This window comes from Chrysochloris asiatica, unplaced genomic scaffold (genome assembly GCF_000296735.1).
Source record: "Chrysochloris asiatica unplaced genomic scaffold, ChrAsi1.0 scaffold00076, whole genome shotgun sequence".
Taxonomy (NCBI): Eukaryota; Metazoa; Chordata; class Mammalia; order Afrosoricida; family Chrysochloridae; genus Chrysochloris; species Chrysochloris asiatica.
In genome coordinates, this window is record NW_006408594.1 from 7,173,548 (window position 1) to 7,235,291 (window position 61,744).

The following is a 61,744-nucleotide window of genomic DNA, read 5'->3' on the forward strand; positions in this document are numbered from 1 at the left end:
GGGAGAAAGATGAGGCTTTCTACTCCCGTAAAGATTTACACCCTCGGAAACCCTGTACAGGGTCGCTATGGGTTGGAGCCAACTCGATGGCACTTAACAACAACAACAACAACATCGAGTCAGTACGGACTAATAGCGACCTTGTGCACAGCAGAACAAAACACTGCCTGATCCTGGGCCAACCTCACTACTGTCGCCACGCTTGAGCCCATTGATGCCAATCCATCTCATTGGGGGTCTTCCTCTTTTTCTCTGACCCTCCACCTTACCAAGCATGATATCCTTCTCCAGCGACTGTTCAATATGTTTGAAGTATGAGAGATGAAGTTTGGCCATCTTGGTCTCCAAGGAGCACTCTGGCTGCACTTCTTCCAGAATGGATCTATTGGTTCTTTTGGCAGCCCATGGCACTTTCAATATTCTCCTCCAACACCATAACTCAAAAGCATCAACTCTTCTACTGTCTTCCTTATTCACTGTCCAGCTTTCACATGCATATGAGGCTATTGAAAATACCATGGCTTGGGTCAGGCGCACCTTAGTCCTGAAGCTGAAATCTTTGCTCTTCAACACTTTAAAAAGGTCTTGTGCAGCAGATTTGCCTAGACTGCTGCTTCCGTGAGTGTTGATAGTTGATCCAAGAAGAATGAAGTTCTAGAGTACCAACTCGATGGTGCCTAACAACAACAACAACCTTTCTACAGCCCTCAAAACCATCAGACCAAGATTCAGTGATTCTCAGAGGCAGCTGGCAAAGATTTGGGAGACAAGCGCCCCTGCGTTTGAATGCCAGCTTCCTCCATCACTGTGTGACTTCAACTCCATGTGCCTCAGTTTCTTTATCTATAATTGAGGAGGAGGATGACTACTTCCTTTGCAGGATTCTAAAGCTTACGTGAGGCAGTATCTCTAGCATCCGCCAGTGTCCAGAACATAGCAGATGCTTTGTCTAAACTAAGCTTCTGGTGACTCCCCAGATCCTGGGGAAATCCTTGGGACCAAGATCTGAGTCCAAGTCAGGAAGTTTCCAGATTCCCAGGGCAGGGGGCTGTGAGGATCCTGGGAAGCATCAGGCAAGGGACCAGGCCTCACCCTAGAAGAAGACTGAATCAGCTGTGGTCCAGTGTGTGATGCTCTGGTGCCCCCTCATGGACACTGTTCTCCTCACATCCCTGGGAGAACATGGAAGCCCACTTTTATCACAAATCTCCTAACTGCTTGGGGTTAAAAAAAAAAAAAAAAAAAAGGGACAAGGTGAGAGTCCTCACTGGCAGGTGTGGAGTCCCTGTCCCAGCATACAGCAATCTGTAAATGTCTGAAAGCTCTTGACATTATCATTAACCATCACTCATCTGTCAGTTTGTTGTACTATAGAGGACTGATAAAGATCAAAGACCCCAGCCTTCAGCATGGGTTGCACCTCAATGTAAATAAAACAAAAATCCTCACCACTGGACCAATAAACAACATCCATATAAATGGAGAAAAGATTGAAGTTGTCAAAGACTTCATTTTGTTCGGATACACCATCAACACACATGGAAACAAGAGTCAAGAAATAAAATGACTTATTGTATTAGGTAAATATGCTGCACAAGACCTGTAAAGTGTTGAAGAGCAAAGATGTCAGTTTGAAGACCAAGGTGCCCCTGACCCAAGCCATGGTATTTTCAACATGCATGTGAAAGTTGGGCAGTGAATAAGGAAGACCTTAGAAGAATTGATGCATTTGAGTTATGGTGTTGGAGGAGAATATTAAAAGTACCACGGACTGCCCAAAGAACAAACAGGTCTGTGTTGGAAGAAGTACATGCAGAATGTTCCTTGGAAGCCAGGATGGCCAGACTTCATCTCTTATACGTCGGACCAGTCCCTGGAGAAGGACATCATGCTTGGTAAAGTGGAGGGTCGGAGGAAAAAAGGAAGACCCCCAACTAGATGGATTGGCACAGTGGCAACGGTAATGGGCTCAAATGTAACAATGATTGTGAGGTTAGCACAGGACCAGGCAGTGTTTCGTTCTGTTGTGCGCAGGGTAGCTATGAGTCAGGCATCTAACAACAACCTGGCTCAGTGTTAGAATTCGTCCCTTCCATGCTGGAGACTGGGGTTCGGTTTCCAGACAATGTACTTGATGCGCAGACACCAGCTACCTGTCAGCGGAGAGCTGCTTGTTGCTAGGATACGAATAGCTTTCAGTGGAACTCCCAGACTAAGGCTGATGAGGATAAAAGGTCTGCTGATCAACTTCTAAAAATCAACCAATGAAACCCCTACAGATCCCAACAGTGTGAGCTGTAAGCCATCGTGACCCGATGGTCCAGGACCAGAGAGTGGTCATTCTGTTGCACACGGGGTCACCAGGAGTCGGGCCAATTGGACAGCAGCTGGCACTCTCACCAACACCACTTGCTTATCCCCCAGCGTGGTTCCAGGGCCCCATGTACTCCAGGTGTGAGACTCAGTGAGTGCATGTTCCATTTATCAAATGCTCTTACTGTGATGAACACCCTGCTTACTGACGTCCACATGACAGGGCTTCAAAAAGTTTCTGGGCAAATGGAGCTAAAAGATATAGAAGGTTTCCACACAAATCTTAAGCCCCCTGGTCATTCATTCCTGACCACCAATCTTCAAGCTGGGCTGTATTTTCTCCCATTCTGAGGGTGACCAATTGTCATCCACTGAGCCTGGGTATGTGGTGCCGCGGAATAAATGCTGGACTGTAACCACAAGGTTGGCGGTTCAAACCCACCAGCCACTCCTGGAAACCCTATACAGAGTCACTAGGAGTCAGAACTGACTTCACAGCACACAACTGTTCCATCAGGATACGAGACTCCCAAGTGCTAAAATCATTTACAGACAAGGAAATTAGGATTCTGAGGAGAGCTTCTCAACGGCTCATTCTGGTCTGACACCCAGAGGAGAGTTTGCCTTTCCACCCCAGACACACTGAATCAGAAATGACATTTTAACAAGATCCCCTGGTGATTCTCATGAAGCCCTGATTCCGAGAGGGTGGGCCTTGTTGGTGCAAGGGTTAAATGTTCAATCCCAGCAGCCTCTGCAGCAGAAGGAGTGTCCATCTGCTTCAGTAAAAGTGATGGCGTCAGAAACCCTAAGGGGCAGTTCCACTCTGTCCCATGGGGTTCCTATGAGTCACAATCACCTTGATGGAGTGACTTTGGCTTGGCTAGCACAGTAAGCAGTGGGAGCTGCTGGCGGTGGTTGTTTGGTTAAGTGCCGTTGAGTCGATTCCAACTCATAGCGACTCTGTATAGGGTTTCCGGTGGGAACTAGAAGCCGTGTTTAGTGAGCCTCTGTCATGGAGCATGAATTCTACCAACTTCTTCTGTCTGAAAATGATCAACCATGTGGTCAAAAGGCATTGATAATTATTGGCAATTGGAATGCAAAAGTTGGAAGCAAAGATAGATAGTTGGAAAATATGGCCTTGGTGATAGAAATTATGCTGGAGATCACATGATAGAATTTTTCAAGACCAACGCCTTATTTATTGCAAATACCTTTTTTCAACAACAAAAATGGCAATATACATGTAGATCTCACCAGGTGGAATAAACAGGGATCAAACTGACTACATCTGTGGCAAGAGAAAATGGAGAAGCTCAGTATCATCAGCTGAAACAGAACCAGGAGCAGACTGTGGAACAGACATCAGTTGTTCATACGCAAGTTCAGGTTGAAGCTCAAGAAAATTAAAACAAGTTCCCAAGAGCCAAAATATGACCTTGAACATACCCCACCTGAATTAGAGATCATCCCAAGAACAGACAAGATGCATTAGACACTAATGACCAAAGACCAGAAGAGTTGTAGGATGACATCAAGAACAACATGCAGGAAGAAAGCAAAAGGACATTTAAAAGGCAGGAAAGAAAAGAAAAGACCAAATGGATGTCAGAAGAGACTCTGCAGCTTGTTCTTGAATGCAGAGAAGATAAAGTTACTGGGACAAAGGATGATGTAAAGAAGATGAGCAAAGATGTTCAAAGGTCAGCTTGAGAAGGCAAAGTAAAGTATTACAGTGAAATGTGCAAAGATCTGAGTTCGAAAACCAAAAAGGACGAGTACTCTCAGCATTTCCCAGGCTTGAAGAAAACATTCAATCCTTGACTAACAATATTGAAGGCTTCTATGAGCAAAAATGGAGTCCTGGTGTGACGCTGTGGTTTAATGCACTAGACTGCAAAGTCAGTTTGAACTCAAGGTAGGTGGTTCAAACTCACCAGCTGCTCCTCAGAAACCCTATACAGGATCATTATGAGTAGGAACTGAGTCGATGGCACTTACCAACAACAGCAACAGTGTAGCACTGTAGGACAAGCACTGGACTTCTAACTGAAAAGTCAGCAGTTCAAACCTACCAGCCATTCCTGGGAAACCCTATCCAGGGTCATTATGACTTGGAACCAACTCAACGGCACTTAACAACAACAACAATGGACAAAATACTGAATGATGCAGGAAGCATTAAAATAAGGTGGAAGGAATACACAGAGTCACTGTACCAAAAAGAACTGGCCAGTGGTCCACCATTTCAAGAGATAGCATGTGATGAAAATCCAATGAAACTGAAGGAAGAAGTCCAAGGTGCACTTTAGACACTGGTAAAGCACAAGGCTCCGGGAACTGATGGAATACAAATGGAATCTTTCAACAAACTGATGCAGCACTAGAAACACTCACTCAACTATGCCGCGAAATTTGGAAGGCAGCTATCTGGTCAACCAATTAGAAGATACCGATATTTGGGCCCATTCCAAAGAAAGGTAACCCAACAGAATGTGGAAATGATCAAAAATATTATTAATATAACATGCATGTAAATTTTTGCTGAAGATAAATCAAAAATTGTTGCAGCAGTACATCAGCAGGGAGCTTCCAGCAATTCAAGCTGGATTCACAAGAGGACATGGAATGAAGGGCATCACTGCTCACATCAGATGGATCTCGGCTGAAAGCAGAGAATGCCAGAAATGCTTGCCTGTGTTTTATTTATTATGCAAAAGAATTCAACTGTGTGGATCGTAACAAACTATAGATAACAATGTGAAGAATGGGAATTCCAGAATACTCAGTTGTGTCTTGCTGAATCTGTACGTCAACCAAAGGGCATTCATTTGAACAGAAGGGGTTACTGAATGGTTTATAATCAGGAAATGTGTGCATCAGGGTTGCATCTATTCACCATAGTTACTCAATCTATGTGCTGAGCACATAATCCAAGAAGCTGGACTATACGAGGAAAAACAGTATCAGGGTTGAAAGAAGTCTCATTAACAACTAGCCATATGCAGGTAATACAACCTTAATATAAGTACACTTGTTGATGAATCAATGACTATAGCCTTCAATATGGATTATAACTCAATGTAAAAAAAAACAAAATCCTCACAACAGAACCAATAAACAATATCTTGATAAATAGAGAAAAGATTGAAGCTGTCAAGGATTTCATTTGATTTGGATCCACAATCAATCCTCATAGAAGCAGCAGTCAAGAAATCAAGACATATTGCGTTGGCCAAATCTGCTACAAAAGATTTCATTAAAGTGTTCAAGAGCAAAGATGTTACTTTGAGGACTAAGGTGCACCTGATCCACGCCACAGTATTTTCAGTTGCCTCATATGTATGTGAAAGTTGGACAATAAATGAGAAAGACAAGAGAATTGATGATTTTGAGTTATGATGTTGGAGAATATTAAAAGTACCATGGACTGCCAGAAAAACAAACAAATCTGTTTTGGAAGAAGTACAACCAGAATGCTCCTCAGAAGGAAGGATGGTGAGGCTGTCTCTCATACTTTGGACATGTCATCAGGAGGGAACAGTCCCTGGAGAAGAACATCATCCTTTGTAAAGTAGTCATAGTATTTGTTGTTGTTAAGTGCCATGGAGTCAGTTCCGACTCATAATATCCCTGTACAGGGTTTTCAAGGAACGGCTGGTGAGTTTGATCTGCCAGCCTTGCTGTTGGCATTCCAGTGCTTATCCTCAGCACCACACCAGAACATCTAATAAAATCAAGAGTCAGCAAAAAAAGAGGAAGGCCACCAGTGAGAAAAGTGGGCTCAAACATAGAAACTGTGAGGGGGGTGCGGGACTGGGCAGTGTTTCATTCTGTTGTGCACAGGGTTCCTGTTCATCAGAAGCAATTCAGCACTTCACAATAACAACATCATACAGCCCTGGTGGCACAAACAGTTAAGTGTGCTGCTACTAACCAACAGGCTGGCAGTTTGAAGCCACTCAGCAGTTCCTTAGGAGACAGACCTGGTAAATCTGTTCCTGTATAGATTACAGCCTGGAGAACCCTAGGGGGCAGTTCTACTCGGTCATACAGGGTTGCTATGTGTCAAAATCAACTCCTTATTGTTGTTAAGTGCCGACAAGTCTGTTCCGACTCAGAATGACCCTGAATAGAGCTTCTGAGGTGTGGCTGGTGGGTTTGAACTGCCAACCTTGCAGTTATCAGTCCAATGTTTATTCTACAGCACCACACCAGGATTCCAAAATCAACTTGATGGCACCTACAAACAACAGCCATGACCCAGCATTTCATAGTGACGGTTAACTGGATAACACATGGAAAACCGGTAGACTGTACCTGATGCATGGCAAACCTAGATCCCAGGGGCCTTGAAGACCTTGAGTTCCTCTACTTGATCACCTACAGAGACAGGGCGCTTACTACTTCACAACACAGCCCGTCTGTTAAGAGGAGCCAATGTCTGCAAGGTTTGTGATGTGACTTCTACATCAGACATCTAGTGACTATTCTTCTGTGTCAGGTGGCTTCTAAGTGCTTCACCTTTAACTGGCTTACTCCCCACAGTGACCATCAGTAGCTGGACAGAAGGGCCGGCCGGTCATCAGAGCCAGCGTGGAGGGGTAAAGACTTCAACAGTTAAACTTTCTGCTTGGCCGTATGCCGGAGCTCATTGGTTCCCTCTAGAGAGCGGCTTGCTCAGATGAAGATTTGATTGGCTCCCTGGCCCCAGCCCCGCCCCTCACACACAGTCCCTCACACACACAGGCCTTAGAGTCACTTCCCAATTCAGAGCTCCTGTCGGCAGAGGGCGCCAGGCCCTTCCACTGCCGCGGTCCCACCCCTTCCCTCCCGTCCCCTCAGGCTGAGAGCCACAAAATCCTTCGGAAGCGGCTGGACCTGTCTGAGAACAGATCCCAACAGAAGTCTCAGGGCTCTTTAGGCCCCAGGGAAGCCCTATAGAAAGGACTCGCCCTGCAGTCTTCTGCTTGAATCGGCTTTCTGAGAATGGATAAGTTTCTACCCTTACCTGGTTCAGGTAGCTCATTCATTTATCCTGGGACTCAGAGGCCTGACTTCGGCCACACCTCTACCATTCACTAGCTGTGTGACTGGGCCAGTTCCTTAACTCCTCTGAGCCTCTTTCTCATGTGCAACTTAAGGAAAATAAACCACTAATTCACAGTGCTGTACGAAGACACCACAGAATGTACCTCCGGAGCTTAGTACATTGCCCGACGCTTAGAAAGAGCGTGGGGTATGTGGACTTGTATCCCTGTTTACTCATCCATCCAACAAGCATTGTGCTGGGGGGTGACACTCAGCAAGAGACATGTCTCCCTGTTCTCCAAGTCACATCTGTTGTCAACAGCCCCTCCCCTAATCTCTACATGAGGACCACTCACACTGTGATGCCATCATGGAAACTTGGTTCAACCATGAGCAAGAGGCCACACATTTCTGACCTCTGAGCCTCTGCTGGCTGAAATGCCTAACCCCAAAGGATGAAGTTTGGGGACCACCTCAGAGGTGGCTGACTCCATCCCAGAAGTTCACTGTGCCGCCAAAGAGGACTATTCACTTTCCCTCACTTTCCCCAACTCCTCCAACCCTCTCTGCCCCTCCCTACCCTCTAACTCCAAATGATCCAAAACAAATTGAACCAAAATAGGCTTTTGACTGAATTCTGATAGAAGGTGGTAGTTACTAATCTACTACTAACAGCCAATTCCAATTTCCCATAAAAATATCTCTGTTGGATCCTAACCAGAGAAGCAGCACCACCAGAGATGGAGGCTGAGGTGATGGCATGGAGAGATAAGACAGCAGAGAGATAGAGCTCATGGAAAGAGAAAGGCTGAGTGCTGGCAGCCAGGAGGTTGGCTTGCAAAATGTGCCCTTTGGTTGTTTAAACAATTATATATTCCTAAGTGTTTTGTGTACATAATTTTTTTTTTAATCATTAAAGGGAATAAAGACAAATACTGTTAACCAATGGTATATGAAGGGGATTGTAATCATTGCAATGAAGCAAAATACAATTGATTCACTGCAAAACCAATGTTCTCCCATGTAAACTATCACTCAATTCACAATAAAAGTTTAATTAAACATATATATATATATATGTTGTTGCTAAGTGTCAACTAGTTTGTCCTGACTCATAATGCCGCTATATAGGGTTTCCAATGGCTTGGTGGGCTTGAACTGCTGACCTTTCTGTTAGTCCAGTGCTTATCTTACCAGTGCCACAACAGGACCTCTATCTCTAAAGATGTGGGGAAAAAAATTATAAATTGCCTCTTGCAAGAAATTTCATTTCCAAATAATAGCATTTTCCACCAGCATTGTGCCAGATGTCTTAAACCCTCATAGTCCAAGATTAGAGCTTTTGTTAGGCACTGACTCATACATAGCAACCTTCTGTTTAACAGAACAAAGTGTTGCCCAGTGTGGCACCATCCTCACACTGTCACTGTGTTGGAGCCCATTGTTACAGCCACAGTGTGACTCCAGTTCATGGAAGGTCACTCTCTTTTCCATTGACTGGACTTTACCAAGGATTGGTCTCTCTGCTGATGACATGTCCAAATTCTATGAGATGAAGTCTCATTCTCCTAGCTTCTAAGGAGCATTCTGGCTGTATTTCTTTGGACAGATTTGTTGTTCTTGTGACAGTCCTCCAAATAACCAACATTCAAATGTGTTGATTCTTCTTTGGTCTCTGTGTGTGTATATATTTGGGTGAACGTTTACAGAGCAAATTGGCTTTCCATTAAAAAATCATACACGTTTAATAGGACAAAACACATTTAATATGATCAAATGATTAAAAGATGGAGACAGCCTACATGCCCATCAACAAATTGACACCAAGAAACAAGGGAACTATTGCTATGCAACACTGAAGGATAACAATGAATCTGCCTAGAAAAACACCTCATAGCATAGATGGACCTGGAGGACATTATGCTGACTGAAAGTGTTGTCAGGTACCAAAACATAGTGACTCACAGTGACACTGTGCACACCAGAATGACACTGACCAGTCCTGCACCATCCTTACAACTGTTGCTACACTGGAGCCCATTGCTGCTGTCATTGTGTCAGCCCATCTCATTGGGGGGTCTTCCTCTTTGTCACTGATCCTCCACTTTACCAAGCATGATGTCCTTCTCTAGAGACTTGTCTCTGCTGATAACACATCAGAAGCATGAGAAACGAAGCTATGCATATAACAATCCATGATATTTTAAATATTCTTCTCCACCAACATAACTCAAATGCATCAATTCTTCTATGATCTTCCTTATTCACTGTCCGACTTTCACGTGCATATTAGGTTATTGAAAATACCATGGCTCAGGTCAGGCATACCTTAATCCTCAAACTGACATCTTTACTCTTGAACACTTTAGAGTTAAAGTGAATCAAGGTCAATACACTAAGTTTAGAGTAGAATGTAATGATATAAAGTGTATGGTTTGCTGAATGCGGAACTGATGGTCTGTTTTGTAAACCTTCACTCAATTCACAATAAAAAGTTAGAAACAAAAAAACCCTTCAGATTCCTGAAAACGCCTTCTGTACCAAAGTCTCCCTTCTAGTTCTTCTACATGACAAGATGAAGCTCATCATCCTGAACCACTATTTACAAACCAGCAAAACACATTGGAAGAAGTGCAGCCAAAGCGTCCCCTGGAGGCCAGGATGGCCAAACTTCGATTCTCATACTTCGGACATATTGTCAGGAGGGACCAGTCACTGGAGAAGGACATCATGTTTGGAAAGATGGAGGGTCAGAGAAAAAGGGGAAGACCCCCAGCGAGATGGATTAGCCAAGTAGCAGCATCGATGGACTCAAGTGTGGCAACAATAGTGAGGTTGACCCAGGATTGGACAGTGTTTCGTTCTGCTGTGAATAAGGTCACTATGAGTCGGTACCGACTCAGTGGCACCTAATAACAACAAATACATCAGGAACCCTATCATTCAGTTTAACCTGGGGCTAGACTACTACTTCAGTACAGGGCTTCCCATTGGCACTGGCCCTAAGGGTCACATCGCCTTTAATGAGCCAGGCTCCAGTCTGGTGTCTAGATTCTTCGACGGAAATCTCTCCAAGGTGCCCACCGAGGCCCTGACAGTGGGTGTTAGAACTGTCATGAACGTTAGAGCGGGCTGATTCTCATCACAGGTGCCCACAAAGCATCTGCTTTGTACATGACCATCAAGGAGACCATGAGTCACATGTGGACCATGTCTGCCTTCCCAGCAGCATCTCCAATGAGGATGCCAGCCTGGAGCTGAAAGTGAAGACTGTCAATTATTTCCAAGGTTTGATGCTTTTTCAGAGCAAGATGGTGGCCCCATTGGACAGTATGAAAGATCAAAGCCAGCCTCCCAAAGAACCATACAGTGAACAGTCTGTGCTGGAATCCAATGTCAAGTACTTCACTGGGCAATGTAAGTCTTTCTAGAAATTGTCTTTAGAATAGAACTGACTTTTGGTTAGTATTGTTACTCCAAATAAGTGGGCAAACATTGCTCTTGATTAGGAAGTCTGAAGACTATCACATAGTCTAGCTACAAGGAGAATAACTTGATCAGAAAAAAAAAATCTCTGAAAAATATATTCTACCACCCTGATAATCCACCACATCTAGATGAGGAGTTTTTAACTTTCACTTCGGCCTTCAACACTGTTTACACACACAACACACTCCGGTTGGGAGCCTGTGTCATTACAGGCACTAGCTTTCCAGTGCCAGGGAATTAGCACTTGTATCTGTGAAACCCTGTGTGGCACTGTAGATCAGCACCAGACTGCCAGCCACAAGGTCGGCAGTTCAAGCCCACCAGCAGCTCCTTGGAAACCCTATACGGGGTCGACTCTATGGCCCTTAACAACAACATACGTGGGACCCAACCTCTCCAGAGTCCCTCTTGAGCAGGCCTGCCCCGTTCATTGTGAACTGGTGTCCTAGATTAAGAAACAAACTCTGTCTTCATCTAAACTCAGTATGAGGAAGCAGTCCCTGGTCAGTAACAGTGTCATGGAAAGAAAGCTCTCATTTCTCACCCCAGACCCCAGGTGTTTTTTCTGTCACAGCTGACCTTCCTGTAAACTGGGGGGACTGGACTCCCTGGGGGGAATTTGGGAGAAGACCTTTGCTGATGAGCTCAGATCCCCCAGTGTTCCCAGACACGTCAAATTCCTCTCCCTTGTGGCCCCACTAGCACCAGGAGGAGGATGGCGGAAGCCCTTTTCCCACCAGAGCCAAGTGTTTTTGTTAAAGGTTTCACTATGGCTCCTCTTATCCCACATTCAGGGAAAGGTAGGAAGTCCCTGGGGGAACAGACTCTGCTCCATCATCAGTGCCAGTGTCCAGCCCACGTGACACACTGCTGTACTCTGACGTTCTCAGAACATCAGGAAACGCCATTTCCTCCACTTATCCTTCAGCCTCTATTCAAGATGGGCCTATTGCTGTCTTCCCTCCAGTCTCCTAAACATCTGTGGAGCAGCTGCTCCTTCTCCGTGTTTGTGCCTGAGGTTGATTCTTCCTCTGCTTCTAGAAAGACCTTTCAGAGAGTGGCTCAGGACTCTTTTCAGTGCTGTGCTTGGTACCAGTGTTTCGTCTTTAGTTTGTTTTTTGTTTTTAATGTGAGTGTATTGTTGTTCTGTTTCAATCTAATGGGTTAGTGGACTTGTTTCCAACGTGATATTTTCTATTATATCAAAAAAACACCTTCAAATACTCCCTGGTTTCCCTTCCAGTAACTGAACCCCACCCCATCTTGCTTCATCTTTACTTGCCTCATCTAATTCTCTCCTCTCTTGTCTTCTTTCCTTCTCTTGTTAAAAAAAAATCATTTTGTATAGTGACGATGATGACTGCAACCCTCACACAATCTAACAACACTCCCCCACCTCCTCCATGTAGCTACCATTTTCCTTCATCCTTCCTTCCTACCCCTTTCTGCCTTCTGAGCTTTATCTTGGGGCAAAGCTTGCCCTTTTGATGCCTTATGGTCGACTCTAATGAGGGCGTGCCTCCCTGGTGGCAGAAGCTGTAGGGTGTGTAAGGTGGAGAGAACAAGACGCTTAGACGCCTCCAGCACATCTCCTTGTGCCACGCGCAGGGCTAGCTCTGACCCGCATCAGCTCCGTGAATCCTCACCGACACCCAGGAGGGAGGTTCCATTGTCAATCCCTTCACAGAGGAACGAATGGGTGCAGGACAGCAGAAGGAAGGAGAGTGGACAGAAAGGAGGGCTGAGAAGGCAGTGCTGTGAGCCACAGGTCCATGTAGTCTGAGGCCTGGCTGGGCAATGGCCAACTCCCTAGCCTGGCCCCCACTCCTCACAGCCCCCACTGACATCACCTCAGGAAAGTCTGGGTGTCTGAGAAGCCAGCTCTGATCCTTCCTCCTGCCCCCCACTACAGCCTGCTATCATGACCCCAGGCCTGCCCCCCACTCTCCACCTAGAACATTCTAGACACACAGCACTCTCCAGCCGGGACCACAGTGATGCCCCTCACTCCTCCTCTGGTCTCTCGGCCCCCAGGACACAGTTTCCCCACGGGAGCATCCCTTCTCCAGGCCTGTGTCTGTCCCCAGCACCCAGCTCAGGCCTGCATAAGGCCACCCTGTCACAATGTGGCAGAAACAGTGGGGTGTGGCGGGTCAGGGCACAAGCTGGGGCTGGGAGCGCACATACTCGGTGACAGCTGCCTCCATGAGCCTGAGTCTCCCCACCTGTAACTAAGGTCAGCAGTACCACAACCTATGGTGCCTGTCCCAGTTCACACATGTGGAGGGGCAGGGTAGGGAAGTTGCCACTGGGGACCTCTATTGGTTCAGGACCACCATATGCTGAAACCTGGTGAGAGTTCTCCCTGAAGACCCCTCTGGCCCTACACCGCTGAGGAAGGGGAAACGGGCCTGTGACATCATGACTCCCAGGAGTGGACGAACCTGGCCAGGGACAGACACAAAGCTACTGTTACCAAGTCAACGGCCAGTCTAGCTCCAACATTTAGCCAACAGGAGAGAGCTGAGCACTGAAATGGACGGCCACAGTGGCCACAGCAATGGGCTCCAACATTACAGTGACACTGATGCAGGACCGGACATCGGTACACAGGGTCCCTGAGAGTCATAACCGACTCGGTTCCCCCAACAGCTACCTCTCCCCACAATCACTACCCAAAGATGAAATCAGCTGAATGAAGAGGAACCAAGAATGATTTCTCTGAAGCAAAAATCCTTTCCCTTTCTGTCAACAGAGATTGCCACCCAAACCAAGAAAAGCTATTTAAAAAGTTCTTCTCAAAATTATCAAAATAGATATGAATTTAAGATGAATGAGTCAGAGAAAGTGGGCTCAATTCCTAACCCTCACCTCTCCATTTCCAGAAACACTTCCCTAAAACAGTTCCTGGAACGGTGCACTCAGAATCTCAGATTCAAACAGCTGGAAAATCTCTGCACACAAGGACACTTGTGACTCACAGTGACAACATGACACAGTAGGCTTTGTCATGCGTATCTCTACAAAGATTACGTTCTCGGTGATTAAATTACCTTCATTTTACATGGTGCTTAATCTTTAACACTTTACCTAGAAATGATTGCTATTTCTAAATACATTTTAAATATAAACTACATCACGCTGAGTGATATAAGCCAATCAAAAAGGACAAATATTGTAAGAGACCATAATTATAAAATGACAAAAAAAAGATTTTCACACAGAAAAAGATATTCTGTGACAGTTTCCAGGGGTGGAAGGACACACATTACATTGGGTTAATAAGAAGGAGGTCAGCAAAAGATGGCCGCCGGAAGACCCACGGGTAAGACAACAGAAATAACTTCCTGTTATATACGCAATCCTGCAAAAAATGGATGGGGGAGGAGGGAGAGCAGGACTACTGTGAAATGCCATCAAGTCGGTTTGACTCAGAGACCCTGTATAGTGTTTCCAAGCAGCTGGTGGGTTTGAACTGCCGACCTTGTGGTTCGAAGTCCAGTTCTGATCCTACAGCACCACACTAGGAGTAGGATTAAACCCACAAATGTATCTAGGCTTGACAAGAGGATATTTCTATACGTGTATTTACCGATGCTGCTAATATAGCCATGAATATGGTGGAGAATGCAGGCAACCAAGTTATGAAAAATTCTTAGACATAACTAAACACCAAGGGATTAAGCTGCTAGGCCTGGAGGCTCAAGACCATGGTCTTGGGGAACACCAGGGTCACCTGACAGCATAGTCCACAAAAACAGTAGAGTGCTTACGGATCCCTTTCTGTTGGAGGGAAGAAGGATGATGAAAATCAAAGACATATGCAAACAGTGAGTCCAATGGACTAGTGGACCTTGCAAACATCAGTTTCCATGACCCCAAGGTCAGAACTGGATGGTGCCAGGTTACTGCTACCAACTGCTCTAAAAGGGATCACAAAATGGAGGAAAACTGTGACAAAATGGAGAAAAACTGTGGAACAAAACTCAAAAATCATAAAATAAAAAGCAAGCTTATTGGTTGGCTAGAGACGGGTGCAATCCCCAAGCCTGTCTCTGATTCACCTTCAGGCGTGGAAATGAACTCACCCCTAAGGCTCAATTTTCAGCCAATCAACAGACAGGTGTAGAGTGTCCTGGTGTGGTGCTGTAGGATCAAGCACTGGGCCGCAAGGTCAGTAGTTCGGACCCACCAGTCTCTTCTTGGAAACCCTGCATCCAAATCGACTTCATGGCACTAAACAACTCTAGGGAGGTACCAACACCTTAGAGCAATCAACCATTTGAGATCAAAAGGGCAGATATGCACAGAAATAAAGTTCAGACAAGTTAGGAAAGGTTCCGGGTAAAGTTAGGAATGAAATAAGACAAATGGTATTATGTTGTGGATCCACGGATGAAAGAAAACATGAAGTACTGAATGAAAACCTGATCTGCTCGGTAAATTTTCACCCCATTCACTATCGTGGTGGTGGTTGTATGCTGTGGAGTCGGTTCCGACTCATAAAGATCCTGCATAGACTTTGAGGCTGCAAATCTGTATGCGAGCAGAAAACCTCATCGTCCTCCCCCAGCACTGCTGGTCATTTCGAACTGCTGACCCCTGGGGTTAGCAGTCCGTTTCATAACCACAATTCACCATAGAAAGTTTTAAATAACCACATATTTTACTTCACTGGTTTGTTTTCCTTTTATTTTTCGAATTCTCATTTTTGAACAAAAATTGCATTCATATTGGTATTTTGACACTGTCAAGTACCCTGGAGTCAGTTCCAACTCAAAGCAATCCAGTATAGGGTTTCGGCAGCTGAAAATCTTTGCGGGAGCATAAGTCTATCTCCCACGGAGCAGCTGGTGGGCTAGAACTGCAGACCTTGTGGTTTGCAGCCCAGGGCTTATCTTAGAACCACAGGCAAAGAAACTACCAAAGTACTGTTGGTTTTCTCCAGCATGGTCACTGCCTCCCACCAGTCCAGCCTCTGAACTCTGCGAGGGAGGATAATCTGGGGGCAGGTGGAGTCCCATGAGCGGATCCAGGAGGGAAATTTTGAGGGTCCGCACTGCCCGTACATACTTAGCACATCTCCCCTGGACTCTCACCACTGCCAAGCCCTCCCACACTTCACAAATCACCAGATGCCCGCCACTGTGACCCACGTGCTCCTGAAGGTTTCCAACAGCTGGTTTTTTCTTTTCTTCCTAAGCACCTCTATGCGAACTTGAGTCTCCACCTTTCCCAAGTGTGCTATTTGCATCACCCACGGACTTGAGAAACAGCTCATGTACCCTGACCACAAGCCTGTGAAATGAAGTAGAAATGTTTGCTCTGCTCTCTTCAGCCACGGGCAGAAGAGCCCCACCAGTGCCTTTTATTTTAAGGTAGTCTAGCCATCAGATTTGTCTTTCTCTCCCCTGCCCACCTCAAATCAGGAACGTGCACAGAAGCTAAGAATATAGTTAAGCATTTGTAAAATGGCTCTTTGTGTGAAGACAGGTGGGATGTCCGGGCCCAGCTACTGGAACCACAAGCCTCTGGAACATAAAGAAGTTAAGTCCACTGAGCTTGGAAGTTATACACAAGACACTCATTCCAGATCTGTCATTTGTATAATTTTACCTTGTGACAGGTTCCCAGATTTCCCCGAGGCCTTCCCGGAGTCCTATAAAACCCTCCCAACTCTTCTCCTCTCCAGTGGCAGAGCTCCCCGTCTCCTTGCTTGTTCCAAACAGCAGTAAAATCGACCCTGTTCTCTTAACCAAAACAGCCCTACCACTAGTCTTCTTGGTCTCACATCTGTGGCAGGCAGAGAGAGGGCTTGGGTTCTGTGTCACTTCCATTTATAGATTAAGAAATTGAGACCCAGAAAGGTGGTCTGACAAAAAACAGGATTCCTATCCATCCACAGACAGGAAGAACATCATACAGGAAGAAAGCAAAAAGTCATTAAAAAGACAAGAAGGAAAAGATCAAAATGGATGTCAGAAGAGACACTGAAAGTTGCTCTCCAGCGTAGGGATGCTAAAGCAAATGGAAGAAATGAGATTACAAGAGCTGAGCAGAAAATTTCAAAGATCAGCTCAAGAAGATAAATCCAAATATTACAACAAAATGTGCAGCTATCCAGAATCAGAAAACCAAGAGGGTTTCTCAAGCTGGGGGAGCTGAAGAAATAGTCAAGCTTCAACTTTCATTATTGAAGGATTCCTTGGGCAAATTATTGAATGATGCAGAAAGCATCAAAAGAATATGAAATGCATAGAGTCACTGTACCAAAAGGAAATGGTTGATGTTCAACCATTTCAAGAGGTAGCATGTGATCAAGAGCCAATAATACTGAATAAAGAAGTCCAAGGTGTATTAAAGGAATTGGCAAATAAGGCACCAGGAACTAAGGGAAAATTTGACATCTTTTAAGAAAGTGAGGCAGCACAGGAGGCACTCACTCATCTCTGCCAAGAAATTTGGAAGACAACTATCTGGCCGACTGACTGGAAGAGATCTGTATTTGTACCCATTCCAGAGTGACCCAACAGAATGTGGAAATCATTGGATAATCTCTTTAAGATCCCATGCAAGGAAAGTTTTACTAAAGGTAATACAGAAACAGCTGTAAGTGTATACACAGAGAACTTCCAGAGGTTCAAGCCGGATTCAGAAGAGGACATGAAACAGGGGATGTCATTGCTAATATCCAATGGATCTTGGCTGAAAGCAGAGAATACCAGGAAGATGTTCACCTGTACTTTATTGACTACACAAAGACCTTCAATTGTGTGGATGACAAGCTATGGACATTGCTAAGTATGAGTATTCCAGAACACTTAATTGTGCTCATGAGGAATCTGTACCTGGACCAAGAAACAATTGTTCGAACAGAACATGCCAACACTGAATGGTTTAAAATTAAGAAAGGTGTGCGACAGGGTTGTATTCTTTCATCAACTTATTCAACCTATATGATGAGCAAATAATCCGAGAAGCTGGGTTATATGAAGAAAAACATGGCATCAGGATTGGAGGAAGACTCATTAACAACCTACAATATGCAGATGATATAACCGTGCATGTTGAAAGTGCAGATACCTAAAATATTTACAGATGAAGATCAAAGAGCACAGCATTAGCTATGGATTGCCTCTTAATGTAAAGAAAACAGAAATCTTCACACTGGACCAATAAACAAAATTCTTATCAAGAGAAAAGGCTGAAGGTGTCAAAGACTTCATTCTTTTTGGATCAACTATCAACACTCATGGAAGCAGCAGTCAAGAAATCAAACAACATATTATTAGGCGTGCTGAACAAGACCTTTTTAAAGTGTTGAAGAACAAAGATGTCAGCTTGAGGACTAAGGTGCACCTGACCCAAGCCATGGTATTTTCAATAACCTCATATGCATGTGAAAGCTAGACAGTGAGTAAGGAAGACCGCAGAATTGACATATTTGAGTTATGGTGTTGGGAGAAAATTGAAAGCACCATGGGCTGCCACAAGAACAAACAGATTTATGTTGCAAGAAGTGCAGCCAGAGAGCTCCTTGGAGACCAAGATGGCCAAATTTTCTCTCAGTCTTCAGACATATTGTCAGGAGGGAACAGTCACTGGAGGATATCATGTTTGGTAAGGTGGAGGGTCAGAAGACCCCCAGTGAGATGGATTGGTCAAGTGGCAGCATCACTGGGCTCAAGCATGGCAACAATTGTGAGGTTGTCCCAGAACCGGGCAGTGTTTTGTTCTGTGTGCATTGGGTCACTATGAATCGGTACCCAGTCGATGGTACCTAACAACAATCCATCCACTGCCAGGGAACAATCGAGAGAGGTGGCTTACACACTCCACCAGACAACTTACACAGTGAGCAACTACCTTTACTGTGTCCATCAAACAGTGACTTACCCAAGAGCCTGGGTGCAGGCCCAGGTAAGAACCCAGGCCTGTTCATCCCCCACACCCACTTCACCAAGAGGATACACTGGAGGGCGGCAGGCCACCAAGTGTACAGCCCAAAGATATCCAAACATACTTTATTATTCCAATAAACTCCACAAAAGCACATTTCCGGAAGCTGCATCAGCAGATGTGGCCGCTGCTTGCTCCGGGGTGAAGAGCGCATGTGGGAGCTTGGAGGTGCCGGTAGAGACAGAGGAAGCGAGGCTGCGGGAGTCCAGCTCACTTGAGACGGTAGAGGACCTTCCGCTGCATGCGGTGCTGGATCTCACCCCGCCGCAGCATGAGCTGTAGGACCTTGTAGACGGCGTGCTCCGGGTATTTCTGCAGGACACAGGGCCACAGAGGGGTGTACGTCTCAGCGAGGACCAGGACCCCGACCACCCACACAGCCCTCCAGAGCCCTAGCACCCTTTCCGATGCAGACCAGGGCTGGCACGCCCTGTCTCCTTGGATCATGAGACGGGCTCTTTCCTCTAGACAAACGGGACCTGAAGCTGAGGGCCACCAGTGAGTGAGTGTTAGGGAGGAGCACCTCAGGAAGGGGGTGAGAACGACCGCAGAATTCAAAGACCACCATCGGTGTCACTACAGTGCACACGGAGAAACCGGTGAATTGGTGTAGGGTTTGCTGCGTATATTCTCAACAACAAAAAGTTCTTAAAAAGGAAAAAAAAAAAATACAGAATGGATCTTTTTTGCACACTTAGTCTATACCAAAAGAGCTCTGGTAGCGTAGTGGTTACGAATTGGGCTGCGAACCGCAAGGTCAGCAGTTCGAAACTACCAGCTGCTCTGCGGGAGAAAGATGAGGCTTTCTACTCCCATAAAGATTTACAGCCTTGGAAACCCTGTACAGGGTCACTGACTTGGAACCGACTCCACGGCACATAACAACAACAACAACAACAGTCTATACCAGGTCCCTCTCTGCCTTTACCTGTCCACACCGTCTCCACAACTCTACATCCGCCTCACAGGGAAGAAACTGAGGCACAGACACATTAACTCCCTCAGGTTCACAGAGCTGGGACTTCAGTCAAGTCCATTTGACCCAGCTCTAGACATCTCTAGACCTAAGCCTCAGACTGCACATCTGTGTATGAGGAAGGGAGCCAAGGCCAGAAGCTAGGATGGTGCCTGGAACTTTAAAGCCCAGGACAAGCTCCCCACAGCATCTGGAAGGCAACACCTGCTCCCAGGGGCCAACGCCCCCGTGCCTCCTGGCTGTCTTCCACCCTCACTGCCACTTCCTCAAGGGGAGGGGTAGGTGAGAAGGGCTGAGGCCCCCAGCAAACCCTGAGCCCACCGTGGAGCCGGGTGGCTGGGAGGTGCCCGGGCCCCGGGAGGCACACCTGCTTGGTGAAGTCCTGGATGATGCTGTGCTCTGACACCTGGGAGCCAATGGCAAAGCGACGTTTCAGCTGCTTCTCGATGCGGCTCAACATCTCCTGGTCCTCCTGACTGGTGAAGCCCTCCACCCCTGCGGAAGGCCAATGAAAAGCGGTAAGATGGGTGCGCCGGGTCCTCAGTTACCCACCAGGGGGAGCCCTCCAGCCCAAGGAAGACCAGCCTGAACCAGGTCCACAAAAGGACCTCAGGGAAAGAGGGACAGACAGAGGGCCAAGGGATGGGAGGCCTGTCTGAGGTGGTGAAGGTGGAGAAGCAAACACCCAGGGAAAGATGTTCTGGGCAGAGGTTGTAGAAGGCACAGGCACTGAGCTAGAAGTACCACAAGTCTGAAAGGCAGTTCTGGAGGTGGGGAACAAGCCCACAGGTCACAAGGTTGGTTAGATGAGGAGCTAACAGTACTCAGGAGGGAGGGCCTGAGCTGACATCATGAGAAACAAGCTAGTCACAGCACAGATGCCCCCTGGTGGGGCAGGCAGCAGAAAGTCACAGCCTAGGGAAGAGATCTAGTGACCCAAGGGGGCAGGTGGCCATGTGGACCACCTCTATGAGTGCCCCGAGCATCCCTCAACAAACAGGAGCTCCTGCCAGTGTCTCTCATGCTGACCACCCAACAGACACCCTGTGTACCAGCTGAGGGGGTACGGCTGTGGGCAGGGCCAGGGCAGGGCCAGGCAGGATAGAAACAAGGCATCTAAAAGGCCAACTCCCACACATCCTACAAGGCTGTCAAGTACCACCACCCCAACCACTCCACCTTCTGTGCCTGCAGCCCCGCTGGGAGCCCTCCTTTCCTGATCAAGTACTCCCCCCCCTCCTCCCGTGTGACAGGAAGTGGCCTCTCTCCTTTGGCAGGCTTGCTCTGTTCCTGTGCTGGTCCTTGAACTTGCCAAGCCCGCTCCCTCTGCTGGGTGACGTCACTTCACTTCACACTTACTGTCCCTAATGTCCCTTCCTAAGAGGTGGTCCCTGGTCCGCCCACCTGTAACAGCCTCTCCTTCCTTCCCTCACATGCCGGCCATCACTCTCCACTGGAACAAGCCTCTCTAGGCAGGGACTGTGTGACTTACTCACATTTACAGTCCTGAACAGACGACAACCCAGAACACTCGACGGGGCAGTTCTACCCTGTCCTTGTTTGTCGTTTAGTGCGGTTGAGTTAGTTCCAACCCACAGAGACCCTGTTTATGGTTCCCAAAGAGCAGCTGCTGAGCTTCAACCCTGTCCTTACGGTTCCTGTAAGTCACAATCAACATGACAGCACCTGATAGCTTCCCAACATCTGGAAGAGTGGCTAGGGCAAATATGAGGACGCTTCAAAAAGTTCATGGAAAACAGAACCACAAACTTTCTGAAACCCCCTCATACTGAACACCCAGTAGGTATTTGTTGGGGGAACAGAAACATTTATCCCCGGACAGCCTGGCACCTAATCGGGGCTCAGGAAATGTCTGCTGAAAGACTATGGTGGCAGAACGACTGTGGTGGGAAAACACAGGCCAGGGGTCAAGTCTGGGCGTCCTGAAGAGGCCTCTGTGAACATCCCTTCCCACCACCTGAGCCCCAGGGGAAGCTATAAAGAATTGGTGAAAAGATCTGTGGACATTGAAAAAGGTTATGAGTCCTACACAGGAGGGCTGACTGTTTTAATCATTTACCCAGTGATGAAAAATTAGAATTATTAACAAACACGTGTGTCAAGAGTCTGGAAAAAAGTGCTTCTTTTCATCATGGAGGAAAATGGCGGGAAGAGGATTCGAGAGAAGGAGGCCCAGAGATGTTCCGAGAAGCCACACCCCCTCCTCCCTTCAGGCCTGCCCCTAACCCGCTCACCTGACAGGGATCCGGACAAGGCAGCATCCAACGTGGACACGTGGAAAAGCCTCAGGGCCTCGTCCACGTCCGCCTCCGTGGCGAAGGGCTGCAACTTCATCTTGCTGAGGGCCTCAGCAATGCGCACTACAGCCTCCAGCTGCCTGCGAGGGGCAAGGGGTGATTAGGGCAGCTCTCCCCACTCTGCCCCACCCGACCAGGGGAGGGGACCTGCGGTGGAGACAGCCAGCTGTCCCCCTAACCAGTCTCCATCCTCCTTGGTCATGGTCCAGGCTTGCCCAGTGAACGGGAGCTTCTTGGGCAGCTAGGTGTGTCTGTGTGATGAGGTGCAGTCAGGCACCGAGTGGGGATTCCGAGTGTCCTCACAAAGGAAACCCTTCTCCTTGTATGCAGAGAGAGAGCTGGAGCTAAAGGGCCCTGCCAAGTCTCACCCCAAACCTTTCTATTTAAGGGAAAAACAAACTCTCAATAGGTTTAAGCTGCCGTCTGCACAGTCAAATCACTATGCTCAGTGCAGGAGACTGGGTTGCAAACCAGGGGCTCCCAGCTCTGATCCCCTCTACTCTGTAAACACAGAGGAGGGGCTCCTGAAAGAAACCACTTCCCTAGGATCCCACGTGGACCAGGGGCCGTCCTTCACCCTCAGGGTACCTGACAGTCCCCAGGGGGAAAGCCAGTCCTACTGTCAAACAGAGGGTCCAGAGGGTCCCAGCCTTTTCAACAAACCATGGAATCACGAGGCCACTGTTCTCTTCACTCAGACCTTCCTGGGCCTCGGTGTGGTCAACAACAGACCACAGCACCAGGCTCATGGACCACCCTGGCCCGCTCATCACACTGTATTAGGGACCCCTGGCCTGTCCCCCTGCACCGCCCTGGCCCGCTCACCGCACTGTGATGGGGATGCTGGAACGTCGGTCACTGTCCCTCTCATGCTGGCGGGCCCCACTCCGCATGATGATGTAACGGTTCTTCAGCTTTTCTGCAGCCTCTGCAGACAGCCGGGGGCCACACCTCCTGCAGGACAGTAGGGAGTGGCTGTTGTGAGGCCAGGAGCGATTTCTGGGGCACCCTGGTCCTGCGTTTTCCCACACACCACACCTGCATCCTCGCACAGGAGGCACCAGCATTTAGAACAGACCGGACTAGAAGCTGGGCTGTGGCTGGGGTCATGGGGATCGGAGTCGCAGAGAAAAGTAGGGGAGGTCAGGTACACGGCAGGGTGAACGGTGCCCCTTCCTTGCCACTGGACGCTGTCTGGAGTTTTGCCATGAGGTATGCACTGCCCCACCGCCAGTGACTAACAGGCAGTCTCGGGACTGATGCAGTGTCCGAGGACAGCAGCCCGACCCTTCTGCTGGGCAGGGACTTGTGACGGGTAGTACCTGGGGCAGACTCTCCCAGGAGGGTGGATGGCAGGACTTAAGAGGAGGCCTTAGTTCACCTAAGAATGAGGAGACAGGCCCAGAGGGAGGGAGGGACCTCCCCAAGGCCACTCAGGAACTCAGGGTAGAATCCAGAGCCCTCTGATTTGTAGACAAGCCTCTCAGGATGCACAACCCAGGAATTGTGGGGTCTCTGTGTACCATTAGCTCAGGCTAAACTGGGGCCTGCTCACTGGACACCTGAAGAGTCCTCAGTGGTCCTGGAGCCACTGAAAGACAGCAGAGGTGTCGTGTCTGTGGCTCCTCCTACATGTGACCATGGACAAATGACTTAGTCTTTACAGCTCAGGGTCACTGTGCCGACTTGACGGTACAACCTCACTATACCTACTCTGTAGGTTTGGGGGAAGTGTTAGAGTTCACTTTAGGAGCTCTGGTGGCACAGTAAGTGCTTGACTACTAGCTGAAGCGTCGGCAGTTCAAACCCATCAGCTGCTCCGTGTGAGGACATGGCAGTCTGCGTCTATCAGGTTAGGAATTGGGAAGCCTATGGGGCCGTCCCACTCTGTCCAATAGCATTGCTGAATCATGACAACAGACTTGAAAGGCGTGTATCCAGGCAGTCCCCGGGTGAGGACCATCTGACTTACACACAACCCCTTCTTGTATACTGTTGTTGGTCCCAACTCATAGTGACCTTGGAGAGGGTTTCCAAGGCGACACACCTTTACAGGAGCAGAAAGGCTCATCTTTCTCCTGTGAAATGACTGGTAGATCCAAACTGCTGACCTTGCAGTTAACAGCCCACGACACAACCCACTAGGCTACAGGCAACTGCTACCTGCCCTTTGTAAACGTGCCTTCACTCGGAAACCACTGAGGCAATCCTACCCGCAACAAACTTATCACAATCACCTTTCAAATCACTGAGCCTTTTTCTGCAAAGGACCACACACACCTCTCCTGAATTGCCTACCATCCTAATTTAAGGCTCTCGTTTGTACCCCGGGGTCAGTGTCCACTAACCAGAGTTCACACTGTGATCACTGTCACTGAGGGTCTCAGGGCAGCAACAAATGGTGCTGCCAGTTACTGAGAGGTGACTTGGTGCAAGACCGTGCCAAGCATTTACTATCTTGTCCAGGCAACATGGAACGGTGGAATCAAGCTCAGAGGTCACCTGGTTTGCCCAAAGACACACGGCACTGCCTGCCTGGCACGTTGAAGTGCAGGGGCTCTCCCAGTCATGCTGAAGACGGGAAACTGAGGCTCAGGAGGAGTAAAGCCACCCCTCTAAGGTAGGGTGTCATCTCAGACGTCCTGCGAGGGAAGCTGGACAAGGCCGCCCCAAGGGTTCCAGCCAGGACTCACGCTCGGCAGTAGGCGATGAACTTCTTGAGTGTGGCCAGCTCGATCTCGCCCTCCACGGCCTGAGTCTGTGTTAGCGCGCTCACGTGCAGCGTGATGACGTGTTTGGCCAGCATCTGGGGGCCGAAGGGACACTGGCTCAGTCAATAAGCCTTCCCCAGCCAGGGTCCCAACTTGGGTCATAGCAGGACAGGGATAGAATGGAGGACCCAGAATCACGAAGCCAGGAATGGCATTCAGACCTCAGGGTCATGCCTCCTGCTCACTCACAACAGGAGGGAAAACCCAGGACTCCTGCCCCTGCCCTCTCCAGCTGAAGTTCCACCCACACACCCACATCAAGGCGGGCAACTGGCCAGACTCAGCCAATGTCAACCACAGTCTCTGTTTTAAGGTGGGACATCAGACCTAATCTGGGCCAATCAGAGTCCACCTTGGGACATTTGCTACAATGACTGGAAAAGAGGCAGCTCCTCTTCCCTCTTGCCTTGGGGGAGGGGGGGGGGTTATCAAACTGGAAAGAGAAAACCCTGGAGTTGCCAGGGGCCACCTCAGGTACCACAGGTGACAAAGCCTCCTCCCAAGGATGCCAAGCCCTGAGATTGAAAGAAAGGATCCCCAACAATACTGAAGGAGAACCCTGATGCAGCTAGGCTTGGAGCCAGCACACGGGACATGTCAATGACATAGAGCCCAACGCTGCCTCTCACCCCAATCCAAGCAGTTCAGACTCCAAGCCGCTCTGCAGCCCTCACACTCGGAGCCCCACTTCATGGCACATCCGCACCCCCAGCCCGCCCTGGCCCTGGACGCACCATGTCCCTTTCTTCATTGTGTTCGTCCTTGACGATGAAGATCATGTCGAAGCGGGACAGGATGGTGGGCATGAAGTCAATGTTGTCCTCCCCCTTCGTCTCATCCCAGCGGCCAAACACCGAGTTGGCGGCAGCCAGGACGGAGCAGCGGGAGTTGAGGGTGGTGGTGATGCCGGCCTGGGGGGCAGAGGAGGCCGTGAGAAAGGGATCCCTGACCCTGGCCAGCTTGCAGGGGTGTGGGCACTCACCTTGGCGATGGAGATGGTCTGCTGCTCCATAGCTTCATGGATGGCCACTCGGTCGTCCTCACGCATCTGATGGGAGACAGAAGACGTCCATCAGACCCACCCAGGCCAGGGCGACGGGGCACACTCACAGTCCTGGCAGTACCCGGGGTCAGTCTGGTGGACAACCGTGGGGGCCTGGCATGCCTGCCCACTTTCCCCAGGTGGACACTCACCTTGTCAAACTCGTCGATGCAGACCACCCCGCCGTCAGCCAGGACCATGGCTCCGCCCTCCATGATGAAGTTCCGGGAAGAAGGGTCCCTCATCACTGAGGCTGTCAGGCCAGCCGCGCTGCTACCTTTCCCAGACGTGTACACCTGAGCCGGGGGGCAGGGCAGGGAAGGTGTCATGGCCTAGAGTTCCAGGTGGCCCAAAGTAACAGAACCAAAGTGACGGCTGCAGTCAGCGATCCTCCCTGCGCTTCAGTCTGGCCTTGTCACCACAGCCCTGGGAAGGGCCCACAGCATAAGACACGTGTTCACGTCCGACTCAAAGCTGCCGGGCACTCCTGACCCCGGTGAGTGCCGTCATCTGTATAGACAGCGAGGTCCAACACAGCAACCCCTAGAGACCTTGATGTGGGGGCAGGGAGCGGGGTGGGCACACTGAGACACACCAAGTGTGAGATACACACAGGTCTCAGACTTCGGGCCATCAGAGATTGTACAAAGAAAGTTGTTTTGTTTTATACTAAACATGTGGACATGTGGAAATACTACTTTGGGAATATTGGGCTAAATAGAATAAATTATACATATTCATTTCACTCCTTTCTTTTTAATGAGGCTACTGTTGTTGTTGTTAGGTGTCATCGATTCTGTAACAACTCATAACAACCCTATGTGACAGTAGTTGGTGGTATTTAGCAGATGAATAAACTGAGGCTAAGCTGGGTGCTACACAGGAACTTTATAAAGTGTTGAAGAGCAAAGATGTCAGCTTGAGGACTAAGGTGCGCCTGACCCAAGCCATGGTGTTTTCATTAACCTCATATGCATGCACAAGCTGGACAGTGACTAAGGAAGACTGTAGAAGAACTGACGATTTTGAGTTATGGTGTTGGAGGAGAATACTAAAAGTGCCATGGGCTGCCAACAGAACCAATAGATCTGTGTTTGAAGAAGTACAGCCAGAGTGCTCCTTAGAGGCCAAGATAGCCAAACTTTGTCTTTCATACTTCATATAGCCAGGAAGGACCAATCACTGGAGAAGGATATCATGCTTGGTAAGGTGGAGGGTCAGAGAAAAAGAGGAAGACCCCCAGCGAGATGGACTGGCCAAGTGGCAGCATCGATGGACTCAAGCGCTCAAGCGTGGCAACAGTAGTGAGGTTGGCCCCGGATCGGACAGTTGTTTTGTTTTGCTGTGCATAAGGTCGCTCTGGGTCGGTAACAACTCAATGGCACCTAACAACAACAAGCTGAGGGTTCGGTGATATGTTTGAGGTCCACAAGTATATACACACACACACACACACACACACACACACACACACTCCTCTCTCCCCGAACCTGCACATGCCAGTCCATCCCTTCTTGATCTCCCCACTGCCCTGCTGACTGCAGCCAGGAGCAACACAGAAGGAATTCTGGGTGAACCTGCCTGTCTAGGGTCTTCCACGGCCCTGCCCTGCAGACAGTAAAGGGAGAAGAGCTGTCCTGGGCCACTCACCCCGATGGGAGAACACTTCTCCACAAACTTCAGGAGCTGCGACTTGGCCGTCCCAGGGTCCCCCAGCATCAACAGGTTGATGTCTCCTCGCCGTGTGAGCCCATCAGGGAGCCTGGGGATGCAGGGTGAGAAGATGAGGTGAGAGTCCATCCCAGCAAGGGGACCCAAGGTCAGCCTATCACGGGGCTTGGAGCTGATGAGCAGGAAGGGGACAGCGGGGCTCTGAGACCCACTCCTCACCCAGCTCTATAGCCCCAAGCCTGGTAGCCTCACCTAAAGGTGAAGTGGGATAAAACCTGCCTGCCTCCCCAGGGAATGGCACCCACAGCCAACCTCCCTCTTGGGACACAAGGGTGAAGGCTCCCCAGGGGGCTGCCATGGAGCACAGTGGAGCAGGCACCACAAGGACAGCTCCAGCTGACTTCCCACAGCCTTAGCTCTCCATGCCTCAATGTCCTCATCTATAAAATAGGTATAAGAGTGTCTTTCTCTGGGACCATCAAGGGAGAAGGGCGGAGTGCAGGACCCTAACCAGAGTAACAGTGACGCTAGAGATGGAGGCAGAGATGATGACATTGAGAAATGGAGTGGCTGGGGACTCTAGACCCGGAGAGGGAGAGGGCTGGGTGCTGACGACTGGGGCCGGGGGGAAGAGAAGGGGAACACGCTTGCAGGGTATATATACCCTTTGGTTGGTTGATGATGCATGGAGGGGATTCTAACCATGGCAATGAAATAATATACAATAGGATGACTGTAAACCTAATAATGTTCTCCCATGTAAACTATCACGTAATTCACAATAAAACACTAAAAAAAAAAGTGTCTTTCTCACACAGTGGTGGTGGAAAGTGATGGGTTTTAGACACAGAGAGGCCTTAGAACAAAGCCTGAACATGAGAACTCAGTAAATGTTACTAACACACACAGACGACCCCTGTGTCACAAGAGGACTCGGCATCACAGGGTTTTCAATGCTGATTTTTTAGCAGACCTGTCAGGTACCTTTTCTTCCAAGGTACCTCTGGGTTCTGGCTCCAGAACCTCCAATTTTTCAGTGAGCAGCTAAGTGTGTCAACCATAGACAATACCCAGCCCTAGGCGACTTCCAATAATCAAGGAAAAAAACAGGCTTACTTGTGCTCACTTAGGATTCACTACAGATTAGTAAGAAGGCACTAGGAAGCCCAGGCTCACCTTGCTTATTGGGTAATCTGACACTACTCCCAGGGCCCCCCCAGTAAACATTAGCTACTAATAATCATATCACGGTTATGATTTTCTATCATTTCTATTGTCTTAGTTTCTGACCCAAGCCATGGTATCTTCAATCACCTCCTAAGCATGTGAAAGTGAATAAGGAAGACTACAGAAAAATCAATGCATTTGAATTACGATGCTGGAGATGAACATTGAAAGTACCATGGACTGCCAGAAAAGCAATCTGGTTTGGAAGTATGCTTGGATTCGTCCTTACAAGGGGCAACGGCAAGACTTCATCACCCATACTGTGCAAAGGTCAGGAGGGACCAGTCCCTAGAAAAGGACATCAAGCTTGGTAAAATGAAGGTCAGCAAATAAGACCCCCAAGACAAGATGGACTGACACAGTGGCAGCAGCAGAGACTGTGAGGATGGCACAGGACCGGGCAGTGTTCTGTTCTGCTGTGGGCAGGGGGGCGGAGTCAGAGCCACTAGCTGGCACCTAACACCACCAACAGTTACTAAAGCACTCGGGATGGCTTGACAGCCAGGATGTCCACCTGTGTAACTCACAGGGACACGTGGGCTCAGGGTCACACACTATACAAGGAGCACAGACCAGATGCTTCTGCCCCCAAGCTGCTCTCCACCTGCCCCCAGCTAGCTAACAGCCAGACTGGGCTGGTAGGAATCAGGGCTGAGGGTCCCAGGAAACACGAAGACACCGTTCAAGTCCCCATCGTCTGAGATCTGTCCTGCAGGCCAAGTGACCAGCCCCCTCCACAGGCTCCAGTGGTCTGTAGCCTGGCTCCCTACCTTTTCCGGGAGCCCCCAAAGAGTAGACAGGCAATGGCCTTCTTCATGTCCATGCCCCCAAAGATGGAAGGGGCAATGCTCTTGGAGATGACCTCGTAGACATTGGGCAAGGAGGCCAGGCGGCGGAACTCCTCCTCCTCCTGTGGCGTGATGGTCCCTGCAAAGCTCCGGCCTGGGTGGGTGAGGAAGGCAGGCATGAGAGGGCTATGAAGGGAACCCTCCCTGAGCCCACCAGCCCACTGGGCCCACGCACAGGCCTCCCAGCGGGAAGAGCCCTGAGCCAGGATGGCACAACCTCAGCCTGAGTGCAGACACCAGTCCCCAGCCTGCCCAGTGAGCAAGCGGGATCAAGATGGACACCAGAGCACCTTTCATCTAACAGGGAGAAACAGAGGGTTTCAGCCATGGAGCAGCATGGTGTGTTTGCTTTAACAGTATCAGCCACTCTGGCCGGTGTGGCAAAGGGGCAGAGGCTGGGACCCGTAAGATGCCAGGGCCCAGGCTGGGCTGAGCATTGGTCCTGCCCAGGACATCTCTGGAGGTAGGGACAAGAAATGAGAGGGAGCTGGAAGGGGAAATGGGCAGTAGCTGACGTGGGAGGTGGGAGACAAAGGAGCCAGCTCCTCAAGAGGGACGAGCATGGACAGGCAGCACCAGACAGACGTGTGGACGTGGGGAGCAGCTCAGGCTAGAGACAGATACTTGTGCTTGCCAGCACTGGGAGAGGGGGGCTTAGAACTGTGAGCAGAGCTCACCAGGGAGTGGGCACAGGTCCATGAACTGAGTCTGGGGACTCTTCCCTCCAATCAGCTCACAGCAACCAGTGTAGACACAAAGCTGGAAAACTGGGCAGTGCTTCTCCAGCCCCCAGGTGAGAACATGAGTCCTCACCTTGGCCCCAGACCACCCATCCCGACACCCACTCAGCACCCTGCTGCCTACCCTTCCAGCAGCCCCCACAGCCCTTTTCCTCCACAGCCTTCCCGTCAGGTTCCTGCTGCTCTCAGCATCCCACTTCAGCACCTGGCCGGCATCACGTCTGACAACCCTCACCCTGCCCCTGTCCCCCAGCAAGTTCACTGTCAGCGTCTCATTTCTCCCCCTGGCTGCGGCCTGCCTGTCCCTCTCTGGTCAGTCAGGGATCTGGAGACACGGCAAGCAGGAGGCTAGCAGCTACCATGAACAGATGTACGGATACCCAACGTCGGTAGGGCTGACTCACCAGAGCCGTCGGTGTCCACCTGGATGCCCAGGACCCGGATGTAGGAGCTCCGGATGCCCACACCCACCCTGTCAACACCTCGGCGGGAGGTGAGGCCGAATTTCTTGATAGAGTAGATGCCCATGATGGTGACTCGGTTCCCGGGGACCACCTTGTCACACAGGTACCTGAGAGAAGGCCGATAGGGGAGGGAGGAGCGAAAGTGACAGCCTGCTCCCATGCTCACAGCCACTTGAGCGCTAACTCCCATTCCATTGTGGGACCCAGGGAAAGGTCCCCGTCCATCACAAATACCCAGCCCCAGATGGCTGGTCGCTCACAGTGCTAACTCCCGGTGATGGGGTGGCTGCCCCTCGAGGTACGTTCAGCTGAGGTGTCCTAGTGTGACCAGCCAGCCTTCCAAAAGCCCCACCTCTCTGCTGTCTGCTGTCACATGCCTTCTGGTAGCCAGTTCTGAAGAAACCTCTCTCCTCATTCCCTCCCAGCCTCCTAGCCCTTTTCCTGGCTCCATGAGCTAACCTCTCGGTGACATTCCTCATGTGTAACAGGGGGGTTGAGGGGAAGCCGAAAGCCCAGAGGAAACATGAGAGGAACCACAGGAGCCCGACGCCCACCTGTCACAGTAGAGCTGCATGTGTCTGGGCATCTCGCCATGGGGCACCGCGTCAGGCAGCTCCTGCAGCTTCAAGGTTTGGAAGTCCACGCATTTGCACTTGTCGGGCATGATGAAGTAGGGGTCCAGCGGGCACTTGGGGCGCCCAGCCTGCTCCCTGCAGGGGGGGTGGTCAGATCCCAGTCACAAGTCGGCAACAACAGAAGGGGTCCCCAGTGGGCTGGGGAAGGTCTGAGACAGAAGGCTGCCATGAGGTGGGCCGCTGCCTGGTCAGGAGTTAGGAGGCCTACTGGAGGTCTGATCCTTCACGCTATCAGTCCACATAGGAAACCCAACCAGACCAGTGCTCGCAAGCTGAGCAACCCCACAGAACTGGCTGGCTGCCCGCTTTGTGGACGCCAACTACCATATCTTCCTTGCGCAGAGCAGCTGGTGGGCTCAAACAACTGACCTTTCAATGCCCTGCCAAGTGCTAAACCACTGTGCCACCCTAGGCTAAATTACCAAGGACCTTTCTTACAAACCCCACTCAAATCCCAACATCTTCTCCAGGGAGACTGGAAACACCTGTAGACTTTCTTAGGCCCCTCTACAGAACTGTAGTCATTATTCAACAAATACAAGAGCCCTGGTGGTGCAGTGGGTTAAGTGTGGGGGTAACCAAGATGCTGGCAGGTGATGCCCACCAGCTGTTCAGGGAGGAGGACATGGCGGTTTGCTTTCATAAAGATTCACAACATAAAGGGCACTTCTGCCCTGTCCTAGAGAGTAACTCTGAGCTAGAATCAGCTCGATGCCAGTGGGTGCTTTAGGTTTGGGGGCATCACAAATACTGGGGCAAAACACCTAGTAGGTGCCCGGGATTATCTGAGGTGCAGGAGACGCAGGAGCCCACATGAGTCCTGGTGTCACGGAGCCTGAGTTCTAGTCAGGGGAAACAGAAAGCCCAAACTGCCAACAACCACCTCATGATAGGTAGTGTACCGCAGACAGGGGCTAGAAGGGGAGGGGAGCCAGGTACGTGTGCGCCCAGAAAACACAGCAGGCCAGGGAGGAGTAAGCTGAAGAGAGATGTGCAAAGAGTCGAGGCACCAAGATGGTGTGTGCCTGAGCTGCTCCATGGGCCCCCAGGAGGCCAGGGAGCAGGAACAGCATGGAACAGGACAGACAGGCAGACGTGCCCAAGATGGTCTGAGTCTCTCCCCAGACATCTGACAACAGGACCAAAGCATGGTTTAGATGCAAGATGGGAAACATTTTGAGGCCCGGGACTGGAGCCTGAACATATGGAAAGACGGCATGCTTTTCCCTCCCAACCCTGGGTGATCCACACAGGCTGTCTGTGGTGGGGAGGCGGGGTAGAACTCAGAGCTCAGATCTCTGCCAATCCCTCAGGACGCACCCCTGCCCAGCCCTTCCCAGACATCCCCGACATCCACTCACATATTGCACTTCCTGGGCAGGGAGTAGCCCTCCAGGCCGGGCCGTAAAGCGATGTTGGTGACAGTGTTGCGGCAGCTCCGGCACTGGATCGCGATGCGAGTGGCCTTGGCCCTAATGGCAGTGGCCGCAATGATGATACCGGGGATCTTCACCAGGTGTGACATCATGTCCGACTGCAACAGAGCCACAGGGAGCTTGTCAGCTACAGGGAGCCAGGGACGGAGATGGGGGAACAGCATGGTGAACACATTTCACACGCCACCGGACTACATCGGCAAAGAGAGCCAAGACAGCCAGCAGTTTGTTACCTACGTACTTGCCACAATTTTAGAAACTCAATTTAAAAGGGGGGAGGGGATGACCATAGGACCTCTGAAACACCTTGGGGAGCAGCCAGGGGAGGGGGCACAGAGTAACAGGCAGGGCACAGCTCTTTAGTTCAGATGAAAACCTGTTTGCTGAGCAAAGTATCCCCCACTTTTCAACGCCTCTCCGCTCCTATGAAAGACCTACATTTACATCCAAGGAAGATTTTCACTTTAATGAAAAAAAGGCAAAGCGCAAACCTAGCATTCAGCGTTCATTCTGCAGTGAGCCAGAACACTCAAGTGGCTGTGAACAGCCTGAGAAGCGACAAGAGGGCCGTCCCCAAACTCTCCCTGGGAAGGACACTCAGAATCAAGCCACCAGGCTCTTAGCTGTTCTGTGGACACTATGTGTGTTAGTGGGATCTTAGGTTTCTGTGGCATTTGATACAACTGAGGAGGTTTTTTTCTAGTCTGGGAACATTCAAAAAACTTTCCCATAAAAGCGAGTGTTAATTGCTTCTAAGATTTACATCATTTTGGCTCACAAACGGTTTCGGAGAAAGTACTCTACCTTTGGTAGCGGGGAGACCTATACCAGTCTGCACTGAACACAGGGGGGTTCGCAGAAGCCTCAGGCAGTCCCTACTTAATGGGACCTCTCACATTGTGCCCGAGGTCACCTCCTCAGTAAAGCTTTCTCTATATTTTCCTAAGCGCCCTGCTTTCTCCTGTCATTCCATCAGCTCCTTTCCTTGCATTTACGTCCATGTAATGTTCTATGGGAGTCCTGGTCCAAGGTTGGCAGTTCAAACCCACCAGTGGCTCCTCAGAAACCCTATATAGAATCAGAATCGATTTGACAGCAGATAACAATAAGAACCTCCTATCACTAGTGATGCTGACTGGTGTATCCCATCTCCCCCCACTGGAGCGCATTCCATGAGGCTGGGCGCTCCTCACTGTGTCTCCAGGATCTGGAGCAATGCTTTGCCTGCACAAGGAACACAGTCAAGATTTGTCCCTCTCTGAGTTTTACGGTGGAGGAAACCAGCTCAGAAAGGTCAAACGGCTTGCTCAGGCCTGCCTCAGGAGTCCTCCCCTTCCCCAGGCGGACCCACCTTCAGGCTGCGAAGGTTGGATGGGCAGGCATCGGACTTGAGCATGACCTGGATGTCCTGAAGTACCTCCTCTCCGGCAGGTCGGGGCCGGGTCACCTCATCGGCCACCTCCTTGGCAGCTTCCTCTAACTAGAGAAAAAGTCAGGGACAAGCTGTCAGTGACTAAGACAGGGCCAGCCTTGAGGGGTCTGGAGTGGGGGGTCCCCACTTACCAGCTGCAAGTGCTCAGCCGGCTGCTTATATAAGTGGTCAGCCAGGTCCTCGTCAAAGCTGGCCAGATCCTCCATCTCCACCTCGATCCAGTACTCGCCCAGGTTGTAATGCCGCTTGAGTTCATCCCTGCGGCAGGCGGAGGCAGAGAAGGAGAGACCAACATTAACTAAGGGGCACCTGTGCATCAGCAATCTGCCACACAGCAGCCACCCCAACACACACCCTCCTCCAGGACCCAGAGAGGCAGCTTCCAAAGGGCCCGCGGTACTCCAAGGATGCTGAAGGGTCAGCTTGGGAGATGCTCACGTAGGACTCCACTCTCAGGTGCCAACCCCACCCTGGACAGCTCCATGGCAGCAGGGACTTTGGCCAACCACCAGCACTCTACAGAGCATCTCATGAAACTCTGAACTTCTCTTCCAAGAACGCATAGAACCTGTCCTATGTTGCTCCCTGACCTCGTCTCAGGAGCCACCCTCTTATACATTTTGTCCGTGAGTTGTATGACATCCTGAGAGTTCCTGTCCTTCTGTGTTCATATAATTTCTCCCACCTCGGATGGTGCCCTCTCCTGAAACTCTTTCCTCAGCTCAAGGGCAGCTCAGACCTCTGCCCCTCTGGAAGGCTTCCCCAAGGCCTCTGCTTTCCTTCCCCCATCATGCACTTGCTCTCTCCACCTCCCTCTACTGACTCAGGGGGGCTCCTTGAGGACAAAAACCATCTTCTCATCTGTACCTCCGTACTTAGCACTGTGCCTGACAGGTGGTCAAAGCTAGCTGGCATGTAAACAAACAGAAGCAGTAACACTTACAAGTCACTCAGTTAATAACTGCTGTTGCTATGTGTGGTTGAGTCCTTTCCAACTCACAGTGACCCAGTAAAGGGTTTCTGAGGAGTGACTGGTGTGTTTAAACAATCGACCCTGCAGTTAGCAGTCCAGTGCTTATCATACAGCACACACCAGGCGGGGTCCAATTCTGGGCTTGACTTAATATTAACCTCACATCCTGTGCATTTTAGGGTCTCTGGGCTACAGGCATCAACAGGACATCGCTGGGACGTTAAGATGGACCTTGTCCAGTATGTTGGGTGCTGGAACCAGTGACCAGTACTCAGCATTAGCGGGCACCGGTGCAATAGACCCGACAAGGCTGAATGAATGAACGAGGGACCCTAACTAGCTTCTTCCCCAATTACAATTGAGTTTCCAGGGGGCTGCCGAGATTACCCGGGAGAACACTAAGAAGCACCGCCTGTCCTAGCTGCGCTGCTGGAGGCACCCCTAAACTGACTTCCGCTGTGAAAGCGCCAAAAGGAGCGGCCCCACCCCAAGCCCTGCGGCGCGCCGGCGGGCGGCCCGCTCTGACACCTGTATTTGAAAGTGAAGCCGGTACGGTCGGTGCCCACGCGATACTGCCGCAGAAACTCCTTGAAGCGCCGCTGCAGCTGGGACTTGCGGTCCTGGCCGTCGTCGGCGCCGGGCTCCCCCCCGAAGCTGTCGCTGTAGAAGATGCCGGGGTCGTCAAAGCCCGACATGACTGCGCCTGGCAGGGGAAACCACAGCTACAGAGCGAAACCAGCAGCGGGGGACCCCGGGGCCTCCCCACGGTCCCACCCCCACGGAGACGCAGCAGACCCCCGGGGCGTCAGCGCCCCCGACCCCACCTGTCCCTTCCTGAAGTCCACAAACCGCGGGAGACAAGAACCTCCAAGGTCCGACGCCGAGTTTCGCGGGAAAAACGAGTCTGCTTCTTCGGATGCCGCAGCTGCTGCGCCCCTATTGGTTCGTCGGGGCCCAGTGGACAGTGATTGGGCCACTCTAACACCCGTGATCCAGCCCCTGCCCACGAAGCCCCGCCTCCCACCGAAGAGGATTGGCTGTGAGATGCATGACATTGCTCCGCTTTCTTCCGGGCTCCATTTTGTGTTCTGGGCAATTAATTTGGCGCGAAACTTCTGAGTGGGAAGGAGGCGGTGGCGCCGGCGAGAGCACGGGAGGGGCGGGCGCCAAGATGGCGAAGGGGCCGGTTTGGAGGGCCGAGGATGGACTTTTTTTTTTTTTAATAAACTTTTTTTTTTAATCTCTGATGGTGATTTTAAAACTTTCCTTTTGCAGCTCTGATTAACCCCTGAGCTGTTCAAAGGAAGTTTGGCGGTTGAACTGCAAGGTCAGATGTTCAAGCTCACGAGCTGCTTCTTTGTTGTTGAGTGACGTGGAGTGGATTCCAACCCCCATAGCGACCCTGTGTATGGTTTCCAAGTTCAAACGGCTTTGCAGTCTGGCTCATTAACCCACAGCACCACACCAGGACTCCCTGGAAACCCTATAAAGGGTCGCTATGAGTTGGAATCAACTTGATTGCACATAACAATCCATCCAGTAGCACTGTGGGAGAAAGGTCTAGCGGTCTGCACCCCTAGAAATTACTGCAAAGAAAGCTCTCTGTCGTAGTTTTACTCTGTCATATAGGGAAGCAAGTGGTCCTGGCACATGGCACTGTGGGTTAATCCGCTGGACTGCAAAGTGGGTTTGAAGCACAAAGTCAGTGGTTCAAGCTCACCAGCTGCTCCTTGGAAGCCCTAGGTAGGGTAGCTATGGGTCAGAACAGAATTGATGGAGTTTTGTAGTTATGTGCCGTGGAGTTGGTTCCAATTCATTGTGACCCTATACAGGGTTTCCGAGGAGCAGAACGCCTCATGTTTCTCCCGCGAAGCAGCTGCTCATTTCGAACTGCTGTCCTTGAACTACCAGAGCTCCTTGATGGGTATCAAGTCAAAACTGACCCAATAGCTCCCAACAATAACAGTGTGAAAATTAAAACTTTCAGAGCAGGGAGATGAAAGAATTAGCTCAAAATTTAGAGAGTCAAATTGGCTCATTTTACAATGTTAGTGCTGTGGAGTCAATTCCTGCTCATAGCAACCCATGTGTAGAATTAAGGAGGAGAGGGCTGATGATTTTGAACCGCTGACATTGCAGTTCAAACCAACCTTGCAGTCCAGTGCTTAAGAGATGAATCCTAGCATGGGACCAGGCCCTCTAGCTCTGAGGAGCCTTGGGGGGGGGGGGGTGAGAAGGCATATCAAAGCAACTGCCTGCATCCCTGCTCCGCCCACTGTAGTAACAACTATCCCTTTGGGATAGTTCCCTGGTTTATAGGAACCAGGTGTGGCACTATAGGATCGTGCCCTGGACCGCAAGGTCTGCAGTTCAAACTCACCAGTCACTCCTCAGAAACCCCATGCAGTATTTAACAACAGCGCATTGGATTAGACTCTTTGGCGGTGACTCAGCGCTCTGGTCTGGAAGTTTGTGAACCTTTGCCCTATTTCAGCAACCTCATGGAACAGATAAGATTCCTGGGTGGTTCAGTTTGCCTTAAGCTATGAGCCATAAGTAGTCAAGTAGTTAGCCTTCTGGGAGTCTTTCTGATGAATGTTTTTACCAAGTGCTGTGGATTCGGTTCTGACTCATAGTTACCCTCATAGGAGCAGCTGGTGGATTTGAAGCCCTTTTCCTACAAGGTCACAGCAGGACTCCTTTTATGGTTGATTGTTGGTAGATGCCATGGAGTCAGTACGGCATAGCGACCATAGACCTTACACACAGCAGAAGAAAACACTGCCCTGATCCTGGGCCAACCACACAATTGTTGCCACGCTTGAGCCCATTGATGCTGCCACTGTGCAAACCAATCCATCTCGCTGGGGTTCTTCCTCTTTTTCCCTGATTCTTCACCTTACCCAACATGATCTCCTTCTCCAGCGACTGGTCCCTCCTGACAATATGTCCAAAGTATGAGAGACAAAGTCTGGCCATCAAGGTTTCCAAGTAGCACTTTGGCTGCAGGTTTTCCAACACACATTGGTTTGTTTTTTGGCAGTCCATGGTACTTTTGGAGCTCTGGTAGTGAAGTGGTTACAAATCGGGCTGCAAACTTCAGGGTCACCAGTTCGAAACTACCAGCTGTTCCGCGGGAGAAAGATGAGGCTTTCTGCTCCCGTAAAGATTTACAGCCTCGGAAACCCTGTACAGGGTCGCTATGAGTCAGAACTGGCTCCATGGCACATAACAACAACATGGTACTTTTAAATATTCTCCTCCAACACCATAATTCAAAAGTATCAATTCTTCTACGGTCTTCCTTATTCCAAGATTTGTTGTTAAGTGCCGTCGAGTCAATCCTGACCCATAGCGACCAGGTGTAGGGTTTCTGAAGAGCAGCTGATGAGCTTAAACCGCCAACCTTGCCGTTGAAACAGCTTTGCAGTGTGGCACATTAACCCACAGGGCCACACCAGGACTCCAAGACCACAGCCTAGAAAACCCTAGGGAACAGTTCTATGCTGCCACATGATGTCACTTTCAGTCAGAGTTGATGGAATCAGCTTGATGGCACCCAACAATAACACTGAGAAGTTGTCAGTTCAAACCCACTCAGAAGCACTGGAGAAGAATGGACTGATGGTTTGCCTCCTTAAACGTTACAGTCAAAACCAACCAACCCAGGGAGCTCAGTGAGGGATTATGCAAACACAGAAAGTAAGGCTCTAGCTGAAAACAGCAGCGTGCTTTGTGTTCAAAGCCAGACTCAAACTCCTTTCTTCTCACTTCTTACCCTTGTGTCAGCTTTGTGTCTGCCCCATCCTGGGGCAACTTGTGCTGGAGGAAAAGTTAAGAAATCAAATAATGTGTTGTATTAGATCTGTTAAAGAGCAAAGAGGTCAATTTAAGGATTAAGGTGTGCCTGATCCAAGTCATGTCATTATTCAACTGCCTCATATACGTGTAAATAATGCATAACTAAAAGGGGGGGAGTCATTAATCTTTCAAGAATAGAGGATCCCAGGTAGAGCATGAGTGGAACATGAGACCCCTACCTAGAAAAGAGGCAACAGCAGAGATGGTGGCAGAGGTGATGGCATGGAGAGACAGGGCAACTGCAGGCTCTAGACCCATGAACTGAGTAAGACGGTATGCCTGTGGGCAGGAGGCTGGCTTGCAGAACGTGCCCTTTGGACATTTAAATGAATATATTCTTTGTGTTGTATGTGTACATAGGAGTCCTGGTGTGGTGCTGTGGGATAAAGCATCAGCAACTCAAGGTCGGTTTGAACCCTAACTTGGGTGTTTACACCCTCCAGCCACTCCTCAGAAACCCTATCTACAGGGTCATTAGTGAGTTGGAACTGACTCCACAGCACTTAACATGTACATAAAATAATTTTGCTTTCTTCATTTGGGAAATATAAGATGTAAATGGGGAATTAAAAAAGGAGGAAGTCGGGTAACTTGTTGCAGGGTAAGGGTGGTAATCTTTGAGATGAAACAAGGTATGTAATTTGTTGAATGTAAATCTTATGATATTGTCTGTGAACCTTCAATCAATACGCAATAAAAGGTAAATGAATACATAAAACCAAACCCATTTCCATCATTTCCAACTCATAGCAATCTTGTGTAAGATTTCTGAAGTTGCAAATCTTTATGGGAGCAGAAAGCCTCATCTTTCTTCCAAGAAGCAGTTGGTGAGTTTGAACTGTTGACCTTTCGTTTAGCAAAACTACATCACCTCCTGTCTACTATTCTCCAGTCCCACCCCCAACACAAAAATCAAAACCAGAACCAGACCTCAGCACGGGGCCCTGGATTGCAGCTGGTTCTGATGCCTGGACTCTCCCTGCAGCTGTAGAACTGGGTGTGAACAAAAGGAGACTTGAAGTGACTTATCCAAGGTCACAGTCTTCCAAGGACCTTGTCCCCTGCTCTGCCTGGGGCACCCTCCCAGAAGGGGTGTCCCTTTCCTGGGTATAGAGCTTGTGTGTTGAGCTTCTCAGTGGCTTTCAGAGAGCAGGGCACTAACAATCAACCAGTCCAATCATTTGACTCGTGGTGCCCTCCACAAGGGTCCAAGTACACCTGAGCTCCACAGGGTTTTCAATGAACAATTTTTCAGAAGTAATCTTTTAAGTCTTTCTTCTGCGACCCTCTGGGTAGACGCAAACCTCCAGCCTGTTGGTTAGCAGTCAGGCAGGTAACTGTTTCACCAACTGTAGTTGTCTCTGACTCATAGAGACCCTATGTAGGGTTTCCGAGGAGCAGGTGAGTTTGAACTGCCGACCGTGTGGTTCAGAACAAGGTCCAGTGCATTATCCCACAGAGCCACACCAGGATTCACTAGTGACACCTTAATGCTGGTCAGGTAGTAGTAAGAGCTCCTCACAGGTTTGCTTTGCAATTTGCTGAGGGTTCAGTTGTGAGGTGACATACACAGGAAGGAACCCCACCCCTTTCACTGCAGAGACTCATGTTATAGGGTGAGGAGCTAATGAGGTAGCGATTACTGAATTCCTGTCATAGATGGTAACACTGAAGAACTGACCTCAGATTGGAGCTAGAGTGGAGTAGCAAGGATTTGAAACTAGGACCTCTCTCCAGTGAACAGAACTTCTAAGTCTTATGTCAAAATCTGACCACCTCCACCTAATAGGGCAGCCCCACTCAGTAAGGAGTCCTGGTGAGGCGTTGTGGGTCAATACGCCAAAACTGCAAAGCTGTTTGAATTATAAGGTTCGTGGTTCACCAGCTGCTCCTCAGAAACCCTATACAAGGTAGCTATGGGGCAGAATCCACTGGACAACACTTAGCAACAATTCTCAATGAAGACAAACCTTGTTCCAAGGAGACTTCAACACGCTTCACCACAAAGGCCTATTACCCCCCCACCTCCACCCCCCTGCCCCTGTACCACCACCACATCCTCAGAACACAGGAAACCAGCTCCTACCACCACCAGGCATTTCAGAAACACGTGAGGAGAATGTCAGCTGCCCACAGAGTCCAAGAAAAACACTTCAGGTCTAGGAGGCAGTGTGGTTTATTGATTCACATACAAGTTAGAGACCAAGGCCACAGTGGTGTTAAACACCTCCCTCCCCCCCCCCAAACCCGTGCTATAAAAACACAACGGAACACAAAGAGATACCGCAGTTGAGGTGAAGAGCCAGGAACAAAAAGTGGCTCCAACCAAAACAAGACAAAGACAAGACACAACATCTTCACATGTTTATATAAAAATCAGCATGGCCTAAAGGGAAAGCGGTCACGGCTGTGTCAGCGTTTGGAGGGTCAGGACGTGGCATGTCCCAGCTCTGCTGCAGGAACAGGGATGTGGGCCCGCCCACTCTGGAGGTTCCGGTCACCAGCTGGATGTGTTTGTGGGTGAAGAAGATACCTCCAAATTCCTTCCTCTTTTGTAGATATAGAGAGGGCCCCAGAGGGAGGGCAGGGGCCCCAGAGCGACCCCCACACCCAGGGTAAAGGCCAGGCAGGCGATTGGTGGTCCCCATCAGGACAGAGTTCAAGGGCTCAGCAGACGGTGTATCTGCATTCACATGGCGTACAACCCTACAGCCACCGTGGTGACCAGAAAACTGAGAGTCAGGAGCCATCGGACAAGTGGACCCCGGGAGAAGATGTTTTGCTTGGGCTTCTCGCTGGGCATCTGGGTGGGAATGGACCCTGAAAGGGAAAAGGGAGATCTGTCAACAACAGCTGATGGGATGAAGATGTCTGATGAGAGGTCTCAGCGGTCTCTGGTACTATCCCTGCCCACTGCTAAGGCACCAAAGAGTGGCCCACTCGTCACTGCTTGAATACCTCCAGAGATGGGAAGCTACGATTCCAACTGCAGTCAGACCATAGAGTGAATGTTCGGGGTGGGAGAACGGAGGGAGGGCAGGGGGATGGCATGTTTTCAGACTGCTATCTCCCATAAGGGCATGGCCACACACAGCAGTTATGGGCAGGGCCTATGTGGAGCAGGTGCTACAAGGGGAGCCCTCGGGGGTCAAAATTCAGATTCCGTCTTCGTCCTGTTCCCAATCACCTACCCACTGTGGGTCAGAGCCAGCCCTGCCACTTGGGTAGACCAACCCTCTACTACCGCCCCTCATGCACAAGCGAATGCTCTCTGGGTCTTAAGTGGGAAAAAGTAAGGGGTAGCCTCGAAAGCCAGAGCACTGGGGTTAAAGGTTGGCTCCAATAGAAATCACCAGCTTCCCTCAGTTTGGAACTCATGGTCATGGACTACACAGGCCTGCAGGTGGGCCCCGGACGTCTGACACACACACAACGTACTAGTATTGTTACAAAACTAACTTTGACCTTGAGGACCTCTGGGAGCACTTGGACCACATATACTTCGAGAACTATTGCATTAGGGTGGGGTCTCCTCACCCCCCAGGTAGCCAGTCTCATCAGGAGTGACTGCATTCTAACCCTCTCAGGGACAATTTCCCATCAGAGGGGTCCATGTGAGCTGGACATGAGGCAGTGTACTGTCCTAGCCACACGTCCTGTCACAGAGACACGGCAGGGGTACATTTAGTCTTTCCCAAAATTCCCAGATATGCTCTCAGCATAGAAACAGCTTCAAAAGCTAAGAGGCCTAGGAGAGAGGCCCTAACAAGACAAGGGACCACTGACCCATTGCAGGTTAACAGGTAAGAGATCCCTGAGTCCTCACCCCATGGCAGAGTGCCTATGTTAAAAGGGGGCGGGGGACATCACGCAAGACTCCCGACACTCTTTCACCTGTATTTCGCTTCCAATCTGACACAAGCTTCAGAAGATGGTAAGGGCAGACATTGGGTACGTCCCTGTCCACCAGGAGCCCAGTGGAAATGCCCTTCCTCGAGGCCCTTACCTTGCACCTTGCTGTCTTCTCGCCTGCGGAGCCCTGGTGCAGCGGCAGGGGGGCTCTGGTCCCAGCCCTCGGTGTCCTGGGTCAGCAACGACTGTAACTCCTCAAACAGCTAAAAGACAGAAGCCAACACGCCCTAATCAGTAAGAGGTGGTGGGGAGCCCCAGGCTCTGTTATAAAATATTACTGTTATACATATATATTGACAGTCATATACCTTTACTGAGGAAAATGTTACAAGTGAATTTAGAATAAGAGACAACATGTTAAAAATGAACTTAGAATTTAGAATAAGGGTAAAATGTTACAAGTGAATTTAGAATTCACTGTAACCGTTCATGGCCACATCTGATGTCCTGATACGTGTCGATCCACTAACGTCTCAGGATGCCTGGAGATCTACTTCCAAAAGGTCATGACCACTGAAAACCCCATGGAACACAGTTCTACTTTGATACACACAGGCATCCCTGAGTTGGAATCGATCCCACAGCAAACGGTTTTATCCAAGCATCTGTGTTCTGCACCCCCACCCCCGCTTTCTACATTGGCTTCGTAGTATTTGTGACATTCATCCTGGGAGAGGTGAGTTTAATGATGTTTATATCAGCCTCGGTTCCCAGAGGAGAAACTGCAGCTCCCGGAGGCCAAGTGCTTTGTCCCAGACAAACTGTATGTCATATTCAAAGGCAGCCATCAGATAGCATTCTGCTCCCTTTCTAGAAGACACAGATTCTCTGCGGGACTGATTGGATTTCAGGGGAGAGTCAACTCTTCCCTAATGGGCACGAGGACCAATCTCTTCAGGGATCCAAGTGATCAGGAAGTGTGAAAGGTGAAAGTGACATTATTCTAGCATCTCTGGGTTACAAGGGACCCCACCCTATAGCTTCTGCCCAATAACTCATCCTTCAAGGGCTGGTCTAAGCCCACCTTCTCCCTGGATTGATGTATCATAGAAAGGTGTACTGGCTAGGCTGAGAGTCCCCAGTGAGCAGAGGCCAGCACCAGGAATTCCTGCAGTACCCACATGGCTACATACAAGCCCATACATGATTTATATGTGGTACACAGTGTTGAAGCATTCAGCTGTCAACCGAAAGCTTGGCATTCTCAACCTAACATCTGTTTCACGAAAAAAAAGATGTGGGTGGCAGTCTCATGTGGAAATTCCTAGCCCTGGAAACCCTACGGGGCCGGTCTACTCTGTCCTGTGTGGTTGTTGTTAAGGACTGTGGAGTCGGTTCCGACTCATAGTGACCCTGCACAGGGTTTCCGAGGCTGCAAAATTTTACGGGAGCAGAAAGCCTCATCTTTCTCCTGCGCAACAGCTGGTAGTTTCAAACTGCCGACCTTGAGGTTTTCAGCCCGATTCGTAACCACTACACTACCAGAGCTCCTTATAGTCATCATCAACTGGAATCAACTTAACAGCCACAGGTTCTGTGTGAAGTCTCTGGTGTATGCACTCCACTGCTAACTGCAGGGTGGGCCGTTTAAGTCTGAGACACCCAGACGTACCCCAGAAGAAAGCTCTGGCAATCTACTTGTGAAAGCTCAGCCCCAGTTCCACTCTGACACGCACACGGCCGCTATGAGTTGGACTCAACTTGATGGCAACATTATTTTTTTCCACTCCCAGTACGTGTGTCATAGAGAAATATAATTATGATTCTCAAACCCCAGAACAATGAGGTAGTTGTTACTGTTAAGTGCTGTCGAGTCAGTTCTGACACATAGCAAGCCTGCCTGGGTTTCCTGGAAGTGGCAGGTGGGTTTGAGTCACCAACCTTAGAGTTAGTAGTCCAGTGCTTACCCTACATATAGCACCACACCAGGACTCCACTGTAGCCAGGATAAAGTTTATGCTATGCAAGTCACTGCTATAGAGATTTTACCGGTATAAACACAATTCTCACCAACAACTCTGAAAGGTCGGTACTATTACCATTACTAGGAGTCCTGGGGACTCCATGGTCAAGCACTGGGCTGTTAATCTAAAAGCTTTCCACGGGATAAAAGACCAGATGATTTGCACCCATAAAGATTACGCCTAGGAAATCCTAAGGAGCCATTCCACACTGACACAGGGGTCACCGAGTCAGAATGGGCTCACTGGCACACAGCAACATTATTATTCCTATTTTACAGATGAAGAAACTGAGGTACAGAGAGTTTAAAGGACTTGCCCTAAATCACCCAGCTAGTAAGTGGCAGACTAGAACCCTGGATCCAGAGTGCCTGCATTTAACAGGACCACACAGCACCTCCCCCACAACAAGTGAAGTAGCCCTCTGAGTGGTGGCTAGGGCTGGGGGAGGTGGTGGCCGCCCTGGGCTGCTGATCCTCACCTGAATGTTGAGCAGGAAGGCAGTCTTGGCCTCTTCTATGACCCTCCGCCTGACCTCGGGGGTCATCTCTAGTGTGTTCATGCGGGCACGGTAGAGCTGCTTAAATTTGGTGGCACTGGCGATGTTAGGGAAGGTGAAGAAGGACAGACCCTCGCCGGAGCTGGGTAGGTCCAGGGCCTTCTGGGCAATCTTCTTGAGGACCTGGCCCCCAGACAGGTCACCAAGGTAGCGGGTGTAGGCGTGGGCCACCAGGAGCTCGGGCTCTGTGCGCCCCACGGTGTGGAGCCGCCTCGTGTAGCTCCGAGTGGCTGCTGTGTAGGGGATGGTCTCCTGCCAGTGAGGCCCGTACCAGAAGGCCATGTCCTGCTCCAAGGCGGCCCTGCGGTGCAACTCCTCCGGGAAGTAAAGGGGTGTGTAGACAGGGTTCTCCTTGTTCCGCTCGATCTCCTCCTCCAGGGCCACGTAGATGTGGTACAGGGAGGCCATGACCAGCTGAAACCAGAGCAGGAGATCATCAGGCCACCCTCCAGGTGAAGCTACACAGCCAATCCGTTACCTTAACCCCCTGACCCATGCTGGGTCCCTTCAGCCCTCTCACACAATAGCCAGAGAGCTGTCCCCAGAGAAAGACCCCATGGGCCCCTTTCTCAGCCTAATGGGTAAACATGAAGCCTGACTTCATCCAGATAAAACCCCACAGTGGAATCGCTGTTTCTATCTTACAGATAGAAACTAAGGTCTGAGAGGTTCTGAGACTTTGAGGTGGCATAGCTCAAAAGGAACTGAAGTTGCTAGGGACCTAGCACTGTCCTGGAGGCGGTAATCTAGGCGCCTCTTGAGCGCTGGTTGACCATCTGTAGGGTGAAATTCTTTCAAAAGGTGCACTCTGAACCCAGCCACCTCTGGACTCTGGGCTGGGGGAGCATGCCCTGTCTCACCGTGGCTCAGGGAACACTCATGTTACACATTAATAGTGCTAGTCTTAGTTTGAGGGAGGAAAAAGTCACAGCGTTTTGGATGAGATTTTTAAGCTATTTCTGAGTCATAAACATTTATGACAGCCTAGTGTCTTGAAAGGGCAGAGAGCCAAGCAGCCTTGGCTTTTGAGTCTGGCAGATCTGGTTCTAACCTCAGCTCAGCCAGTCCTCAGCTGTGTGACTATAGGTGAACCACTTGCCATTTCTGGGTCTCAGATTCCCTGCCTTGAAGCACCTAAGATGCTCTGAGGTCTGTACAAGTCACACCTTGGTCCTCTCTCCCATGCAAAGGGGCATGATCAGAACTGAACGGGGCTGCTGTAAGGCCCAGCAAGATGACACAGATAAGCACTGAGCACAGCCGGGCACTCACACCAGAGAGACAGTCATAAATGCCACCTCCATCAGCATACTATGAGGACCCTGTGCTCAGGTACAAGGTTCCCTAACAGATGCAGGTTCCCTGAATGAACTTGGTACCTGAGAAGTAAGACCCAAAGTCTAGAGTCTCTGGGGACAGGATACACCAGTGGCTGCTCCCTCCACCCACCAAGACACATGACTGCAACTCGCTACATGAGTAAGTCATCTTCCTGTGGGGAGCATTCAGGCTGCAAAAGGGGGTGCCATCATGTGCAGAGGGAAACATTTCTCCAACCGCCACACTCTCTATTCAGCTGGAACGAGGCTTTGGCCACACTGATGCTTTAACACCCAGACCTGTCTAGTTCTGGGCCAAGTGCACTTTCAATGAACATTCATAGCAGATGTCAGTGCCTAGCACCAAGCCAGTGCTGAAGAAAGCCCTGCTGAAACGGATGATCTGTTCTGTAAATCTTCCCAAAAAATTTTTTTAAATAACAACAACAAAAAAAGTTCTGCTGTTGAAGTTCCATTTCATCGAGAGGGAAAGGTGTCCCCCTCTGTGATGGGTTCCGGGGGTGTGTACTCACAGTGTCGCTGTTGGAACTCAGAGCCCAGAACCCTCTACTCTGGAGACAATTTAGAACTAGACCAGGAGTGTAAGCCCTGAAATGATTTCAGCCTTTTCTATTTACTTACTAGCTGTGTGACCTCCTACTAGTTACTTGATCTCTCTGAGCCTTCTCTTCTTCAGCTTCTTCATCAGGGGTTGAGGCATAACTTAGAAACCATATGTGAAAAATGGCCAGCACAGAATAGGTGCTCAGTGGATGGCACACCTGCCTCAGCCCCTCCACAGCAAGCACTGCAACCTATGAATTTACTGTGTGACCTCAGGTAAGTCACCTTACCTCTCTGATCCTCAGTGTCAACATCTATAAAATGATTCCCTCAGACAAGCCCATCTGGTCCCTTAGCATCACTGGCCCCAGTTCCCACTTAAGCCTGAGACCTGAGCCTTGGGCCTCACCCTTCACAGAGTTGGTCCCAAAGGTCACATACCTTAAAGCCATCTCGGGTCACTTGGCCCTTCTGAAAGTTCTTCATGAATTCTACATTTTCTGCCTGGGTGTGCACCTCCTTGGTGGCCTCCTTCAGGGCCTCTGACAAATCCTGGGGCATGCTGTGGAGGGAAAGGTGGGAGGTAAACAAGCGGGCGGCTCTGCGCAGGTCTCTCCGCCCACCTGTCTGTACACTCTCAGACTCTGCCTTTATCAGAATGTAAACTAGGTGCTGCTGAGTCCATTCTGACTCATGACAACCCATATGCGTCAGAGTAGAACTGTGCTCCGTAAGATTTCCAATGGCTGATTTTACAAAGGGAGGTTGCCAGGCCTTTCTTCTGACGCACCTCTGGGTAGACTTGAATCACCAGCCTTTAAGTTGGCACAAGCTGCACCACCTAGGATCTCCTATCAGGATGAACCTGCAGAAATAAGTCCAGCCATCCAATCTAACACACAGGTACGTTGCTGATCTCCTTAGCATGCAGACTTAAAACACTCTCCAGTCTTTACAATTGCAAACCATAAACTATAGTCCCCAGTCCACAGTGGGAGACCTGTTACCAGTTTTTCTCAACGGAGGAGGAGGGTGAGGACAACTCAGAGAGAGGAGGCAGTGTGAATATTCATATTCAACATTTTCATTGTGTTCATAGACCTTTAAACCCAATATTTAGTCCATTTTTTGTTGATGTTTCAGATACAAATCTCACAACCCCTCATAATATGCTCAACATACAAGTATTTGGGAAAAAAGACTGACTTAGATGTAAAATTACAGTTTGTTGGTTTTTTAGTGTTTTGTGTGTGTGTGTGTGTGTGTGTGTGTGTTTTGCCATATGTCCACATCTACCCTTCCAGAGAATTTATTTCTATTACTAGAATTATATCTATTCTCTCTAACAGCATTATCCCCTGTAAAGAGTTAAGTCAGCTTGCATGAAGGGAATGAACGAGACTTGGAGATGGAGAGGGTAAGACACAGGTTCAAATCCCAAGTCTGCCACTTGCTAGCTGGGGGCCCTCAAGCACACTGACTCCCTGAACTGTAAAAGCAGGGACCCCAACAGGTGTGGTGTCCCTGAGATAAGCAAACCATTTGCACTTAAGGAGCTCTGGTAGCGTTGTGGCTAGGAATTGGGCTGCGAACCTCAGGGTCAGCAGTTCGAAACTACCAGCTGTTCCACGGGCAGAACGAGGAGGCGGCTTTCTGCTGCCAGAAAGATTTACAGCCTCGGAAACCCTGTACAGGGTCACTATGAGTCAGAACCGACTCCACGGCACACAACAACAACCTAAAGATTGGTGGTTCAAACACCCAGTGCAGCTTCAGAAGAAAGGTCTGGCAATTTGCTTCCCTAAAAGAGTTCCCTAAGAGACTACCAGCCTTCAGAGAAGTTCCACTTGGCAACATCTGGGGTCGCCAGAAGTCAGAATCTACTCAATGGCAACTGGTTAAGTTTTTTATTTTATTTTGCTTTGTTTAACTGAAAACACCAGATGTACAGAACCAAGCACTTCTCACCCACAGCCCCTCCCATACACCTCAAAAGCTGGACACCCACTCTTCGTAGGGGCACGTCCTATGATGAGACAGTAACCCGCCGCCAGGTGCCAGGTGAGTAAATCACCCAGTAGCTCTCCTCTCTCTCCATCTCACCAGCAGAAGCAGGAAGCGTCACCCGCAGGATTCAAACCCAGCTCCGCCTGGCTCCAAAGCCCAAACTTTTAGCACCTCTTAGCTTAGTCGCTTTGAGCTCCCTGGGGGTCCCAGATCTGGCACGAGAGCGAGGCGACACAGAAGTGAGAAGGAAGCTAGCAGCGGCGGACACTTACCTGTCGGGCTGTGGGCGCTCCATGTGGCCGGTGGCGCTCGGGTGTCTCGGATAGCTCGGGACTAGTTCGGAGTCGGCCGTGTCACTCACTGAGCCTGCTGAACCGCGCCCGCTCATTTATCCTCTCCGAGGGTCACGTGGCCCGAGGCCCAAACAGCTGATCCCACTTTTGGGCCGCACGTTGCAACATCCACGGGCCAGCGCCCCTCCCGCCCAGGCCTAAGGGGAGGGGAAGGGGGCGGTCATATGACCTTTGGCAAACAAAGCCACAGGATGTGTTTAAAAAAAAAAAAAAACCCTTAAGGAAATCTCTGAGAGGCTGCTGGCCGGCTTCTACCCCTGCCAGAACCTCCCCCTTACCCAAACCCCAGGAATCTCGAAGGTTCTACAGAGCTGGGAGCAGCTTTCTCAGAGTAGGACCAGATGATGGGCAAATATCAGAGACCTACTGATCCCAAAACCTGGCAGATAGAGGTCAAGAGTCCACCCATACAGGCAAAGGTTAAAGTTTTGGAAACGGCCAGTCCTCTCTCAGGGTCACTTCTGTGAGCTTCTGCCACCAAAATGGAAAGGAAATGGAAGCGGAGGGGTTAAGCTGCGGTTTTAAACCCAGGCACAGTGGGGTTTAAGTCTTGGCAGGAAGATTTCAAATATTGTGGGAGATTAAGGTTGGAGTTGGGTGGGAGTGGAGGAGGACTCAGACCTCAGCATGCAGCAGGACTGAAAGAAACCAAAGGAACATGGCTATTCCCACTGGAGTCCTGAAGTCACCTCACTGGGGTCCCAACCGGACTCTACAAGAGAGACAGAGCCCAAAACTAAGCTGGGAGGGTCTTGGAAAGGCTTGCTGTGCCAAGCTGGTTCTCAAGATCCAGAGATCAGAACTAGAACCGTAGCTACAGGATTTCAAGAAGAGCTGCCAAAGACTTTATAGAAATGAGGAGTTTTAGGCTCCAGTGGCCTCTGTAGAATGTAAGTAAGCATGTGGCGCTGTGGGTTAAGGCACCAGACAATTTGAACTACAAGGTCGGCAGCAGTTCAAGCTCACCAGCTGCTCTTCGGAAACCCTATACAGGGTCGCTATGGGTCGGAACTGACTCAACGGCACTTAACAACAGCAAGAGACTCCAGGAGAGGGACCATGTCTGCTTTGTTTGTGAATCCCTGGAGCCTAGGACAGTATCTGGACTGACTGACTGAATGGAAGCCACAAGGTCTCTTTCTGGGGAGAACGATTATATTGCTAGGTTGCCAGAAAATCGGAAAAGCCTGGAACCAAACTGCAATGACCAGCTGTGGTCCTGATGTTCAGTTGTTAAATGCTGTCGAGTCGGTTCTGACTCATACTGATCCTATATAGGGTTTCTAAAGAGTGGCTAGTGAGTTTGAATTGCTGACCTTGAGGCTTAAACTGACCTTGTGGTCCAGTGTTTATCCGACAGCACTATACCAGGATGTCCTAGCCGACGTTTATTAAGCACTTACTATACGCAGACCCTTTATGTGGGAGATCTCATTCTGTCCTGACAACAGCTCTCTGCAAGGGGTTACATCTGTCATCTTCATCTCCATTTTGTCCTTGTAAACACTGAGTCATACCGCTAGTGATGGCAAAACCAGGATTCAAACCATGACACTTAGAAACCAGAGCCCAGGCTCCTGGCCACCGTACAGTACTGGCCCTTGAAGAGAGTATCATCCTGGACATGACAATCAGAGCCTACATTGACAAGGTTCTCCACATAAACCCGCAATTAACAAGAATGCTAAAATCCAAAAGATTCCCATCTGCAGGTGCAGACATTGTGCATCTCAGGTCCCCAAAAGGTCCAAGCTCCTCTAATCTCAGCCTTCTTATTACATGTGGAAGCAGGTCCCAGAGGTTGTGCCCCTACTGGAGATGGAACATTTAGGAACCTAAAGTCCTAGTTTTGCTCCCTGTGATTACCCTGCAGTACCTGCGAATCAGTTATTTACACGCAACAAATCCAGTGCCAGTTAGCCAGTTACCATTGAACCCATTTGATTCTTGGTGACCCCATGGGTTCCATAGGATTTTTCAATGGCTGATGTTTTAGAAGTAGACCGTCAGAGCTTTTCCAGAGCACCTCTAGGTAGACTAGAACTGTTAACCGTTAGATTAACAGTCAAACATCTCAACCACTTGTACCACCCCCAAAAAAGTATCTAAACGTGTTACAGGCTTTGACTTGATTCTGACTCACGGCAATCGGCAATCCCGTAAGTAGAACTGTCCTTGTGTTTTCACGGGTATCGTCCTTACAGAAGCAGACCATAAGAAGAAAAGCCTTGTCTGTGAGCTTGCCAACTGGGCCTCCCCCAGCCTTAGAACCCGGATTTGAGAAACACAATAAGTAATGATGATAATCAATAAATAGATATTGAGCATTTACTGTGTACCAGGCACTGTCTAGGTGCTGGGAACACAGGAGTAAGTTTGATATTTGCTGAAAATGAAACTAAACGAAAGAACAAGGGCAAAAGGTTACCTACTGCCCTGATCCAGGTGAGAGACCATGGCAGTTAGGACTTGATGTCAGTTACTATAGAGTCAGTGTCCATTCACAGGATTCACAGTGACCTTACGTATAATCAGTCTTAACTATTCAAGGGGCCTTCAAAAAGTTTGTGGAAAAATGGAATTAGACGATAATGGAATTTTTTTGTGAACTTTTTGAAGCTCTCGTGTATGTCTAATATATGATATACATATTATTATTTATATCATATGTTTAATTGGTCAATTTGAACCTCAAGGTCCACCATTGGAACCCACCAGCCGCTCCTTAGAAACCCTATACAGGGTCACTACGAGTTGAAACCAACTCAGTGGCACTTAACAAGAACAAAATCATATGTACTATTATTGTTGTTGTTGTTGTTATGTGCTGTGAAGTCGGTTCCGACTCATAGCGACCCTGTACAGGGTTTCTGAGGCTGTAAATCTTTACGGGAGTAGAAAGCCTCATCTTTTTCCCGCGGAACAGCTGGTAGTTTCGAACTGCTGACCCTGAGGTTCGCAGCCCGATTTGTAATCACTATGCTACCAGAGCTCCTTTATGCTATTATTAGGTATAATAATTTGTGCCAACGTCACAATCTTTGTTGTGTTTGAGCCCATCACTGAAGCTGCCATATCAATCTGTCTCATTGAGGGTTTTCCTTTTGCACTAACCCTCTGCTTTACTCAGCATGATGTCCTTTGCTGAGGAGTAATCTTTTCTCATGACAAAAAAAAAGTGTCCTTGTTGTGTTGTTAAGTGCTGTCAATCAGTTTCAATCCTGCATGGGGTTTCAAAGGAGCAACTGGTGGGTTTAAACCACCAACCTTGTGGTTAGCTAGCCAGTGCTTATCCTACAGTGTCACACCAGAACTCCAAAAGTGACCTAGAACTTAAGTATTTTAAAGGTGGCCCCATCAGGATGTTCGGAAGGCTAGAATGTGTGTTGGGACAGAGCCGAGTTTAGGATAGACCACTTAAAGGCATTACCAGGTTGCTAGAATGAAAATGACTTTGGAAAGGGCAAGCTTTAGGGAAAACTCAATGGTTCTGTTTAGCATGTGTTAATTTTCAGATAAGGTGCCGAGGTGGAGCAGTAATTAAAATCTCTGTTGCTAACCAAAATGTTAGCAATTTGAACCCACCAGCCTCTTTGAGGAAGAAAGATGTGGCAGTGGGCTTCCTTAAAGAGACCCCGTGGAGGCTCTATGTTCTTGAGAGGCACAGGGAGTTGGAATCTACTCTATGGCAATGGGCTTGATTTGGGTTTGGGTAATTTTGAGATGTGTGGGACAGGGCTTTGCAAACTATGCGTAAAGATTTAGAGATCAACAAGTGAAGTCTACCGTTTTCTAGAAGTTTCACTTCCTCCAGCCGACAGTTAATGCTGTTCCTTCACCATTGCCCCAGAGGTCTGAGCTGCAGCTGGTGACTCAGCAGAATCTGCCTTCCCTTTGTCTCCGAGTCCCCCCTCCCAACCATGACACAGCAGAAACGCAGCTGCACGAGGAGAATGTGGAAATCAGGACTCAGCACTCAAACCGGAGTCACCGCCTACAGAAGTGGTTTGGGCTGCTGGGAGGGGACTGGGCACCAGTGGAAAAACAAAGTCCCAGCCGTGGGGGAAGTGCAAGGGCCACAAGGGTGTCTCTAGTTCTAGCCCTCCCTCCCCACTGCCTTGTGAGGGGGGGGAATCTCGACAACCCACCTCAGTATGTTCACCAAGGTGAATTCTGGTAAACAAGGTCATAGAGAGTGTCCTGATCCCAGCACCCACACTCTCACAGACCCAGCAGGGCAGGTGCCCCAGCAGGGGGTCTGCAGCCTAAATGCAACCCAGCCTTCCTCAGTTAGGCAGACTGGCCCAAATCATAAAACACATTCACAGACTGGACCGCCAGTCACCACACCCTACTGGGTGGCAAGAGAGCCCCTAAATGGGCTAAGACATCCCCACGCCCCTCCAAACAGACTGGGAAAACATTCCAGGGGCTTCCAAAAGTTTGGGGTGGGCCACGGGAATGGAATGAAAAAAGAATGGAATTTCTCCATGAGCTTTTAAATGACACTCCCTCTAACTTGCCATACTTACAACTGACAAAGGTCAGCATTCCTAGTGAAGGAGCCCCTGAGGCAGTGAGACTAGACCAGGAGGAGACGGCAGCATTTAGCAAATGTTTGGTATAAAGCTGAAGCACACTCTGGGGCCAACTAAAGGGTCGAGGCTGAAACCTAGACTGTGGCACTGTGTGTGTTGGGGGGGGGGGGGGGGGCCTAGCAATCTACTATAAAAATTACAGGTTAGAAACCCTAGGTGATGGTGGCTGGTGTTGAGTGCTGTTGAGTCCATTCTGTCTCACAGTGACCCTGTATAGGGTTTCCAAGGAGCAGCTAGTGAGTTTGAACCACTGACCTTGTGGTCAGCAGCCTGATGCTTATCCTACAGGACCACACCAGGATCCCTGAAAACCCTATGGAGCAGTTCTACTTACTATGTACCAGGTACTGTTCAATTGTTAGTGCCTTCGAGTCAGTTTCTACCCATAGGGACTCTGTATAGTGTTTACATGGAGTGACTGGTAAGCTTGAACCACCAACCTTGAGGTTCAAACCAACTTTGCAGTCCAGCGCATTAACCCACAGCACCATACCTATTCTAGATGCCACCAACTCATTAACACTATCAACTGATGGCATATAGCCTGTACTGTATCATCTGATGAAATCCACCAGCAATTGCAGTCTTGCTTGCTGGAAGCTTGTTGTTGTTGTTAAGTGCCGTCGAATCGGTTCTGACCCATAGCAACACTGTACAGGGTTTCCGAGGCTGTAAATCTTTATGGGAACAGAAAGCCTCATCTTTCTCCCATGGAGCAGCTGGTAGTTTCGAACTGCTGACCTTGCAATTCGCAGCCTGATTCATAACCACTACGCTACCAGAGCTAAGAGGACTGAAAATGTTGATGAAGATCAAAGAATGTTTATCTTGAGGCAATAGAACAGAGGTATAGCTCTTTCATTTAGTTCTGTGGCCCAGTCCTGAGCTGAATTTTACAAAGATACCTTGGCAGAAGGACAAGAGAACATTCTAGATAGGAGGAACCACCTGAGCAGCAGTCCAGAGGGGCGAGGGCCTCGTTGGCTCAGGTGGAACAGTTCCCTGGGGGAACCTTGTTGTTGTTAGGTGTCATCAAGTCAGTACCTACTCATATCGACCCTATGCACAACAGAATGCAACACTGCCCAGTCCTGGGCTAAACCGCACAATTATTGCCATGCTTGAGCCCATTGATGCTGCTACTTTGCCAATCCATCTCACTGAGGGTTTTACTCTTTTTCTCTACCCCTCCACCTTACCAAACATGATATCCTTCACCAGCAACTGGTCCCTCCTGACAATATGTCCAAAGTATGAGAGACGAAGTTTGGCTATCTTGGCCTCCAAGGAACACTCTAGCTGCACTTCTTCCAACACAGATGTATTTGTTCTTTTGGCAGCCCAAGACACTTTCAATATTCTCCTCCAACACCATAAGTTAAATGCATCAATTCTTCTATGGTCTTCCATTTACATTGTCCAACTTTCACAAGCATATGTTGTTGTTGTTAGGTGCCATCAAGTCGGTACCGATTCACAGCGACCTTATGCACAGCAGAATGAAACACTGCCCGATCCTGGTCCAAACTCACTACTGTTGCCACACTTGAGTTCATCGATGCTGCCACTTGGCCAATCCATCTCGTTGGGGGTCTTCCTCTTTTTCTCTGTCCCACCACCTTACCAAACATGATATCCTTCTCCAGCAACTGGTCCCTCTTGACAATATGTCTGAAGTATGAGAGACGAAGTTTGGCCATCCTGGCCTCCAAGGAGTACTCTGGCTACACTTCTTCCAAAACAGAAACAGATCTATTTGTGCTTTTGTTAACCCGTGGAACTTTCAATATTCTCCTCCAACACCAGAACTCAAAAGCATCCATTTTTCTACGGTCTTCCTTACTCACTGTTCAGCTTTCGCATGCATATGAGGTTATTGAAAATACCATGGTTTGGGTCAGGCACACCTGATGCCCACCACTCATCTGTCAGTTTGTCGTACTGTGGTGGCTTGTGAGTTGCTATGATTCTGAAAGCTATGCCACCGGTATTTTAAACACCAGCAGTATCACCCATGGTGGACAGGTTTCAGATGAGCTTCCAGACGAAGACAGACTAGGAAGAAAGAGTAACGAACTACTTCCGAATATTTAATCACTGAAAACCTTATGAATAGCAGTGAAACACTGTCAGCTATAGTGCCGGAAAATGAGCCCCTCAGGTTAGAAGGCACTCAAAATGCGACTGGGGAAGAGCTGCCTCCTCAAAGGAGAGTTGACCGTGAAGACGTGAATGGAGTAAAACCCGCGGGACCTTCGTTTGCTGATGGGGCACAACTCAAAATGAAGAGAAACAACTGTAAACATCCATTAAAAATTGGAACATGGAATGTGCAAAGTATGAATCTGGGAAAACTGGAAGTTATCAAAAATGAAATGGAACACATAAACATCGATATCCTTAGGTATTAGTGAGCTGAAATGGACTGGTATTGGACATTTTAAGTCTGATGACCACATGGTTTACTATGCCGGAAATGACAAATTGAAGAGGAATGGTGTTGCACTCATTGTCAAAAAGTATATATCCAGATCAGTCATGAGGTGCAACGCTGTCTGTGATAGGATGATATCCATGCACCTACAGGGAAGCCCGTTTGAACGGCAAGGTCAGCAGTTCAAGCTCACCAGCTGCTCCTAGGAAACCCTATACAGGGTCGCTATGGGTTGGAACCAACTCAACATCACTTCACAACAACAACAACAAACAGGGAAGCCCCGTTAATACCACTATTATTCAAATTTACGCACCAACCACTAAAGCCAAGTGAGGATGAAATAGAAAAATTCTACCAACTTCTTCAATCTGAAATTGATCAAACAGGCAATCAAGTTGTATTAATCATTATGGTGATTGGAATACAAAGGTTGGGAGCAAAGAGGAAGGACCAGTAGTTGGAAAATATGGCCTTGGTGATAGAAATGATACTGGAGAACACATGATAGACTTTGGCAAAATCGATGATTTGTTCATTTCAAATACCTTCTTTAGACAGCATAAGAGACGACTATACACATGGACCTCACCAGATGGAACACGCAGAAATCAAATTGACTACATCTGTGGAAAGAGAAGATGGTAAAGCTCCACATCATCAGTAAAAACAAGGCCGGGGCAAACTATAGAACAGACCATCAATTACTCATAAGCAAATTCAAACTAAAGCTGAAGAAAATGAAAACAAGTCCACGAGAGCCAAACTATGACCTTGAATATATTCCACCTGAATTTAGAGATCACCTGAAGAACAGATTGGATACATTACATGCTAAAGCGTGCATATGAGGTTATTGAAAATACCATGGCATGGGTCAGGCGCACCCTTAGTCCTCAAGCTGACATCTTTGTTCTTCAACACTCTTAAAAGGTCTTGTGCAGCAGATTTGCTTAATGCAATACATTGTTTGATTTCTTGGCTGCTGCTTCCATGAGTGTTGATGGTTTATCTGAGAAAAATGAAATCTTTGACAACTTCAGTCTTTTCTCCATTGATAAGAATGTTGTTTATTGGTCCAGTGGTGAAGATTTTTGTTTTCTTTACACTGAGATGCAATCCATACCGAAGGTATGGTCTTTAATCTTCATCAGTAAGTAGTTTAAGTCCTCTTCACTTTAAGCAAGCAAGGTTGTATCATTGGCGTAAAGTTTAAACACTTTTATTTGGAATAAACCTGTGCATGTATCATCTGATGATATCCACTATATAATATAATCTTACTTGCTGGAAGCTAAGAGGACTGAAAATATTGATGAAGATCAAAGACCACAGCCTTCGTTATGGGTTGCACCTCAATGCAAAGAAAACAAAAATCCTCACCAACAGACCAACAAATTACCTCATGATAAATGGAGAAAAGATTGAAATTTTCAAAGACTTCATTTTGCTTAGATTTGCTATCAACACTTATGGAAGCAAGTGTCAAGAAATGCAACAACATATTACATTAGGCAAATCTGCTACACAAGACCTCTTTAAAAGTGTTCAAGAGCAAAGATTCAGTTTGAGGACAATGGTACGCCTGACCAAGCCATGGCATTTTCAATCGCCTCATATGCATGTCCTGGTCCAGCACTTTAAAATAAACATTTGACCATAAAGTGGGTTTGAACCACAAAGTCAATGGTTCAAACCCACCAGCTGTTCCTCAAAAACCCTATACAGGATTAAAATAAGTAGGAACCAATTCAATGGCACTTAACAACAACAACAACATATGCATGTGAAAGTTGGACAATGAATAAATAAGATCTTAGAAGAACTGAAGCATTTGTGTTGGAGGAAAATATTTCAAAGTACCATGGACTGCTAGAAGAACAAACAGGTCTTTGTTGGAAGAAATACAGTCAGAATGCTTCTTAGAAATCAGGATGGCAAGACTTCATCTCTCATACTTTGGACATATTATCAGGAGGGACCAGTCCCTAGAGAAGGACATCATGCTTAGTAACATGGCGGGTGAGTGAAAGAGAGAGAGGGAGACCCCCAACAAGATGGATTATCACAGTGGTAGCAGCAATAGTCTCATGTGTAACAATGATTGTTGACACAGGTCCAGACAGTGTCTCGTTCAGTTGGGCCTTTGGTCTCTATGAGTCGGAACCTATTTAATGGCACCGAACAACAACAATGGGGTCCTCGTGTGGCGCAGTGGGTTAATGAAGTAGACTGCAAAGTCGGTTTGAACTGCAAGGTTGGTGGTTCAAGCTCACCAGTCGCTCCTTGGAAACCCTCTACAGGGTTGGAACCAACTGAAGGGCACCTAACAGCAATAACATGTATCATCTGGAGACATACTTTCTGACTCACCCTCCTATATGACTGGCAATTAAGCACATGAAAAGATGTTCAACCTCCGTTTTGTAGTAAAAGGAGGGGAGTGGTTGATCCTGCCATCCATGAGCGGAGGTCCCTGGAACCATCAAGGGAGAAGAGCAGAGTGCGGGACCTTATCCAGAAAATCAGTGATGCCAGAGATGGAGACAGAGACGATGATGTGGAGAGATGGAGCGGCTGGGAACTCTGGACTCAGGGAGGGAGAGGGTCTGTGTGATGAATTCGGGGGGCAGGGGGGCAGGCTTGCAGGGTGTACACTTTGGTTGTTTGATGATGCATGGAGGGAATTGTAATCATTGCAATTAAACGAATTACAATAGGATGATTGTAAAGCTAATGTTCTCCCATGTAAACTATCACTTAATTCACAATAAAAACTTAAAAAAAAAGATGTTCAACCTCATAGGTTATTGTTGTTGTTAAGTGCTGTCCAATTGGTTCTGACTCATAGTGACCCTGAAGAGGGTTTCTGAGGAGCAGCTGGTGAGTTTGAATTGTGGTTCACAGTCCAGTGCTTATCCTACACCGCCACACCAGCAGTCCCATAGATTATAAGGAAAATGCAAATTAAAACCAAGAAATTGTCGTTAGGTTCTGTTGAGGCAGTTTTCCTACTGAAAGCAACCCAGTGTATAGCAAAAGAAAACATGTCCGGTCCTGAGCCACACAAGCGCTGCTACATTTGAGTCCACTGTTATAAACACAGTGTCAACCCATCTTTAGCACGTCTTCCTTTTTCTGGCTGACGCTACAGTTTATCAAACGTGATGTCCTTCTCTAGGGACTGGTTCCACCTGACAATATGTTCAAGGTACAAGAGACAGTCTTCCATCCTGGCTTCTAAGGAACATTCTGTCTGTACTCCTTCCAACACAGATTTGTTCAATTTCTTTACAAAAGATTGACAGGTGTGTCAAGCTCTAAAGCCTGTCCATGTTCCACAACAATCCACTGTCTAGAAGCAGTGAGAAATATAGAAGAACAACACCTTTATCAAACATTGTCCCGCCTCCATCAGCACTGACACCAAGATCTACAGTCAGAAGAGTCCAGTCTTCAGAAAGCTCAGACCATCTTACCAATATGGAGCCTGACTGTAGTTGGTTTTTCCCAATCAAGGTACTTCTGGTGTAGTGTTGTTGTTGTTAATTATTGTCTAGTGAGTTCTGACTCACAGCAATATCACGTATAACAGAACGAAACATTGTAGGCAGGGCCTGTAGCATCTTGGTGATTGTTGTTATGTTGGTGGTGGTACAGTATAGGTTAGTTAAAGCAACAGACTTACAGCAAAAAGGTTACAGTCAAAACCAGGATCCATGACTTTGTACCTGTGTATCCTTTGGTTGGTGGTTATGTGCCATGGAGTCGGTTGCAACTCATAGCGCCCTATATACAGTTTCCAAGGCTTTACGGGAGGAGAAAGCCTCATCTTTCTCCCACGGAACAGCTGGTAGTTTCAAACTGCTGACCTTGCGGTGTGCAGCCCAATTCGTAACCACTATGCTACCAGAGCTCCTTTAACCCCTCTTATATTCTCTTCCAACAGATGAAGGATAATAACAGCATTAACTCAAGGGGATGTGGTAAGGATTAAATCAGTTTACCATGTGCAAGAAGTTTAGACCAGGGCCTACCACAGAGAAGACACACGGTAAGATCTGTCTGTTAGATTTGGTCAGGGAGAGGAAATGCAGTTCCTTTTCTGGATGCACTCTGAGCCTTATTCTTATCTAGAAATTTCTGGTTCGTTCTGCCATTGGGTGGGGCCACAAATATCTGACAAAGTTTGTTCTCAGATTGGGAGATTTGAACCTCAAGCTCTTCATCTTTATTTTTTGTCTCAAAAAGTAAACTTCTTGGAAATAATTTCAAATTTACAAAACAGTTACAAGAAAGGACCAAAGAACTTCTGTATTGCTTTATCCAAATTGACCATTTTTTCACTTCTGAGTTATCACTCATGCTTGGCAAAGTAGAGGGTCAATGAAAAAGAGGAAGATGCTCAATGAAATGAATTGACCAAGTGTTTGCAACAATGGACTCAAACATAGGAACGATTGTGAGACCCACAGAGTCAGCGAGTGTTTCCTTCTGTTGTATATAGGCTCTCTATAAGTTGGAACCAACTTGTAGCCACCTGGCTATAATGTTACATTCCGTTATACAACATATATTAAAAAAAAATAATAAAACCAAACCTGTTGCCCTCCATTCCATTCCAACTAACAGCAGCACTATAGCACAGATTAGAACTGCCCCATATGGTTTCCAAGACATTAAACACTAAAGACCGAAGACCAGAAGAGTTGTGGGATGACATCAAGAACATCATACATGAAGAAAGCAAAATGTCATTAAGAAGACAAGAAAGAAGGAAAAGGTCAAAATGGATGTCAGAAGACCCACAGAAACTTGCTCTCCAGCATAGAGATGCTAAAGCAAATG

The 61,744-nt window shown here is 48.7% G+C and overlaps 2 protein-coding genes across 2 annotated transcripts; both read right to left on the reverse strand.

Annotated features, from left to right (window-relative positions):
- Window positions 1-18,983: 18,983 nt before the first annotated feature.
- Window positions 18,984-36,220, reverse strand: MCM5 (minichromosome maintenance complex component 5). The gene is made up of 17 exons (XM_006865230.1): window positions 36,153-36,220; window positions 35,857-36,031; window positions 34,487-34,613; window positions 34,275-34,403; window positions 32,849-33,021; window positions 31,407-31,562; window positions 30,793-30,959; window positions 29,571-29,742; window positions 27,553-27,664; window positions 26,055-26,198; window positions 25,843-25,908; window positions 25,595-25,771; window positions 24,783-24,895; window positions 22,915-23,043; window positions 22,027-22,169; window positions 20,139-20,266; window positions 18,984-19,107 (listed from the first exon to the last, which is right to left on the reverse strand). The coding sequence occupies exons 2-17, from the start codon at window positions 36,021-36,023 to the stop codon at window positions 19,006-19,008; spliced, it is 2,205 nt and encodes a 734-aa protein (XP_006865292.1). The 5' UTR covers window positions 36,024-36,031; window positions 36,153-36,220; the 3' UTR covers window positions 18,984-19,005.
- Window positions 36,221-41,878: 5,658 nt separating this feature from the next.
- Window positions 41,879-49,817, reverse strand: HMOX1 (heme oxygenase (decycling) 1). The gene is made up of 5 exons (XM_006865231.1): window positions 49,784-49,817; window positions 47,946-48,066; window positions 45,544-46,035; window positions 43,196-43,304; window positions 41,879-42,009 (listed from the first exon to the last, which is right to left on the reverse strand). The coding sequence occupies exons 1-5, from the start codon at window positions 49,804-49,806 to the stop codon at window positions 41,879-41,881; spliced, it is 876 nt and encodes a 291-aa protein (XP_006865293.1). The 5' UTR covers window positions 49,807-49,817.
- Window positions 49,818-61,744: the final 11,927 nt, after the last annotated feature.

Bases quoted from the DNA above. Each gene is read 5' to 3' on its own strand.
- MCM5 (XM_006865230.1), bottom strand. From the start codon at position 36,023: ATGTCGGGCTTTGACGACCCCGGCATCTTCTACAGCGACAGCTTCGGG. The intron at 25,772-25,842 runs GTGAGTGCCCAC...TCTGCCCCCCAG, and splicing joins AGACCATCTCCATCGCCAAG to GCCGGCATCACCACCACCCT. The intron at 22,170-22,914 runs GTGAGCGGGCCA...TGCCCCTCGCAG, and splicing joins AGCATCCCCATCACAGTGCG to GCAGCTGGAGGCTGTAGTGC.
- HMOX1 (XM_006865231.1), bottom strand. From the start codon at position 49,806: ATGGAGCGCCCACAGCCCGACAG. The intron at 43,305-45,543 runs GTGAGGATCAGC...TCTGTCTTTTAG, and splicing joins CCTTCCTGCTCAACATTCAG to CTGTTTGAGGAGTTACAGTC. The intron at 42,010-43,195 runs GTAAGGGCCTCG...TTTCCCTTTCAG, and splicing joins AGAAGACAGCAAGGTGCAAG to GGTCCATTCCCACCCAGATG.